Here is a 62,353-nt window from a genome sequence, read left to right on the forward strand (position 1 = left end):
AACCCACATGCATGTGCACATATGTCCCAGACCTGCTTCTGGCTTGATTTTTTGCCGCAGTTTCCTCCTGTGGCTACAGCAGCCCCCACTTCAAAGGCTCTTGATGATGTCTCTGTGGGATCCAGCCTGTACCTGGCAGGCCCCCCAGCAGAGCTGACCACAGGAGCGGGTGGGCAGGGGGCACCCAGCTGGCTGTCAGCAGCTGGTGTCTGATGGAGCTGGTGTTATCAGAGGTGCTGTGACACAGCTGGTACATTCTTAAACATGTTCTAGGTGACTCAAGCTAGACCCCACGAGCTGTTACTAGTAGAAGACTAACATAAAGCTACTTTCAGGGCTCAGATTTTATTGAGCTCCCCACTTAAAAGAAATACTTCCCACGATTATCTTTTCCAAGTTTATCTAAAACACCAATGTCTGGGTTACTATTCTTTTAACACAAAAGCATAATTGACCAGCTGCCTCCAAAAGGTATTTAAGGTGTCTTCAAGATCCACCTTGCACAGAAAAAGCTTACAAGTACATAACATGAAGGATTTGATCCCTCAGCTAACATGGCAATAAAGCAGTCTGCAGTAGGAAAACAACTTGGTAGCCTTATGATTCATTTATTATTCAAATTTAACCATGAATTAACCCCCTACCACCATCCATACTTAACAAACACCTTACTCAGCTTCATAATTATCCCACCTTGAACCATCACTACATCAACTTTAGGAAAATCACATTGCAGATACCTCCTTCCAGAGATACAACATAAAGTATTTTATTAATGAAATTATTTCATCTTTAACAAAGTATTTGAAATCTAAAACAGTCCAAGGCTTCTAGGAGATTCTTGATTTATAAGTAAAAAGAGAACTGCTGAAAATGACTCCTCAAATTAGCAAATTGAATCCAAGTACAGTATCGATCGGGCCCACTCCAACACAATGCAAGTGTTTAGACTCTGGTTACTCTTTTTTTCCCCACAACGAAAAGCAGACAGCTAATAAAAGTCAGTATACAAAAGCCCTTTTATAAAACCCTTTGCAATTAAAAATCACATTTAAGGTTCACAATGCTGCAGCAGGGGAGCGCTGTCCCCTACCCCCACACACAACTACAGCCCTCGCTCAGCAGTAGATTTGTCTCAGCCACAATGGCAGCTCACAAAGAAACATCCCAGTACCGATTTAACCCACGGACAGCAGCAAGTTGCGCTACTCTACTTCAAAACGAATACATTAACTATTCATTAGCTCCATATACATATATTTAAAATACTATGTACATGTCTGGATACACTTTTAAGGAAACACTGAACTGCCCACGCTTGCATAGCCAGTTTTTAATGAGCAAAGGCAGGATCACGTGCCTGCGGTCTCTGATTCGGCCCTACCCAATCAATAACACCATCGCTTGGGCAGGGATGCTTGGGCATCCCTCTCGGCAGACACAGGCTAAGTGGCAGATGGCATTTTTGTCTCCAAGACACAACCAAGACTTGCGTTTAGCTGTTTAGGTACTTTTCGTAAGAAATTCCACCCTTAAGCAAGGCACTAATTTAGTGGGAGACCTCTACCGACTGCAGTAAAGCTTCGGTGCACCTAAGGAGTTGAAGGCCCACTGCTTACAGCTTCAGGATGACGATGGGGTTTTCAGAGATACACAAAGCACTTAAATGGAAAAGATTTGTTTTCCTATCGGTGTACTTTCCAGAAAACTATATAAACCTAGAGCATGGTATCTTTCTAGAACAGTTTAGTTGTACAACTTGGGTATAATTCTTGATTTCCAAACAAGTTGCATAAAAGATATAAATGCTTATTATTTCTGGGCATTAAAATCACAATTTTTTGGTCAAGTACCAGTTTGTGTTTTGTTTTTGTTTGTTTGTTTGTTTTTTAAGTTTGAAGAAAAGTAAGCAGTATTCAGAAACACATTAACTTCTCAATGAAAAGTTCGGCATCCAAGCTCTGCTTTTAAAGTTTTATTTTTTAAACAACAACAAAAAAAAGTCCTCCACTTAAGAAAGTTAGGTTGTTACCACCATACATACCAGAATACAAAACTGAAAAAAATCCCTATTAAAAAAAAGAAAAAAGGCAGGACTTCAGCCAAGTATTCAGCTACTTATTGCTGTAGTTGTAACTCGAGTCCATTTAAAACCCTATGTTTTGGTCATTTGTAGCGAGAACACATTTGGAACACTAGCAGCAATAGAAAACTCCCTTAAAACACAGACAGGTACACTGTTGAGTGAAAATCAGCAGAAACCATCGCCATTGGAACGTAACAAAGAATTATGTAAAAGTACAATTTAATTGGTAGCTAGAAAAGGTGTTGATTTAAAGTATTGTCCCAAAGCTTTACGTGGGCCTATGTGAGCGAAGAAAATTTCTTTTGTTCCCACTATGAAAAGACCACAACCCCAGCGCTTCTCAAACATAATGAATGCAGCCTCTGCTCTGCCTCAATGCTTTCTCCCTCCCACCCTCCTCCAGCAGGTGGAATATAGAAACAAAATAATCGCTAATTCCAAATTCAGGTGATATGCACAAACACACTGTTGAACAAAGTTTGGACAAGAAAACAGTACACCTGAGTTCAGTCATACAAACTAATTTTTTGTAAATAGTGTTAGACGAATATATCCATGTCTCTAATACGAATCTAGATGTATTTTCTTACAAAACGCATTGATAGAAATATCCAGGCAAATGCATACCATACAATAGCAAAAGCTTTAAGCCCCATTTAATAAGATGACTTTCTGATTAAAAATAGAAGGCAATTAAGATTTACTCAAAATTACAATTAAGAAAAGCTTTCACAGTGCAATGTTGAAACTGTCACAAAGTTAAGAAAATACTGATATCAAAGTACAATCACAATGTTAAGGTAGACAAAACTACTATACAAGGGCAAATCTTGTAAAATCAAAAGGAATGGACACAACATAGGGGACACCTCACGTCCCTGCTCTACATAGCTCATTTCCTAGTCTGCAGAATCCTCATTGTGTCTTTTTTTTTTTTTGACATCGGCAGAAGTCTCGTTAAAACTAAGAGATTCATTCTTCTTTGTAGACCAGATTTCAGAGCATGATTACTTCTTGAAAGTACGTTCTTCATCACTGCACAATTTCAAAGTAGTGCAATATTGCCATGATGTGCTGAGGCATGAACACATAGCCCGTGTACAGTGCCATTCCAACGATGGAAACCAGCATCGAATCTGAGTCACAGTTAAGGAAGAAAGCATTTGAAACAAAGTGCCTTACAAGTCACATAAGCATAGCATTGTATCTTTCCTGTTAACTATCTTACAAAGTTGTATTTTTAAAATACAGTGTGTCAACTGCATTCAACAAATACATCTGTAAAAGAAGCAACAGAAAACTGACAACAAGAACACTTGGTAGGAGCAAGTGACGAGCTGCACTGTGGTAGGAAGCCTCAGGGAACTGAGAATGGGCAAAAAGCTCAACTTGTGTGTTGCCTGACAGTACTTAGAACAAAAAATCTGCTGGGGTAATGAAAAATACGAGTAACGTTGTGACAAGCACCTTCCTAGTTATTTTAGCCACAAAGCCTCAGAGGATCAGCGTTGGAGTAAAGTTGTGCATTTAAATAAAGAGATACTCATTAGTACTTTACTATAGCAGATCTGCAAAACAAGCCTCACATGAAGACACCTGCTAAACAATCTCAAGATGCCCACTTTGTTAGTTGAAGTCCAAATCAGGACCTTTTGTAGAAAGTCAGATGGCAGGAGTATAGCTTATAATATACATGTACCACTAGACCGTCTCTGGGATTCTCAAAGCTTTATCTACAGAAATCATGGCACCAGACTATTGAAGGATCGCATCATTCAAAGTTTAAGACTTCAGAAATTCAAAAGTAGCGCACTCAATTAATAACAGCCTCTTGATTTCAACCACCTACCAGCAGAGATTCAGTAAGCTTAGACAGAAACACTACGAAGGGCTCTGAAGATTAACAAACAAGATAACACTGGATAACAGTACTCAGTTTTCACAGGTGAAATCAGAGGAGCTGCGCATGCTCCCTAACTTTGAGAAATCAAGTTACCTCAGCACGTGTGTTACAAAGGCTTTGTCACTGACTTCCCCATGACAGAGTGGAGATATTCATTGTGCTTATTAGAGCGTACTAGCTTCTGGGTGTATTTTTAGTCCCAGAAGATTGCACAACGCGAGACACTAAAATGAAGGTCAGCCCATAAATCCACGCTTCAGCACCAGCGCTCACAGTGACTCCAGAGCACAAGGAGCTGGCGACACACACGGGAGGTCGGCGCACCCTCAGCTCCCAAGGCCACTGCATCGGTGCGGCGTCCCCACGGCACCTGGCAGGCCTGGCCCAGCCACACCGAAACCACCCAGTTTGGGGGCAAAAACAGTTCTGCTGAACTAAGATCGCAAACGATACTTGGGGCACGTAGGACATTTTTAAATTAAGCAGCAATTGCTTACCTGCAACATGAGCATTTGATAAAAATATGTGAACACGCATACGCACCTTCCATTTGCTTAAATATCTTGCCCAAGTTAAAAAGATGTATAGTTAATGCAAAAGGAAAAAAATACATATTAATGACTGATCTACTTGCAAGGGAAGCAATAATGGAGGATTTTTCACTGATCCAGACATAGCATAAACAGAGGAAGGTACTTTAGTCAGGAACGTTTTGGTTTTTTTTTTATAATTAAGAGCTGCTACCTAAACAATCGTGTGCAGCAAGTCTATAAATACAAGAACAAATAAATAGTAGGTTATCTCCACTTTTACAAACTGTACACAGGAAAAACTAATCTCATCACACAGCCGTAACCTGGGAAACCACTTTTATGTAAGGAGAGCCAGTTCCTTTACAACTGACCAGAAAAAGCAGCCTTGCGCTACAACTAACACGAGATGTTGGGTGTAAGCAACGTTAATGTTTTGGTTAATTTGTCTCTTTGCCTCTTGACATTAACCGGAGGTGGCTCGGGGTCATTCACGCCAGACATCCTTTTAACCCAGGACCAAAACGGACACACTGAAGAGAAGCACTTGCGATGCCACAACAACACTTGAGGGGATGCACTGCCTGCGTGGGAGAGCTGGCTGAAGAAGCTAACCTTGGAGTAGTTTTTACACAGGTGCCTTCACGTTAGCGTCTGTCAGCCTCTTCCACTCCAAGCAAGACAAATTTGGCAGCTCGAGGATCGAGCACTCTTCCACGAAATCGCCGTGTGACGAAGCGCGACCAGGACGCGAGGCAGCTCGGCGGCGCGCACACCCACTCGGCGAAAACGCGCGCACGGAGGGAGTCGCGGAAGGCTCGTGCTAACCAGAACCCTCGGCGTTCCGGCTTACAAGCCAGGAAAAAAATAATACCAGAATAATAAAAACACACAAAGGAGACCCAACTCCCCACAGACACGGCCCCGGGCAGCAGGCAGGGCAGCGGCACGATGGGGACCGCCCGGCTCCGGCGGCGCCAGCCCCCGCCCGCTGCCCGCTGCCCGCTCCCCGAGCCCGGCTCCCGGCTCCCGGCTCCCCGCTCCCCGCAGCCGCCCGGCAGGCCCGGCGCCGCCGCCGGCAGAAGGATACTGAAGACGGTGCGCTCCCAGGGCTCCAGCATGTAGAGCGCGGTGACCAGCAGGTACTGGTAGTACAGCCACGACATCTGCTTCCAGGCCGAGCCCAGCGCCATGGCGCGCACCGCGCTCTCCCCGCCCGCCGCTGGCTCCGCGCCGGGCCCAGGCCGAGCGGTGACGGGGGGCGGTGGCTGCCCGGGACCCGCCCTCCCGCCGCCGGCGCCGCCGGCGCCGCCGAAGGGCCCGGCCCCGCCGAGGCCCGGCCCCGCGCCCCGCCCGGGCGCCCGCTGCCCTCCGGGGCCGGGCGGCCCGAAATGGAGGCGCCGGGCACGGCCCCGGCCGTGAGGTGGCGGCGCAGCGGGGGCGCCGTCCCCGGCAGAGCAACCCCGGGGGCCGTGCAGCGCCCAGATCAACGAGACCTCCAAATCCGACAGCGCTGGGTGTCCAGGCTAATCCCACAGGAATGGGAAAAATAAAAGCTGCTAGGGATCAACTTTGTACCGCAACTGTTGCTAACTTTGCACTTCTGTAAGGCTAATGTGGCCACACACCAGAGGGTGTTACAACCAACCCCGACTGCTATTTGGCTTCAGATACAGAAAAACTCGGAGATTGGCCTGGGACTGCATGATTTGAAAAGCCATTGACAACCTCGTTTAGAAGGCCCCCATCTAATTTAAATGAAAAACCTGGTAAAAAGGGACACACACGGAAATCGGGCACTGTGACTAAGCTGAGCACAAGGTGCAACCTCTAGGCACCGGGGCCAGGCCACCAGCCAAGACCTCCCTCACAGGCCAAGCGCGTGCACCAGATATGGGAAGCTGATACCAACCCAGTACAACCATCCTGCTTAAATCCATTTTAGATTATGTCACTGAGTGTCGTAATTCTGTTCTCACAGGCACCCCACCCCAACTTCACCTGTGCTGTTCCTACAATGGAAAGCAAGGACATACAGTCACGGGAGGGTGTACGTATTAATTATTTACATAGCTGGAATTGCAGCTACAGTACTAGGAGCTAACTGTGCAAAAGAAAACCAGTTGGCAGACAACTGAATATCATATCTATTTACGTGGCAGGATTTGAAAAGGGTTTCAATCTGTCCAGAATACATTTAGACACACTTTCTGTGCAGATTTATTTCAGCACAAGAAGAAACGAGAGCATTGGCACAATTAATACCCCCACACAACTGGCCACAAGAACTGTTGTCCCTTTCCAAGACAGATGTTGGTTGTTGCAATTGTTACTGGAGGAGTCTTGTGCTGGTGCCACTGCCTGAAAAAGTAGTGGTAGTTATGAAAGCCTCCTTTCTATATAAAGGCATACAAAGTTCAAGGACAAGTGGTGTTTTCAGCACAACTAATGCACTACTCCCATTCACAGCTGTGAGCTGTAGCGATATGGGGCAAATGTGTCCCAGTTCTGCCTGCTCCCACGCTTTGCAAGCGTGGGACTGCAATTTGAGTGATAGGGCAAGCAAGAAGCAGCAGCAAGTACCCGATATGAGAAGAAAGGTAATGTCGAGAGGCACACCAGCTGCATGATTTCCTGCTACATCCACCAGCTGTTGTCCAGGTCTCTTACACTTTTTCACAACAGTACGTACTCAGGAGGCAATTATTAATATTTACTTAGCTCCTTAAAAAAAAAAAAAAAATACTCCTCTGAAGAGTTTCCCCTTCTTTCCCAGCTCTATTCTAGCCCTGCTTCGGGACTGCCATCATCATCTATTGTTCCTCCTGCTACCACTGGCACTGACACTTGAGCCCTCGAACTACTTTCCCACATACTCACATTTCCAGCAGTCCAGGGCAAAGACCCTTAGCCTGGTGCTCCACAGAACTTTCATGCTGCCCCTGGACTGTAAAGACAGCTACATCATGGCCAGTGTGCCCTACAGCACGGAGTACATCTTCTATCACATCTGCTCCTCCACAGTTTTAAGAAGGAACAGGTCTTATGTTAAAAGTTGTCCATATATGCCTCCAGATTCATAACATATAGTAACAACTTATCCCACTTCAGATGGGATCATTGCTGTCAACCTACAAGTCAGGCACTCCACTAATCAGCCTGTCTGGAGGTAGGAAAAATGGGTTGGAGATCTTATCTCAAGCAGATCTTAAACTTCAAAACAAGCAGTGCTCAATGTTAGTTGTAGGTTGCACATGCAGAGAAGGGTAAATCACACTGGCCAACAAAGTGCTCAGCAGCTACCTCAACAGTTCACTGCTTCTTTCATCAAGCTGTAGTTAAGTTTCTGCTGATTTGGAAATAGGAAGTCAGGCATCACGGTTAAAAATACACGTGTATTCTGAGCTGCTTCCTGAGAAACAAGCAGTAATTTCAGCATTTCCATGGCCACCCTAACAAGATGGAAGCCATCATTCTTCTGAATATAATAAAAACCATTTACAACATTTACTCTTCTGCCAAGCTCAAACTGCCCTGAGCTTTATACAGCTAAACTTCTGGAATGATTAAGAAAATATAAATCAATGTTGCTATGTACTAAAACTATACTTTTACAGCTTGCAAAGAGCAGTGCGATTGATTTTTTTTACTGCAAAGTACAATGTCTGTATTTTACTCAAATTTTACAAGAATTGCATGCTGTTTATTCCAGTAAGATGAAAATTCTGAAGATTTGTTTCCCTCCATCATCACCAGTGAGTGATTTCCTTGAAAAGTTATAAAGAAAAATGTGAACACTAATATTTGTACTAAAATCCTTCAAGAAAACTAACTAATATTAAATTTGCTAAAAAACAAATGTCCACGAAAGCAATTAACAAATAACCAATTAAGCAATTAACTGCATTGGTTCCAACCCATGGGATGTTCAGGGAGCTCTGAAAGTAGGCCAGAAGAGGCACAGATCATGCCAGTCTGCACTGCAGGAGCTGTTGTCCACTACCCTGTGTGATGTTCAAGTATTAAAAGGATTTACTTCCAGTAGGTCCTTCTGAGTTTTGGCCTCCACACAATGGTTACTCTGGCAGTGACACTACTCTGAAACAGCTGCACCGACCATTTTCCTTTTTACATCCTGCTGAACCTCCACCTCCGCTCACTGACATTTTCTAGGTGTTCTTTTATCACAGCTTCTTTTACATTAATCCCAGATACATCTAATACAGGAACCTGGTGGTCATTTATCTTCCCTTACAATGTAATTCCTCAAGGTCTCTGGGGGTAAACTAGCAGCAGACTGTGGCTCACAGCACTCGGTTTTTGAAGGGCCAAAACATTAATCAAACTTAGATTGTATTTTTTAAAATTTTAAACAAGGGCCAACTTCACCTCTGCCAGCTGTTTTATCTTTCCTACTACAATTACTCGTGCAATAATGCAAAATTGAAATGACCTGGCCACCAATACACCAGCCAGCTCAATATCATCACTTCTATTGTCCATAGTGTTCGCCTCATGCAATACTGACACTAGAACAGAAGTTTTGGTGTTTTCCTCGTAGGCTCATGGGCTCATGTAACGCTGTATAAAATCAGTATGTGTAGATAAGTAGAATACAGCACCAGGGACTACAGAAGGTAACCAAAGAGTCCTATGATTTTATTGTAATCTAAATCATAAAATAGGTATGTTTATCAGGTTCCTACCTCTATTTCTGTCAATTTCTCAAAGCACGTAGCAAATTTTTCGCAGTACTATCAAAAGAAAAAAAGCTTAAAGATGAAATTGGTTTTTTAAACAGGCCATTGTTCAAGTTGAAACATTAAAAAACATGAGACTATAGAGAAATTACTTACTAACAAAAAATAAGAGTTCACCTCCTGGGAGTATGCCTGGAAAAGCAGAGAAGGATCCAACGTTAACATTACAGTGACTTCACTGACCAAGCCAGAAGCCTCAATATCTTATAGCAGAAGCTACTTATGCTTCCATAAAGAAGCCATAATTGTACTGAAGAAAGAGCATACAAACTAGCTTAATGGCAATAGAGCTGACCATAAATTTATTCTTAAAACGTGTCACCATGAAGAAAAACTACAATAGAAAAAATGGGGATTTTTTTCCAAATACATCTTTACAGTAAAAGTTCCTAATTGTGTTACTAAGCATTAATATGTCGATTTAAATGATCCATGCCAGTATCATCCATGCCAAATTTGATATAACCTAATTTTCCCATCTATACAAATAAATAATTCAATTAATGAGCCAATAATCCAAATATAATGACAATACCTTATCTTACCTACATCTATGCATATCATCCAAGAATGTCAGCCTAAGGGAGCCCAACATCCTGACTGAGAATTACAGTTTATCAGCGCCGTAGAAATGATGAATGCAGCTACACAGGACCAGTTTATACTGTCTTTATTCTAAGCAGCAGTTCTAATACATATTGAGATAATGGACAGTATATACACAGGGAATGATCATAATACATAGATCTTACATTTTATTTACAAAACTTTACATCCGCAGTGATGCAACCACCTGACAGTGTGAAAGAATATTGTTTTCAAATGCAAGCAGTTAACCATATTCCTTTCATAAAAAGGAATACAACAACAGTATCAAAAACCCAACCGCTATAAAGTTCTCTAATTAAAATGTACATTTAAAAGAACGTATTTTAAAAATGCTAACATGCCTGCATTTCTGGTACTTCACACTGTCTTAAACAGTGCAGGATTTTTTTTTGCTGCTGTTACGTATTAGCTGTGGCTGGCTAGAACATTGAAGAAGTGAAAAACTTCATCTTTATCCATCACTGCCACCTCAGTTGAACATTCAGTGCATAACACTGGATGATACACTTCCTCCTCTTCTTGATTGGACTGTACAGAGGTAGCTTCTTTGCTGTGCTTCATTTTCTTGCTTCTTTTATTTAGCTTCTTTCTGTATTTCAGGATTTCCTCTTTGTTAACAAAGCAGTTCATTACAAACATTGCTCTGTACTGTGTTTTGTAAGATTCATGTCTACGGAGAAGGGGAGAAAATGCAAGTCATACCACTGATAAAACTCTGCTTCCAAGAAATTGGTTATCATCACTAGAAACAGGATTAAACATAGCAAGTACCATGTCAAGGGGCTGAAAGCCAAATAAATATGAAGTTTATAAAGAGAAGTCACAACTACCAGAATCACAAAACTAGAGTTGCAAGCCTGAAATTCTCTATCTATAAATAACAAACATAGACACATCACCCTTGAAAAAGCCTGTCTATAATAAAATGGATTTTCAGCTGTCATCTACATAACAACTGTGTAGCTGGAGCACATAGCAAATTCGGGGCTGCATCAACACAGTCTCTCAGGCTGCAGTTTTAGAGCAGCCTAAACCAATATAACAGGTGGCTGCAGAAGTCCTATCTTGACTTCTGGGGCTTTACTGCTTGTGCAAGGCTGTGCTGAGCTATCTTAGTTCATCAAACTCACAAAAGACCACTCTGACAGTAAAAACAGTTTTCCGTCACCTTTGCAAACTGAAATGCTTAACTACATAACAGTCAAGGAATGCCAGAACCAGCAAACGGAAGAGACTGGGAAATAGCACCCAGCATACAGATGATTTTAGGCTGCTGTGGAATTTCACCTTCAGCTACCAAAAGTACTGAGTAAATTTGTGATAGCTTATTCCTCATTTCACAGCATCTCTTTCTCCATTACTCTCAGTGCAAAAGTCTTCTCCTTCACACAAGTTAACAATAGTAATTAGGTTTGCAGTGCAAACACTGGAGAGCTGCAAAACGTGCTTTCCAGGTACTACTTACCTGTACTCAAAACTGCAACTGCTAACACTCAAAGCAAGTAAAAATATGCTTTTTATTTATTTATTATATGCTGATTTTGCCTAATCCTACACTAAAAATTATACTTAAACATGAAAGTAATAGTTAACCTGGAATAATTTGATACCTTTAAACATCAAACTAACATATTTTTCTAAAAAGCAAAAATCAGCATGAACTTCCTGTTTAGTCTCCATGATGGTTTTTGTTTTTTTTTTTTTAACAGTTTACCTTCTCCACTATACTAAAGTTCTTCCCTGTTCTTCCTCATCTCCATGCTGCATGTTAAACTGATCGTTATCATTCTTTTAAACTAGAATTCACCCCTACATCTGATTCATCTTGTTGTTAGCTCCACCTTGCAAGGCTCAATTTATCGAACCATTGAATACACTAAAAACGTAACTGGACCAGAAGAGAGGCATTGCAAGAACACCCCTTATTGTTCAATAGTTACCTCTGACAGTCCAGGCATAACGTTGTCATGCAGGCAGGGCAATTCAAAACAGCATCGCTATTTGGAACAGCTGAAGGTTTTGTCTGTTGTTGCCGCAGCCCTTTTCTTTGATTACGATAACTACAAATTGGAGAAGGGAGGAAAGAAAGAAAAAGTGAAATTATGTGTCCTTGCTGTCACACACATCAATTCAACCTTAAAAACCTTTTTGTATTAAGATACATCAGTATGTACCTGGCTCTTTCTCAAGACCTTTTTCATTAACTCAAAGCATATAAACATAAGCACTGCATTGAAAAAACACACAGCAGTATCTTTCCATTTATTTTGTTCAGAGGATTCTCCTTTGGTGACATACATACATCTAATGGGGACTTCTGCCCAATAATGATCTGCCTTGAGAGTGCAGGTATCTTAAGTGCAATCTCTGCAGGTAACATACATTAAATGTTGTGTTTTTCAAGATTTACTTTTCCCTTCTGCTTCAACAAGCATTTTTCTAATTCATCCTTTCAAAAAAACCCTCAAGTAAAGCAGCTTTGTTCTGTTTGTATTACAAGTTTTTCATTAACATTGTGGTTATTTCGATAAGATCTATACACAAAACTGGCTTACTGAACTAGGATGGTTTTTGAAAAACTTGAAGTTTCAGAATTGTGTCATTTTGAGTCAATTTTCATTATATACACATGGAAGTTTTACAGCCTTTAGATTTCATACACTGTAAATTTTAAGGCAAAAATATTCTCACGGTGTGGACTTCACAGCGTTTTTCTGTATAGTCACCACGTTCAATGAAATTTTTCAGTTTATGGTAATGCCCTCTTTTGGCTGCGATAATTTTCCTCCTAGTAGCTAGTACGGTGCTGTGTTTTGTGTTTGGGATGAGAATAATGCTGATAACACGCGGGTAGTTTAGTTGTTGCAGAGCAGTGCTCACACAGAGCCAAGGACTTTCCAGCCTCTCACCGGTACCACCCTGCCAGCATCAGGTGCACCAGGAGCTGGGAGGGGACAGAGCCAGGACAGCTGACACAGAGCGGCTGCAGGGATGTCCCATACCTTACAGCTTCACAATGAGCAATAGAACTGGGGGAGTTGGCCGGGAAGGTGCACAGAGGGGGGAGGTTGCTGCTGCTTGGGGAGTGGCTGGGCATTGTTTGGCAGGTGATGAGCAATTGCATTGTGCATCACTTACTTTCTATATTCTTTTATCATCATCATCATCACTATTTTCCCTTCCTTTTCTGTTCTATTAAACTGTCTTTATCTCAGTCCACAAGTGTTTGTTTTTTGTTTTTTGTTTTTTTATTGTTCCCCCCCAGTTCACTCCTACATCCCACTGCGGATAGGGAAGTGAGCAAATGGCTATGTGGTGCTGAGTTGCCTGCAGGGCTAAACCACAACAGGTAAGCCTCCTACAATTCAATTATTTACAATCTCTTACCTCCTCCTCTGTAAGTCAACCCACGCTTGGTCTCGATTGTCTTCTTCTGGGTCATATAACAGCTCATCATTGGAAAGAATCCGACGTTGTTGATGTTTTCTTTTTTTCTGGACATCCTGTGTAACTGTAAAGATTTGTGCAAGTACACGTTACATCAGTTGGACATGAGATGATTCTCTACTTAAATCAAAATGTGATTTTTTTCATTTTCCTTTAAAACATCTGCAATAACTCTAAATTAAATCAAAGATTTAGCTCATCTCTACTCCAAATGCACCACCCCCAAAGGACTAAGACATCTTACATAGATTGGCACACATCATAAATTTGCAGGAACTTTGTTGAGATAATATAGGCTGGTAATTGTCCCCAAAGAGCTCTCTTCAGAGTCCCTGACCCCTCTGTGAGGATTCTACTAGACCTGAGATAGTAGTCCTCTTAAAACACCCTCCTTTCTCCTCTCCTCAGTCACTTACCCATTTTATCTTCCTCTTCTGAATCAGAATCAAAGTAAATGTCATCGTAGTATTTCGAAGTGGAGGCATGTCCAGTCTGCCCAGTACTTGAGGAAGTACCTATATGCGTGATGGGAGAGACAAGTGGTAAGTACATCTCACCAAAAGGATAACTAATATATAGACCAGAACAAACCTCCATTTCCAAGTTAGTTTACTCAGAAGCATTCTGGGTGTGTCAAGTAACAGCTCTCCCAATTTACTCTCATATCCCAATCATCCACACTACTTGTGCTATTTCATTTATAGGTGCTCTCTCAGAGTAGAACTGCTCGCTTTCTCTGAGACGAACCCCTGGTACAGTTCAAATGAAGGTTTCTTCTATTCAGTCATGCAGAAGAAATACAGATGTGGCACATTGTCATAAACTTTGATACAAGTAAAATTCACAAAAAACAAAACAAAACAATTTGCTATATTTCAGGACCACAGAAGTTCATAAAAGACCTAGATTGATTGGCTATCACATGTTGGTCCACACCAAAAACCCTATGTTTATATTGCATGTAACAGTATAAACATTTCTATATCTCTTAATTGCAAAACCAAAACTTAAGGATCAGATTTGCCTACTAAAACAGAAAAACTATTAAACCTGCTGGATGCAGAATAAAGTTCCTACATTAAAATAAATACTACATGTATTCCCACAGAAATTAAAACACCTCACTAGGCATTCGTACTAGGTACAAAACTAGAACATGCATTCTTCCAATACCAAAGTAATCAATCTATTGCACCCAAAATAGTACACAAACTCCAGAACAGGTAACTCTTTAACACACTTTTACTATTTGAAGTAACTTGTAATTTTAAGAACTGAAGGGAGGAAGAGATGAGTATTTTTCTTGATTCTTTTCCCCATCTGATTTGGGATCTCAATCCAACATATGCTTTTCTTTTGTGCAAGAAAGGACACCAAATCTTGATAGCATCTGGAGCCACTAGAGGCTGCAACCTGCTCCTGAGACTTCCAAATACATGTGCAAAGTTAAAGAGACACCAGGGGAAGATGGAACAGATCAAACAAAGAGAATTCACAGTAAAACGGGAAATCACAAGTTCAGAAACAACAAAAGTCTTAGAAAAAGATGAAAACAGATGCATTTGTGCAAGTGGCACCTAGTGACCGTTTCTGCAGCCATCAGCCATTTTAAGATTTTTCCCCAGGCTCCAAACAGCGCTCCGCTGGCACCACAAAGCCCCTCTCCCGCTGTGAGAGGGCATCAGCTCCTTAACCAGACACCCCCTCACCCGGTTTCACGCACAGGCAGGCGTTAGGCGCGATTTACCCGTTTCTGGTGACTTCCATCTGCCTTCTATGGTTCTCAGGGTGGTGTTGAGCTCGGCCTCCATCTCCTTCTGGAACTCATCGTCGCTGGAGGACTCGCTCTCCCCGGTCAGGCACTCGCGCAGCAGCTTCCGCTTCTGGTCGGGAGTGCCGTGCAGCAGCACGTCCACCTCATCCTCCGAGCTGCGGGGATGGAAGCGTTATCTCACCACCATCAGCAGCTTAACGAAACGGCTAATTCGGGCAACGAACACGCAGACTGTGGGGACACACCGGGAGGCGCCCCCCCGGTTTTCCACGGCGGCCACCCCCCTCCGCGCCCCCGCGGTTAGCGGAGGGCAGCGGCAGCCCCCGGCCGCCCTCCTGCCCTCCGTGAGGCACCTGCTGAGCGCCCGCTCCTCGTCGCTGGGCTCCTCCACCACGTAGGGGTCGTCCTCCTCCCGCAGCCGGCTCATGGCGGCCGCCGCCTCTTCCGCCCGCTGCCGGCGGCTCCGGGCCCGCCCCGCCGCCCGCCTCCGCCCCGCGCTGGGCCCGGGGAGGCGGCGCCGCCTCAGCCGAGGGCCCCCGGGAGCTTCGCGGCCCGCCCCAGTGGGAGAGACACAGCCGATACCAAGAGGCTTGAAAAAGGTTTAATGAGCTAGTAACACGGAACAACGAGGACTAATCTAAAAACCGTTCCCACGATCCTCCTTAAAATATTTACAGGGTTGTTAACGGTATGTACATTTTAGTCTTTGTCCCTTGTAGTCTGTTATTTATAGATGAGTTCCTTAGGAATTATACCTTTAATAGTTGGAAGATGAACAGCACAGTAGTATCGTAGTAGCCATTGATAGAAAACATTATATACACGACATGAGTTGCTAATAGCCACTGGGCACTGGTAACTCAAAGTCTGAGGCTATGCGTACGCAACCCAATGCACAATGCAAGCAGCATGTGAAGCCAAAAACTCCTCTGCCTTAGAAATGTTCCGTGTGCAAGGCTGTAGGAGAAGTATACTACACTGTGCAATTCACCCTACTTGGAAAAGAAACACAAAAACAAAAAGACGCCCCACAAAGCTAACAAACCTCTGTGCTGCAGTACAGGAGAGGCTGTAATTACAGAGACATCAGCTTACATTGATCTGCATCTCCAAACATGAAATCCTGTTCACCAGAACTCTGCTGCTCCACTGAAGGTCTGCAAACTCTTATAAAGCAGCAATCCCCCTGCAAAGAACAACTCATCAAGTAAAGCCTAATTTCATGACATCCTGGAATTATACAGAAGAACAGCAGCTCGTGGAAGAGACTCATGGTTCAAGTGAGAGAAAGCAATACAACAAATGAGAGACCAAGGATTCAAGCAACATAAAGTGTTCAGAGCTCTAAGTCCAGTTAACAGATTGAGATCCTTTTCAGGCATTCCTCCATTGGCTATACCTCCACTTTGTATTTTCTGAAGTGAAGCTTCTTATCTGTATCAAAGTGGGGCTGTATTACCTTTCCTTAATAATTTATGCACTTGCTGAATGTGCTCCTGCTACTTTATGTCCCCCTTCCGGAAAGAAAATAGCAAGTTCCCTTAAAAAGCATTTCTGCCAAAGAAAATGCAGTTAGCCAACAAACTCAAAAAAAAAAAAAAAAGACATAAGTACAATGGATAGGAAAGTCACAGACAAACAGGCAAACAGATAAACCTGAGAATGCAAGTGAAAAATTGCACCAGGTGAGTACTTAAGTGTCAGACCAATCTAGTACTTACTCAATGGTTTTACAGGATGAATAGAGAGAAGTCTAATCTGATTTACTAGAAAATATTAAGCTTATAGATGATACAGTGTCTGCATAATTTTAGAAAAATCATTGATTTCATGGTTTATTTTACAATAATTGGATTAGTCTACAAGTTAAGGCAAACATACTAATGTATTTGCTTTTCCTTTTAAATCATAGTTATAAAGGTTACACAAAGTTCTCCAAAACTTCTAAGAAATGTTCACAATTGAAAAAAAAATGATTAAATTTCTTGATATCAGTACATGGAAAAAAAACTAAGACAGTGTATACAATGCATTATAGTAACAATATTCAAATATCTAATGGTAATATTTAAGCCATTTGAACAATGTACTTCAAATGGTGAACTTCAGAAATTACTTACAAAGGTAAATAAGATTGGCAGCTGTATCATAGTATTCATAACATGAACATATTGGCTAGCTTCACAAAAACAGAGCATTTGGTTTCTGAACAATGAAAGCATATAATGATTAAATAAACATGAGTATGTATGAATAACAAGTATGCTGTTGCTTCATATAGTCTGGAGCTACTTTCAGGTGTCTGTTTTAACTCTTTTGAAAGGAGGAGCTTGCTTATGTGCACTTGGTCAAATGATTTCTCCAGGGAACTGTAAATGCCTATTTAAAGTCATGAAAACAAAATCCAGAGGAGGGCAGCCCTTGTTAGTGGGAGGACGGAGCGTAGCTTATGTGTCACCATTTAACACTGCCAGGCAGCTCTGCAGCAGCTGTAAGTTACCCTGCAAAAATAAGAAAAAAATACATTTCTTTATTTTCTTTTTAAGCTTATGGCAAACATATGTTTTTTTAAACAGCAATGACACTCATCATTAATGGAGAGCAGATAGGTATTAAGTGTATGTAGAGACATTCATGTCAGATCATATTTTGATTATAAGAACATTGTTACATAGAACTTGAGACTCAAAAATAAGCATTTGCTACCCTTTCCACGTACTTCACAAGTTTCTTACAAAAGAAACTTCACAAATTTCTTGCAAAAGATCTAAACGTTGTGTTTTTGTTTTTGTTTTTGTTTTTTTTTAGAAAAATACTATCACTATTATTCTGTCACTGCATTATTATTCCCGAAACAGAAGCTCTCATGAATTCAGCATTCTTCAAATGCATCAAGAAGTGTTAACCAGTGCTCAGCACGCAGCATCTTCTCACTAGAGCAGCCATTTAAGCTCCAAGCTCTATTCAAGGATAGGCCGTGTTTGTGGAAAGCAGCCTTTCCACAGACTGACTTATGTCCACACAGCTACTGAACAATTTGTCACTCTTACTTTTTCAGTTGAAAGCATTCCAAGTGACCTGTAGTAGATATGCAAAAGGACGCTTGTCCCTCACCCTAAAAAGGTCAGAAATCAGAGCTCTATCCCCTGTTAAGGTTTCTACAATCCAGATTAAATAATTAACTACATTAAAACAGAAGATTCCCGTTTATGTCTATTGACCCATTTTAAGTCTTATTCAGAAGACAACTATTTCAGTTAAGGCTTCAACAGTTTTTTATCCTTTTATGTCTACACTGGCAGAGGACAGTCACAAGCTACCTTACTAGGCCTGCAGTTCTGGGATATGAACAAGCTCAATATACAGGAGATGCACAGGGACTTGATGGCCCGTCGTCGTGTATAGAAGAACTCATAAATCCAAGGTCTCTATTATTGTAACCATTGATTATTAGCTAGTAATGAAGTCATGATAGGAATGAAGTATTTCTTCAGCCTGAAGAATGTCTGTGGACTGCACGCCTGCTGCCTACAATGAAGGTCTGACTAGTCATCTTTCGCCCATCCCTTTACAGTTCAGTAGCAGCAGGAAATATCTGCAGTTTGCAGGCCATTCTGTAGCACTGTTTCAGTCAGCCAGTCTACTGACATTTTACAAATAGACACATCATTCATTTTCATTAAATTTGCAAAGTTCAGAAGAAGCTTATTTAAATTATAATAAATCAAGGCCAGTAGAGGCTGTGAGCTATTCCTCCTTCTGGCTGCAACATTTGACAGACTTGACTTGCACCAGCACAGCTCAAGCAAGTCCTGTAATTTCAAACTTGGGAAAGCATTTATTGCCAACTCAGACTCCTGAGCTCTAGGAATTACTGTTACTGGTAGGCTGTAGTGACAGAATCAGGAAGAAAAAACTACTTCGCAAGCATTTAACCAAATCCCTTAGCTTTGTGTTTAGATTATTCCCTTCTGTCGATTCCAAACAGACATCTGTTGTTAGTATGGCAACAAATTCTTTTCTCACCAGAGTCCAGAGGCAGGACTGTATATACCAGTATTTGTGGAAAAAGATGTCTTTTTTTTTTTCTCTTAGGGAGGTGGCTTAGTTAAAACTCATGCGTCATAACACGAAGCGTAGCCAAGGCTCTAAATGCTGTGAGTGTATGACTATAACTTCCACAGTTCCACCAAGTTTCAGACTGTCAATCCTTCCTTCTTAAACATGAAGCCCAACTCAAGAACACCTCAAAATTCAATGGTTAAAATAGAGAATAGGTTTAAATGCAGCTTTTGCACAACATGCTTGAATGCATAAGGCTTCATGTAAGCTACTGATGCCTTAAGTCATAAACAGAGCTAGCCTAAAATCACAGTACATATCAATTACTAATCATAAAAAAATTAACACAAGAGAAGTTATTTTTGCATTCAACATTTCCTTATTCCAATACTAAAAATTCTGATCTGCAAACAAAATACAACTATAATTTATGCTGTAACATAACCAGCAAACTAGAAAACAGACCCTACCTAGAGAGACAATCACAAAGACTGGCTGCAGATAAAGAAACAGTAGTCCACTTACCATATGCCAGAGACCAACCCAATCTAAAGTTTCAATTTGACAGCTATTTTAAGTGAATCTAGAGTCCATTCTGCTGAAAAGAAGGAAACTCCCCTTTATTCCTAGACCCTCCCAGCTAAAACTGTGTGTTTTGACACAAGGAACGCTGTGAAAACAAGACAGAGAATAAAGCTTTAAAAAAGCATATTTTAGCTCCATCTTACTACACAGCTGCACACATATTAGTGCCAAGATGAGCTAGAGGACCAGAGTTGTCATCATCCATCTTGACAGTAGCCTGTGCACTTGCATCAACTTAAAGCAATCCTCAACAGTCTGATTTTTAGCTTTCCCGAAAGGACTAAACTGCAACCAGGAGAGCCTAAGAGCATAGTAGCAGATTATAACAAGTATTTCAGTAGTAGTAAAAACTGGGCACAGCTGGTATACTTCATATTGGTGCATACAGTGCCCTTGATCTGCTAGAGGTCTGACTTCATCACCCTCCAGGTTTATATAGCCACACAGCTCAATATAGCTCAGGAAATGGGAACCAACTTTCAAAGCCTTCTCTTAACACTTGGATCACTCTTCTTTTAGCACAGCTGTGTTTTAGGATTTGTGTTTTATTTCAACTTTGAGCAAAACTTGTAACAGTAAGTTATGCAGCTGTGTTCAGTGTGGCTGAATTCCTCGCAGAAGACAACATCTCAGGTTGAGCAGGTTTCACCTTTTGTCTCAGCAGACAACCTCTCAGGTGAGCAGGTTTCACCTCTGTGCTTTCTATGCCAGGCAACTCCAGGTCTAGAAGCTATACAGCTAGAATGATTCAGAGCCAGAAGCATTTGCATGACATCTAGTCCAGAGATACTCATTCCAGAAAAAAAAAAAAAAAAAAAAACACATTAAAAGAACTATACACTGCTGCTCACTTTTGCTATCTGTTGCTCCCAGCCCTCTCCACCCTCTTTTCTTCCCCAGCATTAGCTTTTTGCTGGAAAGAGCACACAGACTTGAACAACAGCACACATTGCCAAGCCTGGAAGTGCTGTGCTCCAGATCCCCTTGCCAAGCCTGCTTCCTAGTTTGGAGCGCCTAACCCTTCACCTGCCTTCAAAAGCCACAAAAGCACGAAGACAAGGACTGCTGCAGCATGAGGCAAAGCACTATACTCTGTCCAGAAACTTAAAGGGGATCTTCTGGTCTGACCTGATGAACTTACTGCCTGCAGGAAAAAGTAGCTTTCTTTTTGTTTCTACCAGCCCTCTTTTGGCTCCACTGCAAGAAGAATTAGGTGTCTATTAATATCCCAGCTTAGCCCACTCAAAACCAGGACTATTTATTTTGCATTGTAACAAGTACAAAAAAAAAAAAAAATCTTCTCCAGCACAAGGAAAAACCTTTATATTCCCATATTCCCCTGACTTTGTTCTTCATACATCAGGGGACTATGCTATCAGAAAAAAAAAATCCAGGTCTTTTCATATCTTCTTTCTTCATTTTATGGAGGTACCTCAGAAAGACAGTCTCAGCCAAACAATTCAGTTCTTCAATACCCTGTACAGACTAATTAGAAAACTATCCATAAGGCTATCCTCAAATGCGTAAGACAATCTGCCATTATACAAGACAGGAAAAAGATCTATTGTACTTGTAAATTCTGTAGTAATACAACTGAGAATCTATAAAAATAAAAGCATAGCAACCAAACTAATCCATCAGTGGTTGCACGTGTTGAATAAACACAAGACATAGGCTTTGAAAAAAACAGAACTTTCAAACCTAATGAGAAACAAAATATCCTTTTGCTCAAACAAGTCATAATGTTTATTAACATTCCAAGAACAGTCATCATTTGTCTCCCCTTCAACTGAAAATATTTAAATATTCAAGACTGTTTAGCAAATCTCAGTGCTCCATGATAAAATAGGTAAAAGAGGTTCAACAAACAAGAAAATTTTAAAAAGAGGGCTAGAGTTCAAAGCTTCTTACAGCCTCATCTTGTTAGTAAATTTATTAAGACAAGGTGAGACATACTATCTGAAGGTACATGTCCTAAACACAGACTGGTGACAAATGAAGAACTTGCTCAAAAGTTTCAAGCCCTTCTAGGTAAATTGAGGACCTCAAGAAGCACGTATCAAGTAAGTTGAAAGCTACAGAAATAAATGACATTCCCCCACCCTTTCCAGTTATTAGTTAGTAAAATTCAAGAGAACATCACTACAAGATTTTGATTTGCAAAGAGCTAATACAAATGATTCTTTGACAGTAATTTAGAAAACAGACATTTTGCAAGCATTTTACTCCAAGGCAAGCAAGAAATTCAGCAAGAAGTCAGATACAACAGATCTGGAAGAGTCAATAAAGTTTTTACAAGAAGTTCTAAGAATGAGGGGGAAAATTGCCAAATTTCTGATTAAAGCAAGCACTGCTCATCTGAAAAAGGAATTGAGCACTCCAACTTTACTGATTAATTTGCCAGGAAAATATCCCATCAAACTGAACCTACACAGATTAGGGGAAAAAAATCCCACCGAGTCCCAAAAAGCTTTTCACAGTATGTTAGTATTACAATCAATGGGTTTGGCAAAATGAAGAATGACACCATCAATACTACTGAAAAGAGAGTAAAGCTGCCCAAAAGATGGGAACAAGTTAACTCACCAACATTACAAATCTCTTAACTACTCCATTTAACACCTATATTCTGAGGTGATTCAAATCTTGGTGTTTAGGACATTTTCAGGTAAATGAAAAATGAAAATGAACAAAGAGTTGACTTTTTAAAGAAAGATGTTTTCTGCTATTGGACTAAAGTAAAGCAGTTATACTTGTGTAGCAAATCAGAGCAGCTAGTCCGATTTAATTAAAAAATAATTTCATATTGATTAAAAGAATCAAATACTCTGTGAAATTTAAGGACAGTACACACCCCTTATTTCTATAAAGGCTATCTACATCATTTCCCTTTTGCTAGCGTTGTTTAAATTCAAAAAAGTACACTCAAAAAGCACACATACAGAACTGATCTGCCTTTAATCCCTAACTTCTGACAGGCCTTCTGTGTGATCTCATTCTTAATATCTGTCTGTATACATCAAGCCTTCAGCATCTGGACAACAGGAGAAACCACTTCCTATCTCACTGTAAATGATGAAATGAGGTTTTAAAAAGAGGCAGGTATTCAAACTGCAGCAATAAATATCAAAGACCCAGAGAACCATAAAACTGCAGCCAAAACTGTCTTCCAGAAGATGAATTTTCCAAAGGCACCTCAAAGCACACCAGTCCCCTAGAGCTATTTCACCTATACACATTCTTTAAATATTAAAGAAAGTTGTAGAAAGCTCACCTTCCTGGAGAATGCTTACCAAACTCCCCTTTCTTGGATGCAGAACATGCATCACACAAAACTCACGCAGCTGTTTTGGTTATTCAAGCAAATATTATATAAAACCATTTGAAATAAAGGCCAAAAGGGATCACAGTTACCTTAGCATGCTTTAATTCCAGTTCTGCTAGTTCCACTAAATTTTTTCTGAATGCTGCAACTCTTCTTGTCTTAAAGTCTATCAGTTCTGTATAAAATAAAAATGGATTCATTAACAGTATTAATGCTAGCGCCCTTAACTGTTAACTGATTTTCCTTCAAAATGGAATAGGGAAAGAGTAAGAGAGAGCGCAACAGGAAAAAAAAAAAATCAAGTTTAATCTCAGCAAATCCCAGACTCAAAGATACTGCTACATCCTTATAATAAGGAAGCAAACCATCATTGCAGTTCTCCATGTCTAGCTAACTTTTTGTTGACACCAAGCTTGTTTTGAAAAGACTGCAATGTGGATGGTTTTAAACATTTCATTCTTGTGTTCTATGTGCACTATTCTTTGAAAGCTGATATGTTAAAGTCTCTACAGAAGATGCCTGACAAAAACTAGCATGAAGAACAAAAGAAACAAGTATGCTTTATGCATATAACTTTGTGGCTGATGGGTTCACACATCCTCCACTGTCTTATCTAAAGGAATCATTAGCCAAATTTACATGAACAAACAATTCTTAACTTATAAAGTCAGAAGAGCATGGTGTTTAAACATTGTACAAATCTGCCCCAAATGAGTCAGATGACTACTTACTCACAACAGTCTTAGACAAAAATAAAGTAAGTTTCCAGGAAAGAGGCAACATGTAAATAATATTGATTTTCTCTAAAGTTACTGTAACTCTGTTCTCCACGATCACTCCCTTTTCTAGTATCATTGCTGCCACCAACTGCTGCCTTCACAGAAGAATGCATAAAACCAAAATGGCAATTTCAACAGTACTTGGAAAAAAAAAAAAAAAAAAAAAAAAAGTCAGGTTTGCCATTACGGCTAGCAATTATCCTTTCATGTACTATTCTATGCATATAAGAGATAGGTAAAAAATAATCTGTACCTAAACTTTGCTCTGCCAAGCAATTATGACACTGATATTATTGACTAATGTAACTATCAGAGCCAAATGAAAATACCATTTGAACTTTCCAAAATAAGTACTGATTAAGAGATAATACTTTGCTTAGGGAACACAGAACAAAAAATTCTTCGCAGTAACTGCATCTTAAAATCTGTTAATTTTCAAGTAGTAACATAGGATCAAACACCACCCAAATACCTTGTTTTGCAGATTCAGATATTTTCTCAAATTTCTGACAGCATATCTGTTGAGTAGTTTCAGCTTGCAACACATCTTTATTTTTCGCTCTTGCTTTATCCAATGCCTTGTTAGCATTTTCATAATCCACTAGTGACCTAGATCTTCTATATAGGAGATCCTATAAAAAAAAAAAAAAAGAGGATGTATAAATGAAGGATGTATAAAGTTTACAAGAATCTACCCTAGGATTTTATTAGCATATACCAAGGGAAAAAAAAATCAGATAAATTTTAGTCTTTCTTCCTGCATTTCAGTTATAACTAGATAATTTTCATTCACTTCATTTTGCAAATCACAAAAACATCCATACTGGATCAGGCGTGCAATTTAATGTTGTTTGGTCTGCATCTTATCTGACAGAAGCTAGCACCAGATGGCTTAGATGATACTGCAAAAAGTCTAAGAGGCAATCATTGGAAATTTCACAGCTTCTGAGATTAGAAACAAACTATATTTAGATTATGGATTAGAAATACACACAGGGCCTAAGAGGCAGCAGTATTCTTTTTTTTTGTGCAACAGTTATCGCTGTGATTTAAATACAGGCATTTCCTTAGTCTGTCATATTACTTAATCATCTTGTATCAAGCAACACTAAGAATGAGTCTCAGTAGGTACAGAATATCAAATCTGGCCCACATGTTTTTGCATCAGCACTTGCAGAGCATCCAGAATATCCATTTTTTAATATTACAAAAAAAAAAAAAAGAGTAGGACTGCTTGCAGTCTACAAGCAACTTGAAAAATTCATCAAATGCTCCTCCACTGTTTTTAATTATACTGTACAATTTAGCTTTGATAAGTGGATCACAATCCCAAATTACTGTATATATGGAACAGCAATGCAGTTAAAATCCAATTTTTACAGTTGAGGTACAAATAGAAGGTTGGAGGTGGTAGTATTTATAACATACCCACTTTAAACAAAACAAAACATACTGTGTATTTCTCAAGGCAATTTTGTTTCCCTTTTTTTTTTTTTTAAAAAAAAAAAAAAGAAAAAAAAAAGAAACACTACTTCATTGAACACGCAACAAATTCACCTTAGCAGCTTGAGATTCCCTTAAGTAATATTTCAGAAGATCAGAAAGTTTAAGATCTTCATCAGCAGATACCCGGGCCTCTATTTTCTGGAAAAACAGTAAGTAAAAGCATCAATTTAAAAACATCTAGATATCAGGCATTCATTTGTATGATGTAAATACAATATAAAATACACAATAGTGCATGATAGATTTTTCAAGTCTTTCTCAAAAGCTAAGATCATGCATTTGTGATGGAATACTTAAATGTGCATCACAAGAATCAGAATTAGTCTTTTGTATTAAAATATAAGCAATAACCTACTGTGCGAGCAGTAGCTGACAACCGGCTATTTTAAACAAAACTTTCTTTCCAACTTCTAGTATACATACATATATACACATATATATAATATACTAGAGAAACAGCAGGGAAACAGTTTCTGTAGTATAAAGAGTTCCACAAGAAGTGGTGTAATTTTTGAGATCGAAGGAAAACATTTAAAGTACCCTTGCAGAATAGCTGTGTAACTACACTGCATTAAATGGTTCAAAATACTACTTCCCAATAAGATTACTTGCTCGTATCTAAAATAAATTTCTATGAATTTAGAAACAGAGTCTGTAGGTGCACTTTAAGTATCTTAATTTTAAAACAAATTCTAAAGGCAACATTTGAGGTCAAAGCAAGTAATTTCACAAATTTCATTTTCTTTAAAGTACCCATTTACGTGGATACAACTGTTTAGGAAATGCACACGCTCCACTCAAAAGGTTTCCTAGTATGTGGCATGCCTCTACAGAAACAGGTCTTGGCTTCAGAAAAAAGCAACATGTCCTCCATTTTTTTGGATTAAGGATTAAATTTCTTTTTCCCTTAACAAGTTCTGTGATAACCAATTTCAAGTATGGAAGGTAGTCTAAGCATTTAAGATATACAGCAGCTTTAGTAGCTTATTACACAGAAGACAGAAAGACTGACAAGAAAAGTTTAGTAGACTGAATACTCATAAGGATCAATCATTTTACAAAACAGATGACTGAAATCTTACATTTTTTCACTCCCTAGTACACGTTTCTTAAATATTCCATGTAGCACCATCCCTAAAACATCCACATGCTCATGTTTAAGTGACACAAAGCATCCTGGCACTTCAAACATACACACAAAGAACATATATGCAAAGATTTCAAAATACATACCCTTGTTTTGTCAAATAACTCCGACACCTTCAGGAAAAACCTGCAGGAAGGAAACAGTTGGTATTATAACAAAATTAACAGTCTAATCAATTTTCTGTAACTCAAAATATAGTTTGTGTATGGCAATAAAAGCTGTAAAGGTGCTGCTTATAATTGTAATTTACAGAAACCAGAGAAAATAAGGTTTTTAAATTGTAGTACTTCATACGTTTGGGAATTGTACAACTTCTTAAAAGGTAAGAGGCAAAGCATAACGGATTTTTCTAAAGAATCACCGAACTGCTCCTCAAGGATTCTTTATGCTTTAAGTTAAACTCCAAATACCACCACACTGGTTACCAGTCTTATGCTATTATCAAGTGTCCTTCACTCAAATCTGAATGTGCTTTTCTCCAAACAGTAAACACCCCATGCCCTACTTGAGATGCAAGGAGGCTGAACAGCGTTGCGCATCTGCATCAGAGGAAGCAAAACAAGGGGTTCAGCATAACAGCAAACTGAATTACAATCAAGTAATTTCATGTTGAGAGAAGACAGACATTACCTTGAATGCTAAGGAAAAATCTCTTAATGGGATACAACCACAATAAATTCTGTTCTCATAGCAAGTGTGCTACCAACTTCAGCAGATCACCATGAAGACTGCTACTTGGAAAGCCCCCCCCATAAGTTATTAACAAAATCTTACTTGCATATATCTGTGGAATCCTGTGTTCCTAATGCATATAATGAAGAACCAATTCTATTATAGTCATCTGCAACATCTAGAGAAAAAAAAGGAAGCACTTGTTTTTACCATTGAATACCTCTCCTTTCTGGAAAGTTAGTTCCTTTATTTCTTCCAGAGTGGGCGTTTTTCTAAAAGGAACATGCTTTGATACAAAAACAGAAATGAAATTCCATATAGAACATATATTATGAATGACAACTTCAAGCTTCAACTGGAAGTTACAACCAGTTATATTGTATCAAAGTGCCATCAGAAGGAATTCTCATTATTAAGTAAGACAACCTTGTTTTAACAGATTGAGTGTGTCATCATCAGTCCAATAATTCATTACTCCATACATCCCAAGGGAATTAGTGCAGTTGGTTACAGTGAAGAATGGTATTAGGTAGTCATTAACCTCCACATCTACTTCTCATATTTAAACATAAAATACATTTTCTGCTGGAAATAGGAAGTCAGTAACTCCATAAGCACTGCAGCTCTCTGCAGATCACAAGCAAGTTATTCATAACCTACCGATTGCCCATTTTCAAAATGAGCTTCTGAGGTTATAGCTCTAATCTTCTAGCCAGATTTTCAAAAGGTACCATTTGTCTCACTTCTCAGTTTAATAAAAATTGCCAGTAAACTTATAGGATTTAAGTGTATGTATATATATTATTCCTAAACCAAAGGTTTCAATTTTCTCTGCAATTGAGAGCACTACCTAGAGCTTCAAGAAATGACCATTAGCTTGCATTCATCTCAGGAAGAGGAATCAATAGCGAAGTGAAGAATCTCACCTCAGCAACAGGAGGTGTCCTGCAAACCACACTACTGAATACACATTCCAGTCTCCATTCTAGAAGGCTGAAAAAAAATGGAAACTGGACCTCCTGGTCTAAAACTAACAGCCCAAACATGAGTATGCTGCTCAGCAAGTCAATGCAACGCATAGTATGTAAGAATTTGCACCCTGATGAATGCTAGCTCATCTAATAAAGACTAACTTCATTAGGATTAAAATCACAAATAAAATATAAAGTGGGGAATATAACATTAACAACTAAGAAGAATCAGACTTCAAAAAATACATATGCCTACATAAAGTTTTGTTTCTCTTCAAAGGGACAGCATGAAGACTGAGGATATCTTCAATGTTGCAGCACACTGTTCGTATTCCATCCAGTCTATTACAGCAAAGGCTAAACCTTGAAAATGAGATTAAACTTCGTTTCACTACCTGAAAACTACACTTGGAGAAAATTGATCACTTTTTGCATGTAAAAAGAAAACTAAAAACTACTGCTCCTCATTTCTGTGCACTTTAGCTAGTAGTCTTTTCCTTCTGGAAGAAGAACTCACTTTTGTGGGATCTTGTCATTTTATCAGATTTGGCAGAGGCATCTTTGACTCGGTTGTGGTATTCTACAAGGAATGTTCTTTCATGTTCAAAGAAATCATCCACATCCTGCAGAAAAACAAGGACAAGCTCAAAATCCTCAGATTTCACTCACTCTGTGTAGTGTAATTTATACAGAGAAGATTTGCACATATTGCTGTGACAGGAAATGAAATCTATTTTTATTGTCTAAATCACCACTTATGTAAATCAATTTCCTCTTATTTTCCACTTATTTTATCCTGTTCTAAAGTTTTATTATGAATTTGTAGCAAGCATTTTAAAGGTCTAAGTAACTAAACCTGAAACGAAGAAAATAAGTTCTCTACTATCACTTTGTTGATAGAAAAATAGGATAAATGTCAAGTGCTTAATATAAGACACCAACCTAGAAAAAGGCAGAAAGATACCCAGTTGTGCAAATGGTATGGTTGCAGCCATACGAACTTATAGCTCAGGAACACTGATCTTGATGACGGATGTCTTTCAAGTTGGTAAATATATGTAAGTGTAAATAGTCATTGCATTGCCATTTAAGGTATTTGGTTTACATTTACTTAAATTAAAACAAAAACAGAACAGATGCTCAAAAACACATAACAGGCTACAACACAGGCTTTGAACAATTTTGAACTTTTTGAATAGTAGCTGCTGGTTATTTTGAATTCTGTATTTTTCTCTGAGTCACATTTAACCTATGTTTTTTTCTTATACCCACTGTCCAGCACAGCTGAAATTCAAGATTTTACAACTAGGAATTTTAGCTCCGCTAACTTGCTTGCAAATGGAAAGTAATCACTAGAAAGAAAGATCATCATCAGCTTCTGCAGAATTTGTTTGTTATAAAACCATTCTTTCAACTTTAGGAAAAGTTGAAATAAAATTGAATTTTCATCATTTCAGCTATCTTCTTGAGTCTTCTCTGAGGGAAATCATAGTATCACCTCTGCTGTGCATAGTTTTGAAAAGGTAGAAGAATGTTACAAGGCAGGGACAATTCTGAGTAGCTATCATCACACCTGCTTGCCATAAAAAAAAGACAGACCAAAACAAAAAGATAATCAATTACCTATAGGTGGAAAAAAACCCAACACTTAATTCTGTAAAATAGGGGAAAGGAAAGTATATTGGAAGTCCCCTTTCACAAAAGCAATTAGATAGTTCTCAGAGATCTTGCATTCAGAGGCACAGGTCCCTTCCCATGCTCTGCCTCTAATTTTTGAAAGACATGGCTAAAAAGTCTTTATTGTAGCTATGTAAAATTCCAGCTCAATTGAAAAAAAGAACAACATTAATACTTTTTTTTTTTTTTTTTTAAATCTTGATAGGTTAAGCTTCAATCACCTTTACTCCTGAAACAATGACACCATCTGCTGATTTAACCATATTTTTAAAGAAGTCTTCAAGTTTCTCTTTCTTATTTTTCCCACGAACACTCAACTGAAAAACAAATTCATATATCATGTTAGTTCATTTCCTGGAGGCAACAGAACCTTTTTCTTCTTGTAAATATAGATTGACATACCAAAACCTGCTACTCCTAAACCAGTTTTCCTGCTCTCTGCTTAGTCAAACCCTACATCAATGGGGACAGAGGACCATGCAACCCAGATCATACTACTCTCATTTACTAGACTGTCCTTATACATAAAATACTCTTCCAGAAAAAAAAAAAATCAGCATTAATCGAACAGATATGGATAATATTAAACACATGACGTTTACCTTTGAGTTATCAATAATACAGTATTTATCATGCGTAGTATAGCTTATGAGTTAACTTAATAATTACTAGGCTTTGCTCTTTTAAGTGTAGAATCACAGATCTTTAACTTTCAGAAAGTGCAGAAGCCTTAGATCCCTTACTAGACTAAGGATAACATTGGTTTCAGTGTGCTCACACACTTCCTGTCCATTTGAGTCTGCCTGCTTTAGGAAATTAGAGCTGGCATATCTACATCAAGCAACAAGGATCCTCTGTAATATATTGTGAAAATAAGCATGCACTCAATTGAATCAGTGCTTTCTACTTCAAGATTCAATGCTTATTTCTGCAATTTTTCTGCCTTTACTGCATTTGTAGAACATGAGCACTTAGTATTTCAATAGCCACAGTAGCTAAGCATCTAGGAGAAAAAAAAAACAAAAAACAATTGAAATGTCACCTACATTAAAAAAAAACAAAAAACTTTATCATAAAATTTCATGACAAATTCACCCTGGTTTTGTGAGCAACAAAATTTAAACCACGGTTCCAAATCCTGAAAAATCTGTGTTCTATCTTTGTTGCTTCAACTCCCCCACCCTCACTCCACACTCCAAGTTCCAGCCAAGGAGGGGACAACACCAAATGAAATCTCTATCAAAAGCTAATCTTTTTAATCCAAAACATATTTGATTTCCATTAATACTTTTGATGCTGAGGCTAGAGTACACGGAGCATTTGGTTCCCCAGGTGGCAGCAGAATGAACTCGCCAGACCTAAATTAATTTCTAACTTTTAAAATACAAATATGTCTGGTATGAAGTAACTGATGCAATTTGCTCCAGGAGGTAAAGCCCTCTTAATCAATTTTCCGTGCTACCACAGAAGTCCATCTTAATTTCTCTTCCAGCAATTCAGTTTTCAATACTCACATCCTGATTGTATTCCAAGAAGACATGGAAATTTAAATCCTTCCTCAAAATAGGATGTGCTGCCACACGACACAAAAATACTTCATGCATTGCAACTGTCTTCTTGAATATTGCCAAATATTCACTGAAAACAAGAAACAAGACAGACATAAGAATTTCACTTGAAGCAATAAAGTCTGAGAAAAGCCTACTGAGAGGCTTAAAGAGATCCTCAGTAAGCATACAAAATTTTAAGCTCACATAGTTGAGGTTATCATTGATATTTTATGTATACATGAACAAATAGCACAACGTTAATACTGGGGGGCGGGGGGAGATTTGAAGCCTTAACATATTACAGATACTTTTAAAGAAGACTTAACAAATACAATCAAATTTTTAAGACTAGCTAACACTGACTGGTTTGCTGTAAGTGTAACCTCATTCAGGTGTCCTTTCCCTGCATCCACAAAAGTCAGGAAATTGAGACACAAACAACACTAACTGACGTGCAATTTCTTTCCTCCCCATCTCCATCCCCTTGCCTGTTTGCACCCTCCTTCCTTACTTAAATGCTCATATCATTTTGTTAGCTCTTTAAATAGCTGCCTCTTACTCCACGTTAAAGCACTGAGCCTTTTTTGGCTGAAGCTTACACAGATGTTATGCTTCATAGTGGCTCTAAAAGTGAAATTGTGTTTGGTAGGTACAACCAAAAAAAATAATCACATTTTACCATGAAAATTGCACAGTTGCCCAAGTGAACTGACTCAACTTTAACGCAATTATTCATTTGTGATTTAATTAAGAGGAAGGCATTCTTATCAATACAAGTTTGCTAGAACGTTTTGCTCTGCAAATTCAAAGAATAAGCTGTAACCTCTCTAGAAACGAGGAAGAGGCTTTTTTCCCCATTCTGAGGTCAAAGTTGAAATGATAATCAACACTTCTGCTTCCGCTATGTCCAAGAGGTTAAGATTTACATACCAGCAAACCAGCAGGGCCAGTGTTGGGAGATGTTTGATCTCAGTGAGAGTAGTAGTCATTCAGTGAAGACAAAAAAGGAGGATGCAGAGGATGGAGGTGGCAGTAGAAGAAACCCAAAGTTTTCTGTGTTATCCAACCCCTAACCAGACCACAAGAGAATCATGATCAGGGCCGCTGGAAAACCACAGATTCTTTAAAATCTATAGTGTTTTGCTAATTTCCAGTTCTCTGCATATGAAGTGTATATCTACTCCGCAATAAATTATGTTGCATGTAACACTAATACAGAGCTTTAAGATATTTGCTCACAGCAGCCAGAATTTGGAGAGAAAGCAGCATTACTAAGAGTTCTATGTACTTTTCTTGCCAATTCAGAGCTCTTGACAGAAGCCGTCTAGAAGCAGTGTAAATATACACTTAAAAAATGAAACCAATGACAGGAAAAAGATCAAAGAAGTGAGCACATGACAAGGAAAGTGGATGGAGCCAGGAGAAACTTCGCTGTGTAACTTGGTATGGAAAAGACTTGTTGCGAATGTTTCAACACATACTAAATCTGTAGTATGGAAAGATACTATTTTCAGGAGATATGTTCTCCCTGGGCAAAAACCCAGAAGTCTCAGGAAAAAAAAAATATTTTCTAGTAATCTCCATATTCTTGCAGAACAGAAGGATGGCATCTATGCTTACAATACCAACCACATGCAAAAATCCCTAGTTCATTCACTAGATTTATAAACCTTAAATTTTCATTGTGCTTATAAAACTGGGAACATCAAGGAAAAAAAAAATATATAGACTGAGGCTACCTCCTCCCTTGGCAAGTGTTCTGTAAGGAAAAGGACCTAACTAGGTTTTTTTCCCTTATAAAAAATTCTCAAGAACAAACTGATTTTCCTCCTTTTCGTAAGATTGTCCATGAATTTTTTTTTATAATTTCTAAGCAATTATTTCTACAATTTTCCTAATGGCTCTGATCATGATCACTAAGATAATGCTGGTTATGTAGCAACTTGATTCTCAAGCCTTTATCTCAGAGAACTTTTGCAGTGAAATCAGAAATACAGGATAACAAAACAGCATTAAAATTTGATTTAAAAAAAAAAAAAAAGTAGTAATCAAGTCTACATACGCCTCCAGTTCTTGTTTCATCTTGGTGAATTCTTCTTTAGTCATTGATCCTTCCCCTTCTCCAAGTTTCTGCAATTTCTCCCTTGAGGCATCGAAGTCAGGCCTGGGTGGTGCTGGCGGAATCTGGAATTGAATCAAAAATTTTTAATTGCTCAACTTCTCAGTCAAACAGCATCCATTCAGTAAAAAAACTGAAATTTGCCTGCAGCTTTTTCATACGTTGTCATTCATTATGGTATTTATGGGTAAATTCTGTCCTGAATGAGTTAGACATCCAGCATTACTATGACAATTTTGGCCAGATGTTTTTGAAGATTACTAAAGAACTAACTAAATGTCTTCAGTAGGTTAATTACAACAGAAATCAAACCTTACCTAGCTTTACCAATACAAGGAATTACAAATTTAAACCAGAATTGATTATAAAATGGTGGTTTCACTTATTTGGTATAGATTGTTTCTCGTTTAAAGAAAGAATTCTACAATTCCTTTCAAACCATCCATTTACAATGCCCCAAAATACTAAACCAAAAAACCCACATTCTATGTTGTTTGAAGGCACCAGTTCTTTCTTGCAGCGCTGCTGACATTACAGATATATCTGCTGAAATACCAAAGCACACAATAAACAAGTCTCTAGGCTAATATTGTAATGTAGTATATTAACACTGAAAGAGAAAAGACTGTTGTCAAACTAATCCTGAAATGCTATGAACAAAGACAAACAGAACAAATAAAATTTAAGTTCACTGATATTTGCCCATTACATTAATGCATTACAAAAAAAAAAATAAAAGCCAGAATCTACTCAGTCAAGTGTCTGAAGCTAGTTACTACCACTCCAAAGGTCTAGTCACTCCAAATAGCTCTTCTTACTAAAAAAGACTAGCTCAAGAATGGTATGACACATCACAGGTAATATTCATCATAACGTATCCATCAAATGGAGTCAATTAGAAATTTAACACATTTACCTACTGAATCAGCAGATCCCCTCACCCAAACACAAAGCTTTCATACCAAAATGACAAGTATTCCTATTTGTAATTAAAGTATGAACAGTAGCACCCATTTTTAATAGTCATAAGGTGACTATTTTTGGGACACCTCTTCCCTGAATGCCTGAAATAAACCACAAAATGCTAAGTTATGCATTAAGGTTTTCTGTAGTTACAGATAGTATTTGCTTTCTTCCCCCCCCCCCAACTGATTTATGATTCTGATCTTCCAAACTGAAAAAGCCTAATTACTAGAGCTCAGTTACTACCCTCTGCCATTCCATGCCATTCCAGCTAAAACGAAGGCTGCATGAAACCTGTAACTAAGTTAAACATTGGCTTAATTTGAGAGAGAAAAAAAGAACAAAAAAATACCACCAAGTTATACAGTTCACCTATCCACCACACTTCAACACTGCGGACTAAAAATATGCTGGATACTGATTAAAGCACTCACTCCTTAGCACGAAAAGGCAAGAAGTATAACAACTACAGTGACTTTCCTCAAACATTAACTTTGTATAACTGTGTAAAATGACAGTAAAGCATTAGATCTCCCTTTAGAAGGAATGAACAGCTGCCATTTCCACTGGACTTAAAAGCCAGGAGTGCTTTTTACACGCCCTGTTTTCCACAGACATCAAAGAACTGTAATACTTACGATATAGCCAGCATAGTCTTCATTCTCGACAAAGGAATCATGAAGCCAAATAAACTCTTCATGTTGCCGGACAACAGAAAATTCATTTTGTTTGAAATTTGGTAAGGAACTCTGGAAAGGGAAAAGGAAGAACTACAATTTAGAAAAACAAAAACAAAAGTCAGTGTTTTTCATTAGTATATGAAAAGAGCCTTGGAGGAATATCAAAGTATAACCCTGTTAAAAAAAAAAAAAAAATCCAAGCATCCAGATATGGATTTGGTCAAAAAAAAAGTTTATAAAGCAATAATTACCCTCATCTCAATTAGTGCATCGATAAATTGGTATGGGTTGCCTAGGGGGGCTGTGCAGTCTCCACCCTTGCAGATATTCAAAACCCAACTGGGCAAAAACCCTGAACAACCTGCTCACATTCACCCCGGTTTTATGGTAGAAATGGAGGGAGGACATGGGACTAAACGATCTCCAGCAATTCTTTCACCTCAACCATTCTGTGATTCTGCAATCAATAAACCATTAAATTTACAAAAAGAAGCCAGATATAAACAGTAACTAAAAGTGATTCTTGAATATAATTTGTTATGAAATGTATTTTTAGACTGAAACGATGGCTAGCCTAGTAAAAACCACACTAAAGATTATTGAGGTGTATTAAAAATTCTACCTGCAAACAGACTAATTAATAAGCCTAGGAGTCACATGATATCACATTGGCACAAAAAAAAGAACACTTTCCTAGGCTCTTTTTAAAGCTCGATTTTTTGTCATTGAATACATGCATTTTGTTGAGCACTGCAGCTCCACAGTCTCTTAAACATGAGACAGTGCTATTTTCTCATTTCCTTTGAAATATATATATTACACTTGCTTCAAAAATACAACCTAAGCAAACTTTCTTTTCTATAATTAAGAAAACAGTCAGTGCACAAACGCAGTCTTTTACCTTTGTGTGGACAGTGAATTTCACTTTATCCCTCTCACTGAGTGCATCTGAGATATCCACTTGCAGAGCAGCATCAGTCTGGAGATCTACATTTATTGCTCTAAGCTAAACAAAGAAAAAAATCTATTTAGCTCAAATTAAAAAAAAAAAAAGTTAATCGCATTATACTTCCCTTGAGAAAAACCCTGATCTTTCCTGCAACAATGAACATTCTTAAATGACTAAAGATAAATTACAAAATAAAATAAAATAATATTTTGGGGGGTGGGAGGGGATCTATTAGTACTCCTTATGGCACACATGATCATACAAATGATATCCCTTATTGCATTCCCTATATGTGCACCAGCCTCATTTCTGTGTATTGTTGACTTGTTAGCAATTGAGATAGTCAAACAAAGTACATTTACAGATAGCAGCCAGTTCTATAGGTTTCTCTTCTCTACTCCATCCCCATTCTTCCACATACCTACACTCAACCAACAACCTGCAGCATGTAAGGTAATTTAAAAGTGACAGATAGATGTCAAGGTGTTTTTGAGAAGAAAAGTGGTCCTGTATTTCAAAGCAAGATCTGTTAGGGACCTAGATTACTTGCGTTGTCTTACACTATTCTTAAGATTTCCTATAATAGGCTGAAAATGCTAAAAAAAAAATAATAATAATTCTCTGAACTACAGAGATAAGTTTCCTTTGAAACATTTTTTCTGAAAAAACACGATGCCAATCCCTTCAAAAACAGCATGAGAAATGGCAACAGTGCTAGCAACATACATTTTTTCTTCCATATCGCATGTGAAGTCTTAACTATCAGTCTAATGCAAATCAAATCAAAAAGAAAATGAGACAATGATCAAATACAGAACAATCAGATTATCTGAGCACTGCAATTATGTGTCTGTGTTTGGCAGTAGCTGGACCAAAGGCTTCACCACTACCCAGTGAAACTAACCTCACCTAGACCTCAAGGAGAAGTTCACTTCCCCTCACCCTTGCTGTTCTAGAACAATTTGTTCCATGACCATCTCATAATCACGATCAAACTACATTCAGAATACTTTTACAAGTACTGAGGCTAACTAATCTTCTACAGTCACACTGTCAGAAGTTGTTTCATTTGTCATGCTTGTGAGAGTCACTTTTTACTGAAGCATTTTGTTGTCTTTGATGTTGCATTTATTTCTAGAAATAACACATTGTACTGTATAAAAGTGCTTTGCCATACAGAGATCTGACTTTTTCCTGCAAGATTTTTCAGGAATGCATTTCTGAAGTCTGCACTCAAGTCCAAAAACACACTGAGTATCAGCAACATACAGCACAAAGGCTACGCATGAGCAGATTCTGAAAGGAACACTGAAAAGCACTGAAACGGCACTAGGAGAGAAGCATCAACTGCCACATCTTGTTTTCCGCTAGTTATCTTAACCCTGATCTTAAATTTTAGTGGTCAGCACCCACTGTTTACTTTTCTTGTTACACTTAAGACACCAGCAACTCCGCTGCTTATGCGGCAGAGACCAGGCTGCTCGAGCTTACAATTACTGTATTAAGCTAAACCAAATCATACGGCCTGGAGCATTATGCTAGGCTGCAATAACGTTCAACAGCTACTACACGAATAGTAGTATTTTGGGGGTGTTTTGTTTCCTCCAAGTGGGTCACTGCCTCACACAAAGACGTGATAATAACATGCAACGATCCGCTGCAGATCACTTTGCCAAAGCAGAATGTCCCAGCTCCTACTGAGTTTCCAACGTGCTTAACATCTAATTTAGGAAAGAAAAATATAATCTGACATACCAGTGTCAGCCTTATGTCATGACACCACATTTTTCCAGCCTGGAAAAAAGTTTTTAGTGGTTACATTGTTTGAGGTACTGCTCGTTCTTCTCCAGTCCCCCAGAACACATCAACGAGCACAGCAGAAAGCTCTCGGCAAATAATCTGAATTATCCAGACTTTTTTTTTTTTTGGTAGTCTTTCACAGATCTTAACGATTTTACTAACATACTTTGTTTTCCTTTTTTTAAAAAAGCCGTACAATTAGAAACCTTAAGATTCAGAAAAACCACTGTTCAGATTTGTCACTGGTACTTACCCAGCACCTAGTGCATCACACCCTCCGGGGCCATACACACCCTTTACAACCTCAGAAGCAAAATGCTTATCTGTACTGAGAAAAGGAAGAGCAACAGGAACCCCGACAACTTCACTCAAGACACACAACTGTAAAGGACTACTTGTTTGATTTATACCAAGTTACACTTGTAACAATCCTGAAGAGTTTAATCGTATGTTAAATTATGCTACATAGCTTGACTGCCAACGGGGAACATCTTCATCTGCAATGGTAATGAAGCATTCAATGAAAGGTGTCAAAGACAACCAGAAAGTTGAAGGACCATAAATTTATTCATATGACACAATGGCTCACATTGTATTACTGGGAATTAAATTCACAAACAGCATCATCACACAACAAACTTAAGCGATCTCTTCACTGCTTCAAAAGGAAACTGGCAGCAGTGCATGGTTTTCTAGTCACAAAGAACAGAAAATGAAAACATAACACACTACAAAACTTTCCAAAGTCTGATTTGGACAAAAACTGAAATGAAACTACTTTAAACTCCGGAAAAAACAGAGATGGGATAAATCCCTCTGCCTCTTGGCTCCACCACCCACCCTAATCTAATAGGCATAAAATTGCACAGTAACTTTATGCTTACATACATGCTCTACACTTATGCTGAATAACTTGCAAAACAAAAGCTAAGTTAATTTAGCTGCTTTATAGTTTCCTAAGCTATACTAGCAGAGGCCCTTTTTTATTCAAAGGGTCTTAAAAAAAAATGCCAGAAGCCAAAACAGGACTAATTGATGTTACAGTACTAAAAGAAAACACAATGCAAATGGAGAGGATTTAGCACCTCGACCCTTGTTCAAGGGCACAAACGTACTTCAAATGATAATGAAAGGAAGCTGGAAGAGACAAGGGGAACAAGCAAACCTTACATTCCTAGGCAATGTCATCCTTTAACAGCAGTAACTGCTATACTCTAAACTCTTTCAAAAGAGTTAGAGAAGAAGGACCCGTTTTTTCAACAGGTTCTTTACAGGCATTTAAATACTCAGAGCAAGGAAAACAAACAACACTTTCGCAACAAAAGAATACCAAGCCTCAGCACAGCATCAAGTTTCTAGCAGACCTGTTCTAAGGGATAGCGCACTTCCCCTAAATGAGCACACGGGACCATTAGCCAAGTCAGCTGAAGTATATATAGACACAAAATATACAAGACAGTACTAGCAGGGCAATACTATACCACCTTTTAAAGCACTCATTGCTTACATTAGAGATCACACACACACAAAAACAGGAACTGAGTTACTCTAAGGGGACTCAATAGTATCTTCGTAAGTGAGATTCAGAAAAGCAATTCCTGCAAGTTCATTTTATGCAGACTACTCATAATAGGTTCCTTCTACAGACCACCCACTGCTACTTCCTCCAAGATGATTCTCAGTCCTCTGCTTTACAATCCTCCGGAAAAGATTCCATATGGTATAAAGCAATTGTTGGAGAATTCCCATTTTATGTGGCATCAGCATTATTTCCAGCCCTCTTTTCATCCCATCATCCCCACATGAGACTTAACACAACTGCAGCTGACCAACACGATTCTAAGAGCTACGACTGCGGTTGTCATAACGATCTCCAAACTCCAAAGAAAAGAGTACTGATTTTCAAAACTAAACGTGAATTACTCTAACCAGAAATTGCCATATGCACTTTCAAATAAAGGCTTCACCTATCCACTTTTTAATCACAAGTGAAAGAAGGTGACAAATCAGAACAAGGGAAACAATCTGAGTAAAGCTGTTTGTTTATACTACTGCTACCAAGAAAAAAGAAGTTAAGGTTTTGAAGATAATAGCACAGAGAACCCATTCATGAACAGGCTGCCAGTGTTGCTTCTGATTAGGCTTTCTGTGTCACAATCAAAATCGTGCAGGTGATGGACTGTATTTTAACCCCAGGGATTTACGCAGCAGTAGGGTGGCAAAAAACAACGGAAAATACGAAACCTAAAAGCAAAATTAGGAAAAGGAGAAGGATAGTGTTTATTTCCTCAGTGCTGGATGCAAGTGGAAGCAAGGGGAAGAAAAAAAGAAAGATAGAGGAGTGCATTTGGCCAACTGAGATGATGCAAGTTGTCCAGCAGCACAAACAAGACTGTTAAGAGATTTCTGAAGGCTTTAAAATTACACTGTGAACTCTGACGACTTGTGGCCTTAGAGAGAAAATTAAAAAGCAAACAGCAAAGCTTCACACAGGATCAGACCTGCATTCTTGTATTCCTCCTACGTGGTCAGGTAAAAACCACTGAACCGTGTGTTTTAGTGTCTGTTCCTATGTAATAGGGACAGGACATGCAAAATACAACTCCGCTGGTGTTCTTCAGCCCTGGTTCGAGGAACTGGAACGGAAAATGCACAAAATCCTACCACATGCACACAGCCAAAAATCTCTTTGTACTTCACGTTACACTGGACACCGAGCATGGCAACACCGTGTTTTGCAGATCCCGTATCTGTAGCAGGACACAGCTGTGGCTATGGCATCTCCCAGCAGCCGCAAGGCCAGGCCGTGCCCTCCGTGCCCGGCTGTGCCGAGCCCCTCACGCCACACCGACAGCTCGCTGCCTTGGCTCTGGATGAGCTCCGCTCCCTGCCTGACCTGCTGCTCGGTGAGACGGGAAGGCGCAGCCGGACAGACGGATGGATGCAGCCGCTGAAGCGCCGTGCAGGCCGGGCAGGGCCGGGCAGCCCCCAGCCCCCAGCCCCGGCCCCGTCCCCCCAACTTCTCCCCGCGGCGCTCCCCGGGCAGCGCATGCCCGCGGCGCACCCGTCCCATTGTTACCTCCGGGGCACCTCCGGGGCCTACCGAGCACACCCGGGGCCGCCTCCTAGGCCCCGGCCCCCCGCCGGAGGCGGCCCCACGGCTCCGGGGGGCACCCAGCGCCCCGCCGCCGGCCGGAGCCGTGCAAGGGGGGGGTCGCCCGCAGCCCGCAGCCCCCCGCAGCGGGGGGCCGAGCGCCCTGCCCCGGCCCTGCCCTGCCCGGCCCTGTCCCCCCCGAGCGCCGCCGGGCTCCACTCACCCCTCGGTCCTCCTCCGAGAGGAAATCCGGGCCGTCGTCCGAGCCTTCCTGCTGGCGGCCGGCCGGGGGGACGCGGCGGGCGGGCGTGAAAGGAGAGGAGGGGGGAGACAAAGCGCACAGGTTAGCGACCGGCCGCGCCCTCCCCCTCCCCCTCCCTCTCCCTGCCCGCCCGCCCCGCCCCGGCCGCGGGCCGCCCGGACCCCCACCATCATGGCTGCCCGGCTCCGCGCCGCTCCGCTCCGCGCCCGCTCTCCCCCCGCCAGGCCGCCCGCAGCCCAGCGGCGGGGCGGGGCTGCGGCGCGCAGGGCGGGGCGGGGCGGGGCGGGGCTGTGGCGGCGGCGGCGGCGGCGGCGCCTCTCGCGAGGGAGCGGGCGGGTCGCAGCCTCCCCGCCTGAGGGGACGGGGCGTGAGGCAGCCCCGTGGCGCTGGGCTGCGAGGGGGGGGGGAGAGGTGGTGGCGGGTGTGGGTATCAGCACCCCCAGGGGCGTGCAGGGAGGTGAGGGAATCGGTCCCGCTGCAGATGAATCCCACAGAAAGTGAACTGGTTTCCATCTGAGCCAACGCTGCCACACAGCCAAAAAGACGTTTGCACAAGCACTAATGGGTCAGGACCACCGCTCCCAGCAGCAGCACCAGGGGTAGCTGGGCCTAAGCTGACGAGGAAGTGACACCGTGGAGAACCCCCTTCCTGCAGCTGCGGGGTGGGCGAAGAGAAAGCTTCCTGAGCTCCGTCATGCTTCAAAACACACCTGGGAGTCAGATAACAGAAATTGTCTTGAAAATTGCCTTTAGCATGGCTGTGGAAAAAGGCCTTTGAACATGCTTTTTCTGTGTAATTTAATAGGCTGTTCTTCCAGCAATTTTCATGTACACAGTCAGTTTCTGCGCTGATCCAGGCATGTGCAATTTTACACAGTACCGATTTGCTCCTCAGGTCTAGAGAATTAAAAATATTTTATGGGATACTGAGAAAGAGTAGGTGGCCTCTGTTTCAATAACAATCTTGCCACGCTGGAGAGGCAAAGACAAAGCCGTGCAGGAAACTGTTTTCTGTGGTATACCTGTGGCATTTCTGTGATATACCTGCGTGTACCAGCATCCTGTTCTGTGCATAGTCTGGGCTCAGTGCCGTGCTGCCACTCCACCCAAAATCTTAATTTCATGGAAAAATTAAGATCACTGACAGAACTACCTGAATTACCTTAGGTTGATTTATTTTCTTAATTGTTAATACGTTCTGGTAGGGCCAAAGAACCTTACCCAAAGAGATTTGAAAAGGCTTCACAAATAATAAAAAAGAGAACTCCCTTTTTCAGACTGCTGAGGAGTCCAGCTGACTGGCATGAACCCAGTAGCATGACCATCTCAAAAGCATGTACAAATAAAATAAATAAATAAATGGCTATATGGCTTTCCAGTGTGGCTCTGGAAGCAGTTTGGTCCTTTTTTGGTGGCCTGGAGACTAAGGAGCAGCATAGGTCAATACAGCAGTAGTACTGTGGCCCTGAAGTTATTCTGTACAACATGATACCAAAACTGCTAAGCAGCAATCTTATCCATGATATAAATCTTTTGACATGCCCCGATCAGATCAATCTCTCCCAACTCCACTTCTTGCCCTACTTTTGCCCCATGCTCCTCCCTGCTGGCACAGAAGTGCTTGCTGCTGGCTGTTTCAGCTTCGGCAGTGGTGAGAAGCCACATCCCTCTTGTCCTCTGCCTGGTTTGTGGCATGCCCATAGTGTGAGAAGGGTTTCTGTGTGAATAGTGGCCTGAGGCTCCCAGGACAGATGTGAGGCCAATCTGGAAAGGCTAGTGTGAATCTGTGAAAACAGGGACAAGCAAGGACCAGAACCAGAACAAGGAGAAAATGCATGTTCCTGCTGCTGTGGGGACATCCCGGTTACTGGGCTAGTAGGCTAGAGAAGAGCACTACCTCTTCTCGGCGCTCTGCTGTCAAGACTCAGCTCCATAAGCCCATGCTGAGGCTGTAGGATTGCATTAAATTTCCTTTGACAGCTAACCCCACTGAAGGAGTCTCCATCGCGGCTGTTTGCGCACTCACCTCTATGTCTACCCACCAATCGTAAACCAGGTCAATGAACTAAATATAACCCTGGAAGAGGGAAATTGCATGTTGTAGCTGTGGCAATCTGACCGCCCTCCGGTAACATCACATTCCTCCCTTCCCTCCACGCACGTTTCGTATCTACATCTTGATCGGGCCCTGCCTCCACTCGACCTGCCTAGCCAGCAGAAAAATGACAGAGGATGAAGGAAGGGAAAGCTGTTTTTTCAGGGAAGTTGCACTGACTCCAATCAGCTGCATGGCTGGGCCAGAGGAGGATGCAGGAGATTGAAGCCAGAGGAAAGGGAAGTCTTGGGGCTCTCACACCATGTCTTGAGGAATGATTCCCTTTACTAAAAACACCTCATTTTTGCTCCAGGACATGCACTGACTCTACTCAGCTCTTTGTTACACATCTAATTTTTTTCCTGACTTTTTAATTCACTTTTTTCCATTCTACTACCCTATTATGTTTAGTCTTATTTTAGCAGTTAACCTCTTGCAGAATGGATCACCATTATTCTGAGTCTGTAGAGCCATAAGTAGAAAGAGGGAGCGATCCCGTGCCAATGAGGAAACTACAGCACTGCTGGAAAACACGGGTCTTCAGTGTCCAAAACCAAACACCTGCAAAGATGCAAAATGACGGTAGATGGTGCTGTATACATATTTTAGGAACATATTTTGGCCAATGTTTACCAACCAATAACGTTTCTTTTGACTGTGATATCTGCGGAAGCCTAGAAGCCACGTAATTTAAGAAATATTTGGCTTTTATCAGGGAATCGCTACAGAAATCTAAAGACTTTCCATTCCTTGGCATCATGTCTTATAGTACTACTGTATGAATAATCACTGAGTGATTCAATGAATGCAAGGGGGTTGATTTCCGCAAACGCTATAGTTCTGGTATTTTCATTAGCTGATATATATGTACATTAAAAAAAAATAAAAAAAAGTGTGAGCAACTATTCATGACTCCTCTCTCTAACCTAATTAGTCTCATTTTTTTTTAAACAACCTCACGTATTGTTCATGTGGAGCTCAAATAAAACATCTTGCAGACAAACTGGTCATCAGGACCAGGTTTCCCATATTTCAGTGCCAGGCTGCTTCCTCCTTTCATTTCATCTTTCAGAAGAAAATATTTTATTCTCTTAAACACTTCATTTAAATTTGCTCCACTGCTGCTAACTGAAACTTTATTACGGAACCATATCATTAAAGCTATATTGCAAGGGGGTTTTTGTTTGTGGTTTGTTGTTGTACTGTTTTGGTGGCAGAGCACAAAATTATATTTTAAAAAAGATTATAATATTAACCTTTTATTTATGTGAAAGACTAGAGCTTTAAATTTAATGTTTTCAGAAGATTAAGGGTGAAAGAGAAAAAGGTTTCAAAATCTTATTATAAAACCATTCTCAAAAGCACAATTATCAATAGAGGCTTTCTATTTCATATTTTTTGCTACAAAGAGATAGATCACTTTGCAGCAAAAAACATGATCAAACTGATTATATTACTTTATTAACACAAAGAGGATGTGAGCTGTAGGATTAAAACAACAGAGAGGAAAAAATACGTATAATATTCTGGAAAAGAAAATTAAATACAGCTTAGAACAGTATGTGCCTAGTAACTTCTAGCCACTCTGAAGAACAATAATTTCCATCAGAAAAAAAATAAAAAAAATGTTTCTCAGTGTGGAATAGACTTCTGTGTATTCCAAAGCATAATGGGGCCATATGCAAATAATAAAGATGTGTGGGTTTTTCTTCAGACTGAAAAGATCCTGAAAAGACTCACTACGCAGTTTTAAAAATCCCCTTGTGCCAGATGCTGACTATATGTATGCATATACATTGTAATGCAATTCAGCACACTTCTTCCCTAGGAAATATTTTTTTCATTTTTTTTTTCTGTTTTTAAAATTCATTTGCATGGCATTATAGACACATTCTGTCTTTGTACTTGTCTGCTATGAATGACTTAGTACTCATATACAACTACACCTATGCAGAACATTGCGCTAATCTAAAGCCTCATCTTTCACCTGTGCCATGAGCTAATACCAAGAAGCTGTAAGGGGAAGAATACGTTATCCAGTAAACAGAGGTTAAAATTACTTATCCTGAGCCCTGAACCTTCTGAAGGTCTTTTTCTTCATTGGACTGCATACTGTTATTAACCTAATCATCACTCTTTTATAAGAGTTTATATTTTATACATAAAATTATGGACTGAACAGACTTTCAGCTACTTAATCTGTATTTAAAGCCACTGATCTCACCTATTTTCCTAAGCTCCAGTCCTTTTTCCTTTTTTAAAACAGTTGAAACACAGAGAATATTCTGCAGAAATCCTTTTTCTTTCTCACTCTTCTCAAATCTTAATATGTATTTCTTTAAGAAAAAGACAGAATTTCTAGCCTCATGTTTGGTACAGACTAAGAGTGTTACTTACTCTTCATACTGGCACAACAATAGTAATAATAACAGTAACAATAATAGCAATAGTAATAATAATACTAATAACATTTATTATTATTAGCAGATCCAGAAAACCTTTTATAACAACAAAAACAACAGCATTTATTACTATTAACAGAACCAGAAAATCTTTTATGTTGACATCACTGCTGAAACCAGATTCTCTTCCCATGTAACATCTCAGGGTTTTAATTTCAGAGCCAGTTTTAATTCCTGGGTTGTAGAGGGCAATATGAATGCTTTGGGGTACCAAAAGTGAGGTTGCAGTGAATAACTCCAATGATAGGAGCATTACAGGAGACTTCTCTGAAGTAGTTTTATCATTATTTTCACATGAGATGTTGATGAATCTATGGTAAAAACAACCAGAAAGCCATTTACAGTAGTGCTTTTACAGGGCTAGCAGTGATGATTCTTGTCAGGGCTAGGAAATAGTAAAACAGATTCAAAAACCCCTCAGTATAAATAAGGCCTTGTTGATAAAAGTGTTACCAAAAAAAAAAAAAAAAAAGGATAAAAAGCAGCTTAGCTAACACTGACCTCATGCACGTCATCCCTCAAAGGCCAGCTCTGCCCCAGCAGGGCAGCACCAGGCTGGGGGACAAAGCAGCTCTTGTCGTGTCTTGTCATTGGTACAAATAATGGGTATCAGGAAGGACTTCACAATGCTGCTTATTTTGCCAGAACAGATTGAATGACACTTTCTGCCTAATTCAGCAGATACCTATTTTTGGTGACTATTGGTCATTATTCTTTGACTTTTGCTCCCTCTTTTCTTATTTTCTTTTCTCATAGTACTTTTTTCCTTTTATTTTTTTTTTTAACATTTACTATTCTTCCTTCCTAATCTCTCATTCCCGTTTCAACCTGTGTCTTTCTTTCTCTTTGTTAGGCTTCGTCTTTCTGTTCCCATTTTCCTTCAGTCTTGCCTGAAGGCAACTGTCTGTTCTCTCCAGCTGATCACAGAATGACACCTCTCCCCTCACTCCCAAGCCTTTAGGTCCTCTCTGTAATCAGTCCCAGCTCATTCTGGTTTTGCCTCTTTTCTTTCTCTCAATCTTGTATACAGTCCTCTGTTCTCCTAATGTATTCCTCATTGGTTTCTGGCTCACTCAGATGTCATTGTTGCCCTCTTTGACGCCTGGCAGGTAGCCAAATGCTTTTGAGTTCTCCCCTGAAAACCTGGGGTAGCTCTTAGCACATCCTATGAATGCCAGGAGTATTAGAACATCACTTGAGAGCATCACTTGGAGCACACGAGAATGTTGCAACCTCTAACCTGCTCTACTGGGCACAACATTCACGAGCTTGCCAAACAATAACTCCGTGTCCTTTGTCTTCCTACATGTATGGTGAGCCTTATCTGGCTAGCATTTCTGACCAAAGAGATCTCACTCAAAACAATGGAAGATAAGCCAAGGGGAAAAAAAAAATAAATTAAAAATAAAAATAAAAATAAAGCAAAACAAAACACACATTTCTGATAAATGTTTTACCAGAGAAAATGCAGTGTTTACTAGGTACCATCAAACAGCATTAAAACAGCAATTAGCTGAGGCATTATATAATGGCCAAGGGCAGCTCTTCAAGCATTATCGTGTCTGACTCAAAAGCACAGCTGCTTCCATCTCCAGGTGAATCTTTTGTGACACTTGTTTTACAGCACATGCACGTGGGTGCAGCCACCCTAAGACATCCTATGTTTCATCCACAGTCTCAAATGCCTGCTTGCCCAGTGATCCAGACAAAATAATACCTGGGCTGCATCCAAATGTGTTCCTTTCCATATGTTGTCATCACAGGCCTTAGAACCAACTTGAGGATTATTCAGGAAAAAAAAATATTCAGGCCACATAGATGTTGGCCAGCCAACCATATCATCCTGTGTGTTTCCTTTTCCCCGACCTCACAGCTATGCAGATGCTTGTTAATTTTAAATCACACTGGATAGCCAGTTGCAATAAAAGGTGTGGGTTAAGCTGCAGCCGCACAGAGCACTCACTGTTAGGCTTTGCTGCAGTTTTACTTCCAGCTGTCTGCTTTTGAGTTAACATCCCCCGAGACTGCTTGATTTGACTGATGGTGCACAACAGCCAGGATGTGCAGGGTGACTGTACCTGCTGCACTGAATAACTGATTCCCACAGTGTGACCAGCCGCACTTGAGCCGCTGCCCGTGCTTCCAGACGGGCCAGCTCCACCCGACTCATCGAACCATCTCTCTGGGTCTGGAGATGCCAAATGTGACACAGTCACTGAGTGTGGCTGGGAGAAAGCCAGCGGCCGTGCTGCTGCAGGAGGGGATATCATGCTGCCCCGAGCCCCTGCGGCCTGTGCTGTCCCAGCACTGCCAGGGCGGAGAGGAGAGGGAGCAGAGACAAAATGGCGACAGCCAACCCAAGATGGCAACAGCCATGTCCCTGTGGCAAGGGTTAGAGGGGGAGTCTTTCCCCTCCCTTCTTACTGTGCCTCTTCTGAGGCAATAAAATACATTGCACCTTCCACTGCTTAACCTGCCCTTGGCTTACAGGCGCAGCTGCACCTCATGCCAGTCTCTAGCTCCTGCAAAACAAGTTAAAATATGTGTGGCATGGTGTTTTAGAGAAGCGTGGTGGCATTCACTGATGGACAGGCCCTGCCGTACAGATCGTACACAGGCACTGAGTCTGTCACAGTGCAAATTTGGCTGGGATAGCTCTCATCACCACGGAGGTCTGCCGAAAGCATACAGACAACAAAAGCACCTGTCTATCAGCCTCCGGCCAGCACAACTGGCTCGTATTGACCAGGCCAAGCTGTAACCTGGAATGACAGCTAATGGGATACACCAAAAATTCTTCCATCAGGGCAGTATTTGACTCCATGCAAAAGGCAGGGGCTCAGTGTCCTGCTTACACATGACCTGCAAAATGGAACTACAAGGGAAACTAATCATCTTTATTTTTGAGATTTATTTCAGGTTACCCACATGAGTAAGATAGCCAGGAATTTACTTCCTTCCTCTCAGCTCTTCTGCTAATGCAAATCAACGTTTTTCCATTAAAGTCAATGGAGCTTTGCTGATTACATGAAGTCAGGATCACTATGTCCAATTTATTGGCTCTAGTCATTAGATAATACTCTACAATGGGACATCTTTTACTGCAGCTTCTTTATATAGAGCACAAAGGACCCATACAATTTCACTTCATTATATTTTGCTTTAGTCCCACCTTCTCCAAAAAATCCTTTTGTTATTTTTCACTTGAGGGGGCAGCTATGACTAAGTGGCGGAACAAAACCTTCAGATTTACCAGACCTGCAGTGCAGCTCATTTCCCACCATTTAAGGCAATGCTATTCTTGGAATTTGCACTTTGAAATGTCCCCACCCAGAGGATAGGTAGGACAAAGGTAGGCACCAGAGTAAGTCTCAGTTACTGACCAAAGACTGAAAGCTTTAGGTTAATTTTTTCCTTTCACAGCTCATAGAAAAAGATTCTCTATGCTGTATGTCTTACTTCACATCTCCACATAAGCTCCCAAGCATAGCACTGAAGATGGAGTAGCTCCAGAAATACGTGCTGACAATGGATCCACCCTCCAGCCTGGGCTGACCTTTCTTAGCTCTGGACTTTAAGTAATCCTGTCTCCTAGTCATATTGTCACAAAATCAGCTCTGAGACACATACAACAAAGATTTCTGCTTAATCATGACTACTTTACATTATTAGGATGTACATGAATTTCAGCTCCACAAAACACCCCAGTGTGCTGGAGTGGTACAATACTATATCAAATCTTACAACCACAACAAAATTGAGTTAAACCAAGTCGGTTGTGGAACAAGCCTACAGGAAAGTACAGCAAAAGTTGTCATACTGGTGATTCATTTGGTGGTACTCTTCCCTCTGTGAGACTTCTGAACCAATGCCCTAGGTACAGGGGGCTCTGACTTCCAGATGAATCATAAAATGTCTTGGCTGCCTGAGCTGTGGTTGTGTGTGACATGCATAGTCTCTGTGATGAGCTAAGGCAAATAGAGCAAGTAAGGTTCAAATAGGTTCAGTAAGGCTCCTTGTTAAATTTACACATCATCATCAGCTCCAGTCCTCTCCCTGGGATCCGGCAGCTTTTCTAAACCCCCTCCTCCTGGGTCACCTACAGTTCACATCTGGTTCTGAATCTAAAACACATTAACAATGAACATCACAGCTTTGTCTGAAGTGCTGCCAGCAATCGATTCATGTTGGGCTACAAGGCTACCACATAGGGCTCCTCAGGAAGATAACTGCATGCCCCACAGCTGAAAGGTGGGTAAATGATGCTTATAGAATTGGTGAATGCCCACAGTAAAGTTTATTTCTCCTTCACTGTTTCCTTATTTCCCTTCTTTTATATATTTGAGATACCCTGTCTTAAATTTATCAATAAAATATTAGAAAAATGCTTAATTTGTTCTAAGTTTTCTACATTTTTATTTTGAATTAAGTACTAAATATCTGGGGCTTCGTTTATGAAAAGCAAGATACTGATTGCGCAATGTAAAATTTTAGATATATTCAAGAGAGGAAATAAGAGAACTAAGCAAATGCCAAAGTACGTAGGTCTGATGTGAATAATGACCAGGATTTGGACACATTTGGAAGGAATAAAAGATAAAGAGGGGTATAGAAATGGGAGAAAAAATATTCACTTATTGATAAATTATAGATGTAGATTATATATTAATTTGATAGATTTATTTGACAATATAATTGCCTGTTCTTTACAAAGATAGACACTAGACCTCATCTTGCTGGACTTCCTGAATGCGTTTTGTCTAACACGGCATGGGAGAGCAGTAATTAACGTGAAAATCAAGACTAACATATGAACTGTAAAGCGTACAAGAGACTAACTGGAGAGACATATTCTGTCAGGAGAAAGGGGAATTATTAGCGGAGTTTCCTAGATTCACTCTGGGAACAATCTTATTTAATCTTCTCATTAATGACCTTGGCACAAAAAATAGAAAGTAAATGAGCTAATGAAATCTGCTGACAACACATAGCTGAAAGATACTACTGATACAGAGGAGAACTGAAATAGCATGCAGGAAGACCTGCATAACCTTGAAGGACTGCAGTAACAGAAATAAGATGAAATTTTATAGTAAATAGTGCCAAGTGATGATCTTTAGGTTGGACTTAAAATAAGGCTTCAGAGTATCAAAGTATGGTTCTGGCACACCCTCTCTATCGCAGTAGTAGAAAGAAAAACCTAACTAATTTTAAGGTCAACTTGCTATATTTGGGGACCAAAAAAAAAAAAAAAAAAAAAAAAAAGGCAGGGGCAGGGAGCGAGGGAGCAATATGGCTTGAGAGTGGGTAATAGCAGGTGGTTGGAAAGAAAACCACACTGGGTGGCATCAGGTTCTCCATTCCCTGTCAGCCCAACGTACCACAGAAAAACAACATGCAAAGTTTCATATGCACTGTATGGAGGCCATACCTTTACCATCTCTGCTTACTGCAGGTTTGGAGAGATGTGGTCAGAGTCCTGCAGACATTTCAGATGCTGTGGTACATCATATGGCCAGAACACAACCAGGGAAGTCTGTCTTCCTTTGGCCATGTCACTTTAATGCTTCAGCAAGGCACAAGACCAAAGAATCCTCATGTGGAAAGAAGTGACCAAAATAGCTTTGGCCTGTTCAATAAGTCCATTCTGCAAGCTCTGGCAACGTAGGTAGTGCTGTCTTTGCAGCAGGAATTGATTCTTATAGGGTTAGCTTACAGGGGCTCCTCTCCCACTTCCTGGCCTATGAGTTTGTGAAAGTGTTTCCTGGGCACCTCATCACTGGAGCTTAGGCTGAGAAAAACACGTTCACGTCTGATCAAAGGCAGTGATCAAAAGATGATTTCTGGAGGAAGTAAATTAAACACACCATGATGTTGCACCATAAAAATAAATAATTCTTCTGACAACTGAACCTGATTTTTCAAAAACCTCACCAGGCTTATTAACAAGAAGTACTATAGAGACAATTAACACGAGTAAGGCATGTATGAGTCGTGGAGGTGTTTGTGTCATATTTAGTGACAGCTGAATCTACAAAGTGCAAAGTGAGATGGATGCAGTGACACAACGCCACCATGATGATACAGACATCACCGTGCCTGAGTTCTAGATATCTGCTCCCTAGTCACTACGTCAACAAAAAAACATTTGTACAATTCTGGTTCAGAAGCCAGGCAAACCAGAACCTAGCCACCAAATGGTGCCCTTCAAGATGTGAAGTTCTGCTGCATTCAATATGAGGGTGACTGCGCTGAAGTAAGTTGAGAGGGTGAGGTTTTTAATTCAGCGGTGTCAGAGGATGAGTCTTGGCCATCAGGCCAGGCTGACACACAGCAGTATGGGTGAACCCCCTAACTTGCAATGCAAAGAGAAACTGGAGTATGGAGGCCTGCTTAGGGCATGAACTTGTGAATTAGAATGACATCTGTTGACACAGAGGTGAATTCAGGCTGCTTCCGTAACGGGTGGATTTCTACCTTTCTTGTCCTATGTTTTTTGTATAAAAACTAGAGGGCATTCGGCCATTTTGTAATTAATATGGCAACAAGACTGGGCTGTGCAATGCTTGTGCTGCACCCTATGCTGTCATTGTGTGCTGGTCATGTGTAAAGTACCCTTACAGCATGGGGCCACCTGGGAGACTCAGACAGGGGGTGCCCCGCTCCGGGCTCTCAGACGGGCTGTGGTGTCAGAATTGTTTCTGAACTTAACTTCACAAAAATGAGGTGGGCTTTTGTGCACGTACAGAACACAAGCAGACAGAACATGGATGCTGATCCAAAAAAGTCATAATAGGTGTAAGTGGCCACATGACTACAACATTTAGCATTTCATGTCATGCATTTGAAAAGTGGGCACTGCTAGATTAAATTAATAACACATACTCAGAACAACATTTTGATTAAAGTAATTATGGCTGCATTTTTTCTTTATATTGAGACCATTACATTTCAGTCTGGAATACACTATCTTTGTTGTCTAAAACTAAAAATCTGTGATATATGCTCTGAAATATATGTAATGCTGGTACATTATTAGCCTTCACCTGCTGTACACCCAGAGCATTTCCCTGCTGCCTTCATCATACTATATTGTCCTAATGATCCCAGACATTAACAAACTTGCAATAAGCATTTCTAACTTCCACTGATTTTAATGGGAATTACCCCTGGTTATGCCTGAATTACATCAAACGTGACAAAAACAAACAAACAAACTTCATATACACTTAGCATGTGGGCACTGGCTAAATTTCACATATCCGGTCACCTATTTTAGCTATTACTCAATTTTTCTAGCTAGTCTGTAGCGAACACATAATTTACTTTGCTCAATACACTACTAGATACAGTTCAGCTGGAAAGCCATCAGAAAGCTGAAGCTGAACAAAATTTGTCCCACAAGGAAACTGCATGAACAAAGCAAAAAAAAAAAAAAAAAATCTATCAAGAAACACTGGCCCTTGGATATTGAAAGCTGTGTGACGTGCTACCCATGGAGCATGCCTAGGAAGACTGTGGCATGGCAAGGCTCCCAGCCTCTGCAATACTCCTAGTCAGCACTTCAGAATCTGAGGAATTTGGTTAATTCATATCACTGAACTTCATGGGGGAAGGGTGGCCAAAGCGCTGTTAGAAATGGTGAAAAGAGGAAGTTAGATCTGGCATCAGGCATGCACATCTGATGTAGTGCACCTCCAAGTTTCACCTTTAAGTTAAATGGAAATAGACTTTGTGTGTCTTCTGCAGTGTTATCAGCAGCTGAAGTTTGATGGGCTGGACTTTGCCACTGCTTTATCAGCTCAACAGGAGCCAGACTGCTACAGAACATGCAGGTTAAAGCATGTGCTTGTTGAGAAGCTGAGATGCAAGCTTCTCAATCACCCGTCTGTCCGGACTCTTACCTGAGATTTGCCAGGCAGCGACATGCATGACTTTGTCAGAACTATTCATGACCTACAGACCCAAACACCCGCTACTTTTGGTCTGACTTAAAATATATTGTGGATATATATGAAAGCTGTGTAATACACAGTGTCCAATTCTTGCTGGAAGAGCTGGACTTACTGTACAAGATATATGTCATACACCAGTATTCAGCACAGCGCACAGGAGCACAGTGCCTGCCTGGAGCACAAAGCGTCGCTCTTCCAGAGTCAGCCTGCATAGCATATCCTGAGCTATCTGGATCGAGGCAACTCCCAGAAACATCAGAGGCATTTCAGGCTTTGTCCCTGCCCAAAAACAAGCACATCCCTAACCTTTCCAAAATAAGTGAGCAGCGTAAATTCCTCAGCTCACTGCATGGTGCGGCAGCAGGAATGAGGGGGAGGACACAGCCTGGCTTCTGCAGAAAGCCTCTTCTCATCGGACACGTGTCATTAACTTGCCTTTGCTATGCTGTCGAACAGCACCCTCAGATGGCCCTACTTCATATAATCTCTTCATACAGACTTTTTCCCTCTTTAAGATCAGGAAAAGGAAATAAATCCTCACTGTACTGCTGCCTGTCTCTAGTGCTTGTGACTGCACAGAAAAATGTGAGGTGATGAATTAAGCATAATGCAAGGTTTCAGAAAAGAAAGCGGATGAAAGCTATTAAATATATTATGTTAATATAGCCTCTGATTATACAAAAAGCTACTTCATGATTTTTTTAACCTCATTTTTTTTTCCTGAATATGTAAGTTTGGTAATATGGCCTGTTATCCTTGTGACAGCTTTCTATATATTTTATAAAACAGATTTCCTTGGTTTGACTATGAAGAATTTACCAATGAGCCATGCAATTGACTCTCAGGTTTCTATGTTGATATGCAGTTTATTTCACACTGCTTCTACACTTCAGTATTCAATATACTGTAAATTCATGCATCCATAGCATCTCTGCACACTTAGCACTTTTGTGAAAGCTAACAGCTGAAACCAAAAGTTTTAATGGCTGCAAGATAGGACAGGTTAGGCTTCTGGCACCGAGAAAAGTATCAAATAACCCGATACAATGGTTCACTATCTAAATGATCAAGTCTGGATTTGAAAATTAAACCTTGTGAGCAGAGTGGAGCTGTTCAATTGTCTTGAGAGGTTATTGCAAATTATTTGCCAGTTTGGTAAACTGCAGCTGAGTTACTCTGAACAATTTCTTCAGAGGTATCAGACTACATGTTTTTAACAGGAGAAAACAGCAAACAGATCAAAAGTGGGATTTTTTCCTGTTTGTTATATGCTTCTGATAAAGACTAGAGCACAGCAAGAAACTGAGGGAGTGGGACCAGAGGAGAGCCACAGCTAGCAGGGAACAAAATGGGTGGTGACAAGAACAGGTAAAGCTGAGGTAACTGAGACAAATGGAGGGTTGGAGTGAGGAAGCAGGTGAGCAATCTCCGCATGTAGGTCAGAGGGGGGGAAATGCCTAGGAGGAGAAGGGACAGTGAAGCCAGTCAAAGGGAGGGACTCAATTTTGTCATTTTCCTCTTTAAGGAAATGAAAGACGCAGTGAAACACTCATACCTGTTCAAAGGGGGGACAAAATGCTACTGTCTAGCAAAATGACAGATTCTGATCTGAGAGTATTTCCTATTCCTTTTGCATACAGCATGACTTGTAACTTCACTACCATGAAATTCACTTAACCACCATGGTCACAGATACTATAGCACCATAACACCCTTTCTATGCACGCTTTCGCTGTGCCTGAGAGATGGAAAAGCAAACTTGATATCATTATAGCAATTCCCTAAAATAGAGTAAGTGAAATTGTTGTTTCTAAAACCAACTTTCACTTTAATTTTCAGCCCCTTAAAAGATGCTGAAAAGCTGTACCTCCAGTAGTTATATATTTTTCTGTTTTTAATGTGATAACTTCAAAACATTCATCACAGGCATAAATATTCTATTCTATATCTATCTGGAGAGTTCCAAGTTATAACAACGGGAAAGGATCTCAGACCAATATCATAAGGCAGTTAGAATATTCATCTCTTACAAATGCTGGCACAGGGTTGATGAGATGGTCTACGATGATTTCAGGATTAAGTACTGCAATAATAATCTCATTCCCCCGAACACTCTCAAACACTCTCAGCAAACCCATTCGTCCCTTTTCCTTAATTGCAATCCTATCCCTATAGAAAGAAAAAGCTCCATAAAAATGGGTCAAGTAAACGGTTTCCTACACTAAACTGCACAAATTACAATCTCATGTTGTTCTACTCCCAATTTGTTGAATAGGAAGAACAGATTTTGGTTTATAAAAGTCTGCAGGAGCTGCTCCAGTTGAAACACATGAACCAGAGACTCATCATTCTCTGTTGCTTTGTAAGCGTATTTACTTCCAAATTGTCCATACAAGGATGCTAAGAAATACAATACTTGGCCTATATAATTTTCTTTATCCCACAGACCAATCATTTTAATTGCCTTTAACATTAAAGAACTGCAATTCATACCCTAAAAATCCTTATTTTCAGCATCTTATATTTAAAGCATTAAAACCTCACAAACACTTCAGCTGCTAGGTCTGTTCATAGTAGAAAGGACTCATTGCAAGCCAGCACAGTCTCTCTTTTTGGTGCAACTGGGGAGATGACATCCACATACAGAGAAAATTAAAAAGCAAACAAACAAAAATCATAATAATGAAAAGGAACAAGCAAATAAAAAGATAACTTAAAATATCTGGCCAAATCATTTTTAATGCACAAACCTAAAAGAATATTATTCCATTTCCTGGATATCAATTAGTGAACATTTGAAAAATAAAGTAACTTAAAGTGAGATTCTGAATTGCTATTAGTGTTAAATATATTTTTATATTTAACATTAAAAATCATTATTTGTGTCATTATTTGTACAGGGGATGGCTGCAGATAAACACAGAACTGTGTGCTTCTTGACTCTGGTGTGTACAAAACTTACTGGCAATATCTCAGCCTTGCAGTTCACTATGAGCAGGAACAGCAAGAGAAGCCCAAGTGTTCTTGAACATGTGCTGAGCTATCGGTCAGCCTGACTTCTCGAGCAGGGTAGTTCAGCACTTTAAGATGCCTGAAAGAAAAGTCTACAGTGGACATAGCCCCGTGGTGTTACAAAGGTGCTGCAGTGAGAGAGCACAGTGCCAGCTGCTCATACTGTCACCGCAGCTCTTTTCTGGAGTCTACCAAGACAGGTGCAGGGTTCAGGTTTGATGAGATAACATTTTGTATCTGCTAAAACAGCCACAGTAGCTGAAAACAATTATGGCGACTGCATTCCAGTGCTGTATTTTGGCCTTATGCTGCTTAAAGGCATGATAATACATTCTTTTCTCCCTTCTGGTAATCATGAAAAAATAAAATCCATAGCCAAAATGGATGACTGTAACGCCAGAAGAAAAACCTGTAGCTGCAGTCTGTCCATTCTATTCAGAATGAAAAGGGAGGTGAAATGGTTTAGACATTGATACCATTGGAACCTCGGTATGTCCCAGGACAGACAACGTAACCGGCTATGCGAGGAAGCAAAATAAACTGCTCTGAGCTGAATGCTCCAACACCTCTCCAACAACACCCTGAAGATCGGTAGCAGATGGTCAGGGGGAGCCCACTGGATGATGGCTTGACTTTTGAGTCCTCCTCCTTGCAAAACTGAGACCAGGCTACAGAATTAAGATTGTGTTAAATTTATTACTTATTTTGACAACGATGACTTCTAAATGTTGTTTGTGCTGCGCTGTGAACATTATGTTGGCAACACTGAACTGCAGGCAGTTAAGATTGTAATGGAGTTGAAGTGACTGAATTAAAATAATAATGATACCAAAGCAATGACTAGAATTATTGAAAGGTCATATATCTAAATATAGCTTGTTCTGAAGATACTTCCAACTATTGCACCTGTCAAAGTAAATCTATAAAACTGGCTACAATCAAAGCCAGGTGTTTTTGTCAGAACAGGTAAAAAAAGAGAAAGTGTATATCCCTGTGATTGTGGTAGCTGTTCCACTCAGCCTTACCGGTGAGCAAGGCATAGGCATTCAGTCAGCTGGTAAAGCCTTTACCCTAGAAAAATTAAGACATTCTGCTCAGCTTCCACACATTTTGTGGGCTGGGCTGCTGCACACAAACCTGAAGTGGCTGACATTGCCACCAGAGCAACCCACCAGTCAGAGGCAGCATGCAGGAAGAGATGCATTCAGTGGCCATGTAGACTAATGCCATGCATTTGTTTCCGATGGGTGTTCTACAAGATGCCTTTCTACTTTAGTCACACAGAATAAATATTGGTCAGGAATTCTGGCTACTTGGAAAGAGAGTTCTGGGAAATGATTTTCGAGTATGGATGCAGAGAAATAATGCAGCATAACAAAGCTGGCATCACAAACACAAAAGAACAAAACCCTTCAGGTGACAGATTCTGCATCGATTGTCAGTGACGAGCTAAAATCCTGCAACTGCTTCATAAAAGGATTTATGCAGGCAGTGAACTCTGGGGACTGGGAAGTGCTTCATGGCTAAGTCATGCTTAAATAACAGGGCTAAAGACTCAAAAATATGAGCATAAATTACATTTGTCATTTGCAACCACCTAATTAAGAACTATACCAGTTCATCTTAATGCCCAGAGTCATAGCTTAATCATGGTCTTTGGTATAATCAACAAAACACACGTTTTTAAAGGACCGCTCAAATGCACTGTACTGTACTGTGCACTGCCTATACAGTACCACAAACCAAAAGGCTCGCTACAGCTTGGCTTCGTATTTGTAGGACCAAAACAAATTTTGATACAGAGCTGTACGTTCACATTTCATGGTTTAAAAGCATTGAGGCAGTGCAGACTGTGGCATCAGTATACTCCAGCAAAGCAAACAATAACATAAGCTCAGTCTTTACAGTTGAAAGCCCATGCTGAAATTAAAAGGAAAAAAAAAAAATCCTCTGCTGTAACCTTTTTTTTTTATTCCTTAGATATACAGGTCTCCATGAAAAACTGCTTGTTCTAAGCCTTCCTCTGCTTCTCTGCACCTTGTTTGCTACATGCACATTCAATTTTCTGTTGAAACAGCTAAAATGGAAGAAAAGCTTAGCTCTCGCATTAGCCTTAATAGAAGGTCATACATGAAAGCAGTGCTGCCACTAAGAGGAAGCAGACACAAATAAGGCTCTCTAAACCGGTTTTCAAAATCACATCTCTTTTGCAAGCCAATGTATACCCTGCAGCTGCGCTCACCAGAGAGTAACTGATGCTTTTAACTTTCTGCATAATAGAAAAGCTTTTGAGTAGCATAATATTACAGCATTTAGTTTTTCTAAATCAAATCTACAATCACAAACAAGAGAGGGAAAAATAGATACTAAAAGGTACAAGTGGAGATTGTCCATAAAGCTTTACAGAAGATGGTGGGCAGATGGTAGGGATTTGCAGTGACACAGCTGTTTTTAAAAATAAAGAGGTGGAAGAGGAGGCATGATTACAGCTACATACACATTCCTAAGCCTGTTCACACAGGAATAAAAATTAAGCTAGCAGTGGGAAACAGTTTGCACATTTCTTTCCTTATTGTTTGAATGGACATTAAGAAACTTCTAAAAATAATCAGCACCTTCAAGTTCCTTCTCCAAAAAAATAGTTTTCTAAGTAACCATAAAACAAAGCTGACAGCAGAAATACTAACCCACGAGATACTAAAAGGGCAGCGTCAAAATTACTGCCTCCAAATAGTACATTTTTGCCATAAACCTTACAGTCCAAAAAGACAGGTGTAACATCAAATAAACACTGTAAATCATGCTAACCATTTGAATTTTCTTACTATCAAAGGCTCTAATTTTTCACTTATTTTTTTCAGATGTTATCAGTAGATTGCATAGATGGGCAATGCAATGAACAGTGGTATGTATGGGGGTTACTGTAAATTCAAGGGCACAGGGGTGGGGTAGGAAAGCGTCCAAATTCAGTAGGGTATCAAACGCTGGATATGAACATAGCAAAAATGAAAAGATTTTTGACCTAAGCAGTAATTTTTATAAAAAGACTTAGTTTCATAAAAGACCTTCCATTTATTTTAATATGTATTTTCATACATACCCCCTTACACAATCACACAGTTTGTGTTAGGTAAATGGTAAAAAGATTGCTAATCTAGTGTGAAAGCATGCCTTTACCAGAGAACCTGGTGAAGCTACTTCTTGACTAGTTAGTGATCTCTGTGCACAGGATTAACTCTCTCAGTTCTATGTAAGCTGCTCCTAGATCTAGGAAACATTAACACTAGACATACCACTGGAACCAAACGGGCAATCTTTTGATCACTTCCCGCTTACTCCAGTCACCTTTCCCACATTTCAGCAGCTCACTTTCCTCAAAGTATTAAAAAAAGGTCTTGTCAGCATAGACAGACTTCTCGCTACCTTCAAAACGAACAAACAAAAAACCAAAAAGCTAATTTTCTGAAGGTATTAACTGGGATCCAACACAGGGAGATTATCCAGCATCTACCCACTAAATACTTTACACCTACCTCCAGAGCTACCAATGCTGGCTTTTACTGGGTATTGTACTGAATGAGCTGCAGCAGAAATCCATCACAAAAATGCTTCACTCCACACATTTACTCCACAACACGTCCTTTTGTGTTGTTTGAACTGCTCCCGATCCAAAGACAAGAGCAAACTGATTAGCATAGGTGCTGCCTAGCACACAAAACTCACTCGACATCTGAAGACATTTAAATTAATTTTATTTATACCAGGTTTTCAAATTCAGAAATATTTGAAAGAAATTCAATACTTAAAGACAGGTGCTACATTGATGATCTTTCATCCATCATTAGTGCCATGTTTTCACTCTACAGTCATTAACTCTCCACCACAAACTAAGGGGAAATTACAAAGTTTATGAAAATAGGCAGACATGAAAATTTGGTTTATACTGGAATTGGTGTAAGAGAGTAAAGCTTATCATCAAATTGTGGCAATTTGATTGCTGCTGTATTCCATTACTGGTTCTGAGCAGGAAAAGACTCTTCCATTTGGAGGAATTGACACTCTGGGTTTTAACCGAACATAGCCCAGGTCTGTTCAGTGATCCGACTAAGAATGATTCGTTCACTGAAGCCCTTGTTAGTTTAAACTTTGCATCTCCAAAATTGCCACAACCACAAACCTCACCTCGTCACCCTCGTTTTGGACTTAATTGCCCTTTTCAGAGAAATCAAGCCTGTATGCCTATACCTCTTCCAGGATTTACCAAATCAAACAAAACAACTGCTGGTTTTGAAGTATTTCTTAGAAGAAAAATGTCATTTCTGCACATGCTACTCTCATGAAAATTGCATTTAACATTTCTTTATCAATAAAGTAACTGAAGCCAAGATACCCAAAAGTCATGTCGACATGGAGATACACAGAAGATATTCAACTTGAGAGGATTTTCCTCCACTTCTAGATCACAATGAGGCCCTCACCATTTTGCATAATGACAGAAAACAACAGCTGACAACCCATTTTGGAACAGATGCCAGCTGTCTCTCATTTGTTTTATAATTTGAACAGTAACAGTTCTGTAGCACTTTATTGTTGCTTTAAAAAAAAATAATAATAATAAAGCCATGTGAATTGGACCTCACATCAGTCAATCATTTCAAGAACAAACTGAAAGCAAGCTGATTCTTTTTGATCCAAAACCTGTTTTGGTAGGAGTTCTGAATCGTACATAAATACAGTTTGTGCTTCAATTTTATATCTACTTGGACTGAGTGCATATACAACAAAGCTAGTTTAAAAAAAAAAAAAAAAAAAAAAAAAGGTAACTCTTAATATTCAACTTAGAAGCCACAGACATCTTTCCAGACTGTTTGCAGCAGAGACAAACATTAAATTTAAACAGTACTGCTTAAAAAAAAAGAAAAAAAAAAAAAAAAAAAGTTTAGTGTCTAAAATGAGATTCAAATGCTTTATTAAAATTTAACATTTTCAGTTTTGGCTTTTTTTTTTTTCTAAAGAAACCATTTATACCTTGTGAAAATCACTTAAAAGATGATTTTTCATTATACTGAACTCAAGTCAAACATAAAGCACAAAGTAGATCTTTACATTAAACTGGGCTTTGCACACAACATGAATGATCAGAAATAGACTATTTTGAGGAATAAAAAGCTGTTTTTTTCTTTTTCTTATATATAGACAACATGCATACCATCAGTTACTTCTCAACCTTAAAAGATACCTGAAAGGAGAGTTTTGTAGAACAAAACCAAGACTCATCGATACACTTAGTAAGTCAGTGGTCATCATGCCTTTTTAGTTAAATTCTAGTAAAGTTTAGTCTACATAGAACAGCCAACACAATGAGGTGTGCAAGTCATGGGGATAGCTAGAAGCCTGAAATAAAGTCTTAAAGTTCTACAGGACAAGAAAGTCTAAACGCAGTACCATTACATTATTTACAATTAAAAAAATAAAAATAAAAATTGATGACTCTCTGCCCCGTTGTTGAAAAAAGGGCTATGAACTGAAAATAAAAGGCCAATAATTAAAAGCTCGACAGTTCTACTCCACCAACTTTT

General features: G+C 40.0%; 3 protein-coding genes across 4 annotated transcripts; all 3 read right to left on the minus strand.

Moving 5' to 3' along the window:
• Nucleotides 1–1,960: 1,960 nt before the first annotated feature.
• On the minus strand, nt 1,961–5,764 carry SPTSSA (serine palmitoyltransferase small subunit A). The gene is made up of 2 exons (XM_032189173.1): nt 5,610–5,764; nt 1,961–3,222 (listed from the first exon to the last, which is right to left on the minus strand). The coding sequence occupies exons 1-2, from the start codon at nt 5,710–5,712 to the stop codon at nt 3,119–3,121; spliced, it is 207 nt and encodes a 68-aa protein (XP_032045064.1). The 5' UTR covers nt 5,713–5,764; the 3' UTR covers nt 1,961–3,118.
• A 4,170-nt stretch (nt 5,765–9,934) lies between these two features.
• Nucleotides 9,935–15,554, minus strand: EAPP (E2F associated phosphoprotein). Its single transcript, XM_032189330.1, has 6 exons — nt 15,463–15,554; nt 15,083–15,264; nt 13,752–13,850; nt 13,276–13,399; nt 11,829–11,948; nt 9,935–10,558 (listed from the first exon to the last, which is right to left on the minus strand). Exons 1-6 carry the CDS (start codon nt 15,534–15,536, stop codon nt 10,294–10,296), a joined length of 864 nt encoding a protein of 287 aa, XP_032045221.1. The 5' UTR covers nt 15,537–15,554; the 3' UTR covers nt 9,935–10,293.
• Nucleotides 15,555–16,717: 1,163 nt separating this feature from the next.
• On the minus strand, nt 16,718–41,464 carry SNX6 (sorting nexin 6). 2 transcript variants are annotated; one of them, XM_032188398.1, is made up of 14 exons: nt 41,418–41,464; nt 41,212–41,259; nt 36,047–36,151; nt 35,104–35,214; nt 33,446–33,567; nt 31,348–31,471; nt 30,055–30,150; nt 28,674–28,779; nt 27,288–27,363; nt 26,600–26,639; nt 25,418–25,504; nt 24,333–24,492; nt 23,171–23,256; nt 16,718–17,610 (listed from the first exon to the last, which is right to left on the minus strand). In XM_032188398.1, the coding sequence occupies exons 1-14, from the start codon at nt 41,421–41,423 to the stop codon at nt 17,557–17,559; spliced, it is 1,221 nt and encodes a 406-aa protein (XP_032044289.1). In that variant the 5' UTR covers nt 41,424–41,464; the 3' UTR covers nt 16,718–17,556. The 2 variants fall into 2 exon arrangements, with proteins under 2 accessions (XP_032044289.1, XP_032044288.1); XM_032188397.1 differs by having other exon boundaries at nt 41,212–41,262; nt 41,418–41,463.
• Between the last annotated feature and the right edge of the window lie 20,889 nt (nt 41,465–62,353).

This window comes from Aythya fuligula, chromosome 5 (assembly GCF_009819795.1).
Source record: "Aythya fuligula isolate bAytFul2 chromosome 5, bAytFul2.pri, whole genome shotgun sequence".
Classification (NCBI taxonomy): domain Eukaryota; kingdom Metazoa; phylum Chordata; class Aves; order Anseriformes; family Anatidae; genus Aythya; species Aythya fuligula.

Bases quoted from the DNA above. Each gene is read 5' to 3' on its own strand.
- SPTSSA (XM_032189173.1), bottom strand. From the start codon at position 5,712: ATGGCGCTGGGCTCGGCCTGGAAGCAGATGTCGTGGCTGTACTACCAG. The intron at 3,223-5,609 runs GTATCCTTCTGC...ACTGTGACTCAG, and splicing joins CTGGGAGCGCACCGTCTTCA to ATTCGATGCTGGTTTCCATC.
- EAPP (XM_032189330.1), bottom strand. From the start codon at position 15,536: ATGAGCCGGCTGCGGGAGGAGGACGACCCCTACGTGGTGGAGGAGCCC. The intron at 13,400-13,751 runs GTAAGTGACTGA...AAATCTTTACAG, and splicing joins AGAAGAGGAAGATAAAATGG to TTACACAGGATGTCCAGAAA. The intron at 10,559-11,828 runs GTAACTATTGAA...CCTTCTCCGTAG, and splicing joins TTATGCCTGGACTGTCAGAG to ACATGAATCTTACAAAACAC.
- SNX6 (XM_032188397.1), bottom strand. The intron at 27,364-28,673 runs GTGAGTTCTTCT...TTTTTTCTCTAG, and splicing joins AATGACAAGATCCCACAAAA to ATGTTGCAGATGACTATAAT. The intron at 25,505-26,599 runs GTATGTATTTTG...CTGTTTTTCCAG, and splicing joins AGTTATTTGACAAAACAAGG to AAAATAGAGGCCCGGGTATC.